General features: G+C 41.7%; 4 protein-coding genes across 5 annotated transcripts in view; 2 read left to right on the forward strand and 2 right to left on the reverse strand.

Moving 5' to 3' along the window:
• hapln1b (hyaluronan and proteoglycan link protein 1b) overlaps positions 1–2,484 on the reverse strand; it is an 18,284-nt gene extending 15,800 nt beyond the window's left edge. Inside the window, exon 1 of the mRNA XM_062554210.1 lies at positions 2,356–2,484. The gene's annotated coding sequence lies outside the window, so the exon portion shown is untranslated. The remainder of the gene's footprint in view (positions 1–2,355) is intronic.
• Positions 2,485–14,179: 11,695 nt separating this feature from the next.
• Positions 14,180–35,456, reverse strand: edil3b (EGF-like repeats and discoidin I-like domains 3b). The gene is made up of 10 exons (XM_062554886.1): positions 35,441–35,456; positions 29,701–29,778; positions 27,987–28,115; positions 24,467–24,580; positions 22,932–23,113; positions 21,946–22,101; positions 21,262–21,406; positions 20,977–21,161; positions 19,731–19,886; positions 14,180–14,852 (listed from the first exon to the last, which is right to left on the reverse strand). The coding sequence occupies exons 1-10, from the start codon at positions 35,454–35,456 to the stop codon at positions 14,700–14,702; spliced, it is 1,314 nt and encodes a 437-aa protein (XP_062410870.1). The 3' UTR covers positions 14,180–14,699.
• A 2,878-nt stretch (positions 35,457–38,334) lies between these two features.
• On the forward strand, positions 38,335–50,985 carry rasa1b (RAS p21 protein activator (GTPase activating protein) 1b). 2 transcript variants are annotated; one of them, XM_062554383.1, is made up of 25 exons: positions 38,335–39,497; positions 39,893–40,045; positions 40,375–40,510; positions 40,683–40,753; positions 40,977–41,094; positions 41,244–41,275; positions 41,719–41,771; positions 41,881–42,031; positions 42,401–42,479; positions 42,674–42,797; positions 42,896–43,055; positions 43,267–43,351; positions 43,480–43,560; positions 43,676–43,833; positions 44,263–44,339; positions 44,691–44,866; positions 45,529–45,688; positions 46,692–46,834; positions 47,070–47,185; positions 47,287–47,373; positions 47,772–47,839; positions 48,826–48,914; positions 49,001–49,078; positions 49,571–49,705; positions 50,228–50,985. In XM_062554383.1, exons 1-25 carry the CDS (start codon positions 39,031–39,033, stop codon positions 50,309–50,311), a joined length of 3,081 nt encoding a protein of 1,026 aa, XP_062410367.1. In that variant the 5' UTR covers positions 38,335–39,030; the 3' UTR covers positions 50,312–50,985. The 2 variants fall into 2 exon arrangements, 1 of the variants encoding a protein (XP_062410367.1); XR_009941326.1 differs by lacking the exons at positions 49,001–49,078; positions 49,571–49,705; positions 50,228–50,985 and having other exon boundaries at positions 47,333–47,373; positions 48,826–48,894.
• A 6,564-nt stretch (positions 50,986–57,549) lies between these two features.
• Positions 57,550–60,307, forward strand: nkx6.1 (NK6 homeobox 1). The gene is made up of 3 exons (XM_062554735.1): positions 57,550–58,207; positions 58,488–58,660; positions 59,383–60,307. Exons 1-3 carry the CDS (start codon positions 57,643–57,645, stop codon positions 59,626–59,628), a joined length of 984 nt encoding a protein of 327 aa, XP_062410719.1. The 5' UTR covers positions 57,550–57,642; the 3' UTR covers positions 59,629–60,307.
• The last annotated feature ends 4,489 nt before the right edge of the window (positions 60,308–64,796 follow it).

The following is a 64,796-nucleotide window of genomic DNA, read 5'->3' on the forward strand; positions in this document are numbered from 1 at the left end:
TCAAACAAAGAAGCACTCAGTATAGGCCCACATGCTGGAGCCGCCACTCCGTGAGCGGGTGGTTACGCGGAGAGCAACTCAACCAATCCCAGCTGCAGGCCTCAGGCACCTGGAAACACTGCTGCCAATGGCCACAAGTCAGCCTGTTTGAGTCAATTATGAATAGGAGTTTACTCATATTTCTGGAACTGTAATTGGGTTCGGACATGTTGGTGTACTGCTAGGATTGTCAAAATTTGTCCATATTTCCATAAGTCCATAAAGCATCTATATACATATCTTACTCTCTACATATGTAAACCTCTGACCAAAGGTAAAGGGCTTCAATCTATTCTTTATATACATATCTAAACCTCTGACCAAAGGTATAGGGGCTTCAATCTATTCTGTCCACTGTCAGTTTGTTCAAAGAGAAGGTTACTGATGGCATTCATACAAAAGACAACATTGTTACATCCCCATTCAACCATGGTAATCCCACTATTGACTCATAATTCACTATCATGAGTTGTGACATGAATACTACTATCAATGATTGTGCTGTTAAGAATAACAACAACAGTTCTGAGAATAACACAGAACTTCCTGACACCCCCCCCCCCCCCCCCACAATAAATCACAATATCATCTTGATAAAAATGAAGGAGAAGCAGTAAAATCCTCAAAGCAAATAATTATTAACTGTTGATGGTATGGAAGGGGAAGTCAGGAGTGAAATTGATTTCACACAGGTGGACGCATGTGGCAAGTCCAGGGTTAACGGCAGATCAAATGTCACTGTTGAGGTAACGTAAATGAGCCCCTGCTTACAGCAGGTGAAAGGTCAGTCATGCTGACCAGTGACCACAGGTCTAAATCATGAAGCAGTGACATGCATAGCATCAATGTTAACCTCAAAGCATGTCAGTCACTGAGTTCAACTTCATACCTAAACCCTTGGTGTACAGAACATGGCTGTATGGGGGCGTTGATGGGCCATCCACTAGAGGGCATGATGTACACATGTATGAATAGCATTGAATACTAGTGTGTATGAATCAATATCAGCTAATCCTTATTTAAACAAGCCAGTTATCTCACAGGTAACTTTGTCTCGGAAAAAACGGGACAAAATACAAAAACTGAAGTGTCCCAGGAATCTAGTATAGTAAAATCAACCTCGGCTCAGCTATGCCACTGACAGCTGTCATGTTACAAGCTCCATGTTGGGGAGCCTTTTTACATCCTGCTTGAGCCCTAGAGGTTCGCAGGCTTTAACTCATTTAGCGCTGCAGAATGCTCCATTCACCGGCCCAAGAAAGAGCTGCATTATTAATTTACACCATGACACACTCTGTGCCCCCAATATTTGTTTTACCAGCTGTTTCCTCCACCAAGCTTTCAAACGGCATTGAAGTGGGCTCTCTGTGTGTGCCCCCTCCCAGTGCACTTACCCCCCCCCCCCCCCCCCCACACACACACACCCAACAGAGCACTCTTTCCCTGCGACGGGCTACAAGAAGCCTTTTCACTGGTGCGAGCTGGGCTCCACTCACTGGTTACACTGGAGCCAGCCAGTCTCATAATTCCTTGCGAGGACACAGGGGGAAATTGTAAGACTTTGTAAGGACAAAATAAAAAAAAAAACACAACTGGTGGAGTTAATTAGACTAATTGCAAGAGCTGGATAAAGTTCTATGGTCCACCACTGGATTGGGTGGATCAGATGAGGCGGGCTCATTCCTGTGCATTGGTGATTTATGGGTTTGACAGGACTGAAAATTAAACTGTGTTTTCTTTCCTACTCAATGAGCTGCATTGCTTTACAATGACTGCCTCATTCAAGTGTTACAGGAATGTACTCGCACTTCATAATCTAAAATTCTTCTCAACTGTTATTGATTAGGATAATGCCATCGCTTTCTTGTGGAAGCTATCTAGGCTATTGCTCAACAAGCGTTCCAGAAAATCTTGTTTTGAAATAAACTTAGGCTACTTGGGACATCTAAGCTATGGTTATAAGAAACAAGAGCATATTTACCAAATATATACTATAGAAACCATTAATAAAAAAGGTAGATAATTATATTGATCACCATGGCATCTCTAATAATATACTGTGTGTTCAGTTACAATAAAGCAACACAAAACCTCTATGGGTTGTTTAATAGACTAGAAGCCTATGATTTAGCCTACTTCAGTGATGCTGAAACATTTTAAGATGAATTGACTTAGCTTTGGCTCAGAGAGATCAGGAAGGAATAGGCACACATTGAGAGACCTTGCAAGGTCAACAAATAACCTTCAATCAACGTTAGAAATATTCGAGATAGTAGTTACATGTCCACTATGAGAAGGCAAAAAGAAACAACTCACCATAGAAAGTTGGGCTCCTAAAGCTGAGTATGTGTTCTGCAGTGTACAAGTGGGCATCCAAACTGAATGCTCTCTCTCAGTCGGAGGAGACCGACGTCACAGGCTGTGCAGCAAGTCCACAAAATTCTCCTAAGGTACCTCTTCTGACTGGCCAAACTCTGACTGCCCCAGGACACACCCGATAAGAGGAGGCGATCTAATTCTCTCTCTCTCTCTCTCTCTCTCTCTCTCTCTCTCTCTCTCTCTCTCTCTCTCTCTCTCTCTCTCTCTCTCTCTCTCTCTCTCTCTCTCTCTCTCTCTCTCTCTCTCTCTCTCTCTCTCTCTTACTTCATTGTCCCGTTTTTCCGAGACAACGGATTTGAACACCGACGTCACTAAGCTTAAAAGCTGACTAACTTGGCTACATCACTGAAGTAGCATCCTTTGGTAGCCTGTTCGTCAATTCCCAAACAGGAAAAAAAAATAGTTTAAACGGACATTTTCTTGATTATCGTCGATGCTCTTCAGGTTCCCGTCTTCTTAACTGTCTTAAAACACTCAACAAGTGGGTTACTAGACTATTCTGTCATCGTCCCATCTCCATCATGGCAATTTCAGTCCTTGCGCCAGAGGGCGATGGTTTGTGAATTATGATAAGCTACAGTCATGATGTTTAACCATTTAGCATATAATTTTCCAGTTTGTAACAGTGAGTGATAGCATAGACTGGGTAAACTCTGTCTGATTTGGCTTTCGCCCTGCAGCTCAGGTTGGAAATCTGCATGTCTATCTCTCCTGCTTCCTGTCCACATCTCCTGGGTCCAATCACAAACTATCCAAAAGGCGCTAAGGCGGCAACAGGTACAGGTAAGGTTTTTGTGAATGCCACAGAAATCCCCCTCTATAGTCTCGCTAATATTTAATGCCTGTATTACTATTTTTGTGCATATTTCCACCTTTTGACCAACATCAAAAATCATTGCACCAGTGCATCTTAAATTTATGTTTAAGGAGTCTTGAAATACAATGTAGCCTAGGCCTATTATCTGAATCATATTCTTTAAACAACATGAGCGTTCATGAGCTTTAAATAACTGACAGAGAAAAATCAAATCCCATTTTTTTCTTTTAAATATTTTTCCAGTTTTATTTACATGTTTTATTTAGATGTACAACATCAAAATAATGAAAAAAGGCAACAGCTCTGAAAATTAATAATACATGAAAAACTAGAAAAACAGGGTTATCATACCCCTGATTTAATACTTTGTAGAGCTTCCTTTTGCTTTCATTACAGCCATCAATCTGTTCAGATATGTCTCTATTAGCTTTGTACACCAAGATTGGGGAATATTTGCCCAATCTTCCTGGTAGAATTGTTCAAGTTCAGTCAAATTCTGTGGGAACGGCGATGGACTGCTCTCTTCAAGTCAATCCACAGATTTTCTGGATTTAAATCAGGGCTCTGACTTGGCCACTCAAGGACATTCACCTTCCTATCCTTAAGCCACTACTTTGTTCTTTTGGCAGTATGTTTAGGAAGTTCGTCTTGGAAGGTGAATGCCCGGCCCATCTTCAGCTGTCTAGCAGAGGGACTAGCAGGTTTTCTTCAAGAATTTGGGTGTATTTGGCAGCATCCATTTTCCCTTCTATCCTGACCAATTGCCCAGTCCCCACTGAAGAGAAACATCCCCCACAACATAATGTTGCCCCAACCATGCTTCACATTAGGTATGGTGTGTTTTTGGTGATGCAGGCTATTGTGTTTGGTTAGTGGAGTTCAGTCCAAAAAGTTCAGTCTCCAAAAAGTTCAATCTTAGTCTCATTTGACCATAAAACCTTTTTCCACATGGTAGCAGAATATTACAGATGTGTTTTTGCAATGAACACCAAGCGATATGTTTGGCGAAAACCAAACACAGTGCACCACCTAAAACACACCTACTGTGAAGCATGATGGGGGCAACATTATGTTGTGGGGGTGTTTCTCTTCAGCGGGGACTGGGCAATTGGTCAGGATAGAAGGGAAAATGAAAAAAAAAAAAATATTGTATGCTTTGAGCATATACACTTGGAATTTTTTCCATTTATTTTATTTGCCTTTACGCTTCTGCTATGATGTTAGGGAGGTGGTGAAGAGACGAGGCTACAACAAAGACCAACAAAGACCATTTCCCCCTCTGCATTCACCTGGGCATGACTCATTGTGTTTTCTTTTTAGACCTACTGCCGATTGCAGAAAGGGATATGACATCATGCTTAGATTGTGCTTGTCCGGTCCTATACTCTATAAGTGGAGTGAAATCACATAGGCTAGCCATTCCCTGATTATTTCCCTAAACTGAACGCGTCGTAGCACAGTCCACCACACCGGGCACTGGCCCGAGCGTAGAGCAGGACTCATCAGGGTTGAACAGTGCCTCTCTTTGAGTGCCCTCTGCCTCTGGCTATTCACCACTGAGGTATACACACTCTGTTGGCCCAAGTAGCAGTGTGATTACAAACATCCTTCCCCTCTGGCCCCATCTGCGGAGATATGAACTCACACATGTGAGAAATGTTTGTTGACTCTGGCGGCCGGCAGCTCTCTACAAGTACATCATGTTTGAGCCTGGAGTTTACTGAAATAAATATGTAATTTGTTTCATAAATACCCTAATGCATATTTACTTTTGGAGCATTTTGGAGTACATGAATAATGTATTGTTTTTCTGGTTTGTCTCTCTCTCTCTCTCTCTCTTTCTCTCTCTCTGTGTGTGTGTGTGTGTGTGTGTGTGTGTGACACTGTGTGTCTTCTTGTATCGCACAGAGAACGTACAATGTCAGTAACAGCAGTACTGTAGAGTATCAAATGTTCCTAACTGTTCAGTCAGTGCTGTAATGTATCTCTTAGACTCTGCTGTATATATCCATAAACAAACACCGATTTGAGACTCTAGAAAGAATCTCTAGAAGCCCCTGCTGCCTCATACTCCTGTGGCGAGCGTCCCTGGGACCTTCTCAGAACCTGTCGGCCAAAAAAAGATTGGCGCAGAGTAAAAACGCTACATGTTCTCCCAGGGTTGGACTGGACTTGAACCCCATGAGTGCACCTTCTGGATGGAGGGGCGTATGAGTACCACTACTGTTTACTATCAGCAGGCTGCACAAAGACCCCATTTTGGGGGGTCTTGAAGCCATCGCAAGGGAGAGAAAAAGAAACACACACACACACATACCTCCCCCTGAAGGATTTCATCTGCGGTTCACCTAGTGCAGGCAGAGAGTCAAGGCTCAGGTTTTATTTGATAAAGCAGTCACTGTGTTTTCTTCACAAGGTTGGATTGATTTCGTAGAAATCTACTGATGGGAATTGCATCAGAGGCTGCTGGCTGTTAACTTTAACTTTACTCTCATGAGTCAAATTTTAGAGTCACTCAAAGCAGAGAAGCTCTTTCTAAGTTCAGATGTTTTCTAGGTGGAAATATATCATATCAATGGCACATCACAAGAGAACATGTCATTCTTATATAAGCACAGTGTTCTTCTCATTTGCATCTTGTTCGTCCGTAAATATACATTCATATGTGTTTATGTGTAAATGTCAAGACATGGCGACTTGTTTAGCTCACAGCAGGAGACTTTTTGACAAGTTGGGTGTGTGAAAGGGAGGTGGTCTACCTCCAGATTTTTTTGCTGAACGAACCTATAATTGGTCGAAATAGCTGCGGACAGAAAGAAAGTAGACTTTGTGACCAGAAAAGAGGGGCTGAGCAGCATTTAAACTGAACGGTCAACAAACTATGTTGGGAGACTGAAACACGACTATGTTTATTTGAAGATCAGTTGCCGCACTCTCACCACTGGCTCTTGTAAGTTGTGTAACTCAACCAGTGTTTGAACCACAAGCCCATCATCTACAGCACTAAGACATCTTTCAGATCTTTCCTTTAAATGGGAATCTTGCTAAGGAATCACCGTGTCATGTTCCATTTTTGGTGCCACCTGCTCCAACTTTGTCGTCAGACTTTTAGCACTGTATTACAATCGCTGTTAAGGACTGATGGGCGGAGGGCGGTGGCAGTGTTTAAGGAACTGGGCTAGCGTGCAGTAGCGTGAAAGTTGTCGGTTCAATTCCCAGCTTCCATCGTTGTGCCCTTGAGCAAAGCACTTAACCTCAAAGTTGCTCAGTGGACAATGTAGTTGACATAAGTCACGTTGTCTGCTAAATGTAATGTAATGTAATGACTGATGCACAGCCAATGTGGAATGTATCACTCACTTTTGATCCTTGAAATTGATCCTTGAAATGCAGGTGAACTAGCACTGAAACGTGGTGACTCATTTTGAGAAACATGGAACTATGATCTCCTCTGGGTCAACATGGAGGCCGACACTTTCAACCAATCTGACATCCTGTGACAATGACAACTGGGTGGCTCTCAAACTCTCTCCTCGATCCTCCAGGTTTGTTCCCACTGATCTATAACTAACACTGGATAGACTATCCCATTGTTGCTGGCTTGCCGCCCCATCATTCTTTATGTAGATCAGTGAGGACAAGGACCGAGGAAGGAAGGAAGGATGTACTGTATAAAAGACTAAATGAGAGGCACCCATGGTGTCACCTCTGTAGCCTTTCCATTAAATGTACTGGCATAGGGGAACAGACAAGGAACAAACTGACAAATAGCACAGCACATAGGTAAATATAATGTCATGTCATACTAGTTAAATCAGATTCATTTTCTTGTTCACTTTCAAAATTTTAGTGTGTCTAGTTCAATAAGTGAAGTAAGTCTCGACATACAGTAATACTGACAGTTTCCACTTCGGGATCATGCAAGAGAAAGAGGCTTGATTGTTGCCATGGGTGTTTGCCCAGCAGGATGGGAATCAGAGTGGTGGTGAAGCCATATATGTGCCATATTTCCTACAGTGAGCTTGTCAAATGTCAATTGAGCTTACAGTTAGTGCTGCATCTCTCAGATTCTGCAGTATATTTCAGTAAACGGACACAGATGTGAGATTCTAGAAGAATCTCTAGAAGCCCCTGCTGCCTCATGTCCTTGGGGGCTTCTCAGAACCTGCCGGCCAAAAAAAGGAACAAACTGACAAATGGCACAGCACATTCCTTAGGCAATGTTAGGTCACGACATACTAGTTAAATCAGATTCATTTGATTGTACTTTCAACATTTTAGTGTGTCTGTATATTTCAGTAAGTGCAGGAAGTCTTTCAAGACATAATACTGACAGTTTGTATGACTTTGAGTGAGTTTCTCGTTTGGGATCATGCAAGGGAAAGGGGCAGCTTGTTTGTTGCCATGGGTGTTAGCCCAGCAGGATGGGAATGTTAATTGACTTTCAGAGTCAGCAGTTTTTCCGTGGACACGCCTGGTGAGACACTGACACACAAGGTGCACTGATGACGGCCCGACGACGGAACAGCCACACTGGGTTTTTTTTTTTCACTCCGCCGCTGTACACACACGCCTCAAAAATCAACAAGTGCGCTTCTGGCCGGACTGAAGGGGCCATTTGTGTGGACTTCCATGCTGGCCCGAGGTTGGATAAAAACGTACAAGGGAACAACATTCCACAAGCATGAGGGTTTTTTTTTGTGAAAGCTGCGCTAACAGAAGTGAGGCCAAAGTTAGTCCGTGGCAGGACCACAGAGGGGCAGTAGTGAGTCACTCTCTCTGGGTGGTTTCAGTGTTCCATGATCCTATAACGCAGCCTTGTTGCCACACTATGCTTCTGATGTGCAGTAGGCTACGTGACAGAACGGTTCTCTGTAACTGTGTTGTAATACATGTACGTGTACATTTACATGTAAATACATGTAAATTTCGCTCGCCACCATGGCCCACTTCACACAAGCTATATAACACATGGGGAGATTCAGATGAGGATGTCAGATGAGGACTCTTACTTCACCTTTCCTCTTCCGGGTATATATCTCTCCCTGGTGTTCCAGAGGGTGCTTAGGGGACAGATTGGGGTATTTCCAGTGAGCTCATAACATATAGGCCTATCAGTGAGAACCAGCCGCTTCTCACAGCCTTATCTCGAGAGCAAAAGACATCAGGATATTGCTGCCTGATAGGGTGCCTGGCATCTCTGGCTATCTGGGGCAACAGGGGCCAGTGTGACCCAAATGTTTTGCGATATGGGAAGAGGGGGACCCTGGGGGCAGCGTTTGTTGTCTGTGAACCGTCAATGTGATTTCTGCCCCAAGGTTCCTGTTTGGGCGAGTTGTGGCCCCCGGTCACATCCTTCCTTTGGGCCAGCAGCGTCATTCTGACAGACAGCTCAGCCACGGCGAGGTTATCTGTCCCTGCTGTCGAGTCAAAGGCTTTACAAAGAAGCAGCAGCAGCCTTCTCAAATTCCACCAGGGGTAAGCAATGATAACCTGCCTCACAGCACCACGAGGACAAAGCCTCAGAGATTTAGCAATGATATAGGGTCAGCACCCTCAGAATCAGATATCTTTGGCATTCCAATGGTTTGGGATTTCTTTCCATATGACATTAGTTGGTTTGCCTGGTGCACATCTATCATTGGGTCTTAATTTATTGTATTTTCTGTCTCTCTTTTAAGTCTCTCTGGATTGGAGTGCAAAGGCCGAGTCATTTCTATCACTTTATGGATTTTTTTCTGTTCTATTATTCTATACAGCAATCATCACTATCTCCTCTGAGACAGAAATACAAACAGATTTACATAGACGTCTCAGACAGGAGAGGGTGCTAATGTTCTCCTTTCTCTACCCTGCAGTGCCAGACACTCAAAAGGCTACTCATTTGTTTTAATGTGCCAGGCAGAGAGAGGGAGGAGAGAGAGAGAGAGAGAGAGAGAGAGAGAGAGAGAGAGAGAGAGAGAGAGAGAGAGACCAGACACACACAGACAGACAGACAGACAGACAGACAGACACACGCACCAAAAAATCAATTCCTGGCACAATGCTGCTTATTAATGCATCTGCTAGCTTGGCTTTGATATGCAGAAATAAAGGGCCCAGCTTACCCATTTTAAGTATCTGATCGTTGCTCTTGTGAATAAACAAGTCAAAGGCCAGTCACCTGCCTTTCATAACTGAGCATGGGGGCTTCGGGTTCGGGTTGCTATACTGTCTCCATGGAACAACTGCTGGTGAAATACTGTGTCTGTGTTTTTGTGAGGTGTGCTTCACCTCACTGTGTGTTCACTGACACTGTGTGCTGTGTGTGTTCATTAATTCAAGGATGGGATAAATGCAGAGACCAAATTCCTTGTATTCACAAGTATACATGGCCAATAAGCCTGATTTGATTTGAAAAGTCAACCATCAACCTGGGAGAAGCAAAGCAGAGTCTTATTTCTCACTGAGGTTATCTTCAAGAACCCCACTGAATACTATTCCTTGGAATGACTTTTTTTAACTGAAGATAGTACCAAGGGCAAACTGCTGTAGTAACCTACTGCTAATTGCCTACATATGAGCATGGTCAAGGCCTAGGTATAAAACATTTAAAGGACAAAATTCTAGGTTCTGTTCTCTCAGGCATTTTTTCAGTTGTAAGTTAAGACGTAATAATTGGCTAAGGACTATTAATAGAAAAATGATTCATTAAGAGAGAGAGAAAAAAAATCCAAATTACATACAGTAATTACTAGAGTAAAATATGACATAATGCCACTAGTTAAATTAATTCATCATGCTAAAAATGGGCAAATAATTTTGGAGATGATGAAAAAACTTGGTGTTGAATAGAGAACGTAAGAATAAGTACAACAATTATGCAGCACTCAACATTCACCACCCTGCAGAGGCTTTGTTGCAGAGGGGGAACAAAAGGCTGCTTTTGGCAGCTTTGCTGTGCTCTGATAAGATTTTAATGATAGTGTTTCACTTCACTTCATTTCACTTCACTCTCACACATATTCCAGGATGATTTTTCTATATGTTGTATTGGCTTGTTTTCTCAGCAGAGTTCAGTTGTTATCTGTAGGGGACTTGGTCTTGACTGCCATCTAGTTTTTTTTGTGTTTGTGAGAAATGTGTGGGAGCAGCTCATGTATTTTTCATGCATCGTCTGTGAGCTGGCCAAGGAACAGTACCCTTCAGGTTCTCAACACTATCTGACTGCAAGAGGAGCCTAACAAGGCATTCTCTTTTTCAGGTGCCAGGATGCATAACCATCATACCATGCAAACTTGCCATATGACTTTTTTGCAACAGGCTCGACCAGATTCAGACTCACGCCTTCACTTAGTACACTTGAATAGTTTCCTTCTCACTTGCAAACCACTTTGTGTGAACCCATCTACAAGATGAACAAATGAATGAATATAGAATGTGACTGTTGCAAGCTGCTGTTTTCCTTCATCCCGAGAAAGCATTTAGCACCAGACACTCTGGCATTGTTTACCAATTCACAGCTCTGTCACCTGTGCGCAGAAGCCTGCAAATGCTCTTTTGCACCTTCTCATGTGTTGACAGCCGACCACATGTATTCCAGCCTGGTTTACAGCTGATGGTATGTGTGTGGGAGGAAGACCATTTGCAAGTCAATGTATTTGTGTCCCCCCCGCACAAATCACCGAACACATTCTTCTCACATATCCAGGAAAATGGTGAAGAGATTAATTTAACAGCCAGCAACGGCTAATTGACTATGCAGATGAGATGGAAATGTAGATTTTTTCACCTCACAGCTGCATTATGTTAAATTGGAGAAATGTCTATATGTTAAGAAATTCACCTGACAGGGCTCTCATTCAAAGAAAACGCACAGTCGTTTTTTTCTCTCCCTTTCATCGTCTTTCTTTGGTCTTATTCTTCAAAAGCTATATTGTGTGAGGTGACAACACATCAAGAACAAGCACTAGCACTGTTCAAAGACTTTCCCAACTGTGAAATCAAACAGATTTCAAGTCCATTTATTTCATTAACTTTTTAATGTAAGTTTTAGTTAAGACTATAAGCTAAACTTTAAAGGTAGGGTATGGAATGAGCTTTTTTGGCCATTTTTGCAAAATCACTTGAAATCCTATTCCTAACCCACTTATAGCCACTAAGTTGGAAGCACTGAGATGGAAATTAAACACGTCAATCATCTGCGGAACGGGCAGGGCTCGAAAAACTCCAGCCAATAGAATTCCTCACCCCATACCATCATTTCACAGCTCGATCGTCAATCTAACGTCTTACTCCTCTTCCTACTCCCCCTCCCCACCGCGCGCGACCCTTTCGAAAGCTGGTGACCGCGAGTCAGTGCTGAAACGAAACCAACTGCCTGCTGCTGCACGTCCATGTTCCCCTCTTGTTGTGTCACTTCATTTCTATACAAACTAACTAAGGCAGCGGATACCTACGGAAACTCAATCACCCACGCAATAAATAAGCTATGTAGCAAAAATTACATTTTACCATGACACGAAGAGTGCTGTAAACATGAAATCGAAACTTAACAGCTTGGAGCTACGGTGGAATAGGCGAACCAACGGGGCAGCACTAAACTCGGATATTTCAGGAGATAATCGCCCTGGTAAGAACAAACCAGATTCTGTTCAAATATACACACCTATGGCTACTGAACCATATGTACTACAACCCTTTGGAGGTGAATAGCCTAATGTAATTGGGGAAGTTGATGTGAGTGATTGTATGGAGACTAGAGCTCATAGTGCTGTAGACGCCAGGATGGCATTTCATTTAGCCTGGCTCGCTCTCGCGCTGCGCATTTGAATTGTCGCTCGTGCATGGAGGGCGGGACTTGAGGTTGTATATGTTCAAACTCTGCCGTCCGTTTTGCTAATTCCGTACCCAACCTTTAAGAAAACATTTTTTAACATATCTTAAAAAACATGGTAAACAGTTGCAGAAAACAACTGATACTTCTTCCAAAATACTTCACTGGTTTCATTTACAAAATAAGTCCTGATTTCTGCAGTCATGTGGAGGACATCAATGTTTTTCAAGTTTTGTGCATGACTTTGCTGGCCTTGTATTTCAAGGGAGGCCTAAACAATTTGATTTCTCTGAAAACTCCCAGGGTCCCTCATGGGCGAAAATCAGTGACAACTTTCACATCCAATAAAAGTCAGGATCCAAGGAGAAAGGTGTGGCTTGCAGTTGATTGGCAGGTGGTGTCATCGAATGGAGCACAATTTGATTTGTCATTGATTCGGCCTTGAGAGACCCTCCTACTGAGTGGCTCTGTGCCACCTCATTAATTTAATCAGTTCCATCATTTAGGGTGTGCTGTTTCATAAACCTCATTTGAGACCTTGCAATCTGATATCTTCCAATTAACCCTAATCAGATCTAGTATGAATTAGACCATTTGCTAAATTACTTTTGTAATTTAATTCTGGCGACTGTTGACAGTATCCTATTGCCTCAGTATTAGGCTCAGTTGAGGGTTCTCACAAAGACGGTATTGCATATCAAATTCATATAGGCCTATTTCAAAATGATGAGCAATGTACATTGTCAGACAGCTGTCAAGTTGATGAACAAATGTGATGAATAAAAATGATGGACACGACAGCTCAGGGTCATCTGGTCGACCTATAGATGAGTTGCCTTTTAAACTCATCTACTGCTGTTTTAAACTTATTTCTTTTGGAACATTTTATACTTTACATAAGAGACAACAGAGGAAAACATTTTCACAGTAATTTATTTGCTAAGGAAATTTCATTTACTACCAGTGGTAATATATGTTTGAGTGTAAGCTACTTGTCAGAGTGTTCAACCCAGCTTCAATTTATTTTGATTGACAAAATGTATCTCATAGATGCTGCAGATTCTGGTATCAAAAGACAGGAAAACTTGAAAACCAAACAGCTTCCTCTGGGAGCTATCTGCCGAGTCTGGTTCTTCATCCAGTTCCCAACTATTCCATTTTAAATGTAGCTATATGATATAAATATATTCTAATGAGATTTAGAAAAAAATGTATACCTCAATGTGGTGAACAATTATTAGATAATATTCTGGTCACCCAAAAGACAGACCTTTAGACCATGTAGTACATTGTCACCACAGATCAGGTTCCTTAAAACTACCAATTTAGGTTGTATGGCGTTTCAGCTCCAGTTGTTAAGGTATTGAGCTCCACAGGACACCCCATTTATCACTGAACCCAGGTTCCAACAGACAAAACAAAACAAAAACACAGCAAATGCACTTGACAATGGCGCTACAAGGCAGCAGCAACATACCAATATCTCTGAACAAATTTGACAATGCCTGTACTGCCAAGCATAGAATTTATAACATGATTGAATTTATAATAAAAAATGTCAGTATCAGTACCAATATCAATATCAGAAGATTCAGTGGACTATACTGTTGATATTGATGAAACACATGGAATCTAGAAATAGGATTCATCTTTTGAAAAAGAGCAAAGACATACACCACAAAAGAAAATATTGATCTACTGGTCAATATGTAAAACACACACACACACACACACACACACACACACACACACACAAAGAGATGAAGTCGTTAACTATTGATTGACCTGAGTTATAGAAATTGAGTGAAAATGACACAAAAAAGCCAGAAGGACATTCACAGATCAAGACCCCAATGGCATCATCACACCCTACGTTTAGATCGTTTTATCCAGCTGAGACGGGAGAAATACATTCCTCCTCTGTTTGGTATTATGATTTGCATGCAGTTAGGAACATGTACTGTAACATTTTCAGTCTTCTTCCTTCAGTCAACGAGCTCTATGCAGCATTACAAATATACAGTGTATTCATGGGTTTCATCCGGTCCCTTTCCACAGGTGTATAAAATCAAGCACCTAGGTTATGAATGCAGACCGCATGGTGCTTGATTAATACACCTGTGGAAAGGGACCTGATGAAACCCATGAATAGTTCAAGATTGCATATTAAAACTAAATATGGATAATTAACCAATTAATCTATAAGCTCCAGAAAACAGTATACAAAATACTGATAACAACTAATGATATACTGCATGTTTTCAAACTTAAGCGTAGCATTTCCATTTATTAGTGTGTGACACAGTAAGATAGTGTCACACCATCACTGCCTGACAACGCTTTCCTTTAACGATGAATTAGTTGACAACAAGAGACAAAAAGACCTCACAAAGAAATGACATCCTTGTGAATACAACTGTGATTGTATCAGTAAAAGTGAATCACTCAACAGACAAGTCTCACACCATCAAAGACTTTCAAAAGCATCCATAGAAAACCTGGAGCGTGCGCTCTAATTAAATTACATAAGAAAAGAACAAACAAGAGATCACATCTGAAACGTTATGTCTCAATAGACAACCACAGAAGAACCATGTTTACAAGGGTTATTTTACAGTCTCTGGGTGAAGAAGGAAAGCAGCCAGCTCACTACTCTTCTTCCTCTGTGCAACCAAGCAGTTCCGTCCGTAGTGCAATCCGACCGTACCATGACCACGGAATAATCCTGATGAACCTGGCATAGATGGGCGGGTCTATCGCATTCTTTCTGTGTGTTTCATTGTCAAAGTTACCTTGGAAAATCTGTTGAGAGCACACAGATAAGATACAACTCAATCTCACAGACAAAGACAACAACAATAGCTCAATTGTGATGTAGAATTTGAGTGCAGGTACACTGCCGTTCAAAAGTTTGGGATCATTTTAGAAATGTCCATTCCATTCCATTATAGACAGAATACCAGCTGAGATCAGTTGCATTGTTTTTTGTTTGTTTGTTTGTTTGTTTTTTATCAGGGCAGCAGTTTTCAGATTACATTATGTGCTTACATAATTGCAAAAGGGTTCTCCAATATTTTCTCTGTTAGCCTTTTAAAATAATGTCAGATTAAAGGGATAATCCGGAGTGAAATGCACTTTAGATCAATTTTTCGGACTATTGGGAGTACATACGTTGAGTTGACACCAAAATCATGTCATTCGGATGTATTTTGAGAAAGTTCGCGCTCACCGTTTTTAGCCAAAACTCGTTAGCCTGGAAGTGACCGGGGCGTGTCCTTTCGCCGCTACAAAACGCTATTTTTATACCTCTTCTACTGTTCCAAACAACACTACACTTACGTGGTAGTGAGTAGAGGTTCCCTAAAGCCAAACCGAAGTATCCGCACGTCTTTATGTGGTCGGATAGAGAGTCCAGAATGAATTTAATCGAGTCCGTACCTTTCCGGAAATGTTAGTAAAGTGTTGTGAAAACGTTGCTAGCTGCAACAGCGACATTTCCGGAAAGGTACTGACTCGATTAAATGCATTCTGGACTCTCTATCCGACCACATAAAGACGTGGGGATACTTCGGTTTGGCTTTAGGGACCCTCTACTCACTACCACGTAAGTGTAGTGTTGTTTGGAACAGTAGAAGAGGTATAAAAATAGCGTTTTGTAGCGGCGAAATGACATGCCCGAGTCACCTCCAGGCTAACGAGTTTTGGCTAAAAACGGTGAGCTCGAACTTTCTCAAAATACATCCGAATGACATGATTTTGGTGTCAACTCAACGTATGTACTCCCAATAGTCCGAAAAATTGATCTAAAGTGCATTTCACTCCGGATTATCCCTTTAATAAACAGAATGTGCCTTTGGAACATTGGATGAATGGATGCTGATAATGCTGATCTATGTAGATATTGCATTAAAGATCAGCCAATTCTTTCAGCAGTCATTTACAACATTAATGACGAAAACAAGGACATTTCGGTAACACTTTACTTGACGGGTTCATTCATAACACATTCATAACGGCTGTCATGAACTGCACATAAAGCATTCATGACTGATTCATGAAACATGAATGTGGAAGACAAAACGATGAAAACTTGTCAAAATAAAAGTCCAACAATCTAGTAATCCTTATGCAGGGTATTATGAATCCTCTCCAGCGTTTGTAAACATCTCATGAATATTTTATGAAGTCTACTTCAAATGTCACTTTACTATACGAGTTGTGAAGTATTCATACTGGGAAGTGAACTACTGACCATCTGTGTACATCTGAATGGTTGGACATTCCTATTTTATATATATTTATACAGTCATTGGTGTAGACAATTATGCATTCTTCAGAGGTTACTATCATAAAATAAACAAACAGACAAACAAAAAACTAAATTCTCCTGGATTCTGGACTTCCCCGTTGACTAAGATGTGACATGATCAGGTTGGCTAAAACAAAAAAGACAGCAATGCTGCTTTGCAATTGTTTAACTTTTATTTTGACAAGTTTTTGATGTTTTGTCTTCCACATTCATGAATGGATTGGTATGAATGTTGAGTCATGTTTCATGAAACAGTCATGAATGCTTCATGTGCAGTTCATGACAGCTGTTATGAATGTGTTATGAACGAACCCGTCAAGTAAAGTGTTACCAACATTTCTAAATGACTCCAAACTTTTGAATGGTGGTGTAGGTAGTGTTTACATTATTTCTATATTATTACAGTAAAAGACAATGCCTTTCTATATTACAAACATATTTATTTACAGTGCGCAAATCAGTGGAAATTTAAGCAAATCTCTACATCTTCAATACACGAAAAGAAACAGGAAAATCCCAGACTCTCATTCAACACACTCTCTAATCAACTTTCTCTCAACACACACAAACACAATGATAATGTATCCATCTAAACTGCCAAGTAATGTCCAGTGAGATTCCCTTGTCATCCACATGATGGTGTTTCCAGTGTGAAAGTCATTCAAAGTGAGGTGAGCTTATTGCTCTGTGCCTTATCAGAGCTGCCAGCTCTCGTTATAAAGGATGGTGAACGCTTATTGATGGGCCCTCTCTCATTTGAGTGAGTGTGCATGCCTGTGTGTGTGTGTGTGTGTGTGTGTGTGTGTGTGTGTCCGTGCGTGTGTGTGTGTGTGTGTGTGTGTGTGTGTGTGCGTGCGTGCATGCGGGCGTGCGTATACGTGATTTGTAAAGCTGTGTATGTTTGTGTGCTCATTCAAAACAGTGTGGGCGTTTGACTTTGAGACCATCTGGGTGCGAATGTGTATGCATTCAACTGTTTGAGAATGTGTGTGGGTGTGTGTGGTGGTGGTGGTGGAGAGGTGGCTGTTGGCTTGGATGGCAATAGCGGCGGTGGTTTCGAGAGAGAGAATTTTAGGGGGGGTCATCAGGAGTGGACAAGGACACCGGGATGGCACGTTTCCCTGGGAGTCCAGGCGAAGGCGCTGACCTTCATCAGCATGCCACAGACGGAGCAGCCCTTCAGCTCTCCCACAGCTGGGAGAGGGAGCACTCGCGCACACTCGCGCACCGCGCGGCACACTTAATAAAGAGCCCTGGGCCTAGTTAAGAGGTCACCCTGCATGGAAATGAGCCTCCACAATGCAATTATATTCCTTGCCCTATCTCCACTTCTTCCCTCTCTTCTGCTTCTCCAAAAAAGCCCTCGTCCAAGGTTGGAAGGACAAGAGAAGTTTAATACATGTTTACGACTTATGATAGAAGAATGATTAAAAATGTGATTTTACTGTAGAGTAGATTTTAATTTAGATGGGGTGCTAAAAAGAGGATTGCTTGTCACGTTCGGCTTTGTTGCAAATTACTTGTTGCACATTACAATATGTCAACTCAAACAATCCAGTATGAAAAATGTCTACATTAAAAAAAATATCAATTATTTGCTATTTTCATCATTTAACAATGTGATAGGAATCGGATGCAAACAAATTGGAAGCACTATTGGAAGAATGTTCCATTCAAACTGTTTTACTAAACAGTGGGAAGTAAATGTCCTTGAGGTTTCTCTGAAATATCAATGTATTTTTTGTGTTCTAGTACTTTCACTTTGCTAAAGGTTACACTCACAAAGCCAGCTTTTGTTTGCATTCAAGGCAAGCCAAAAGCCCTTTGAAATTTTCACAGCTGACACTGACAAAGACAAACAAATAGCAAAATACAAAAGACCAATACTAACACAAACACACCGTCCAATAAAACAGGCCCATCACCTGCAGATGCAGATTTGCTAAATACGAATTGGAAAGCGAAGCACTATAGTACACATAAACTGTACATCAATAACAAAACAGGACACAAAATCACTGCGGATCCATAGAGAGCACTATTAGCACTAAATAGCAAGGGAGAAGAGACTCCTTTAAAGTGGATTCATTAAAGGCACGCTGCTTATCTTTTGATTTGACAGGTCACCACCATTAACTCCCAAACATCACCTTGAAACATCTTTGGAATTCAATAGGTCGGAAACATGACAGTTCAATCAATATATAAATGTCTCTGTCTCCATGACAACGGCGCTGCTCTTTGCTAGTTAGAGTATGCTCAGTCTTGAAGCCCCTGGACATGGGCAGTATTAATGATGTATGATGTTTCAATCATGCAAATAGAATACAGTGGAGTATAATCTCATAGAATATATATGCTTGGTAACCTTCATGAATACTACAGTCCCATTCGCAATTAAAATGAGCAGTTACACAATATCACTGAAAAATACAACGCAGATGGTGGTGCCTATTGAGATATTAATGATAAACCTCTCTGTGCCTTCTAATCTAGAACGTGATAGAAAAAAAAATAATAATAGATGCTCCAATTAAACCTGAAGCACACCTTTTTTTTAACACAGCAAATAGACATGATAAATGATGTGTTCAGGGGGAATCTTAATGAATATTTCAGTGGAGAAACCAAAACATTCAGTGAATGTGCCCCTGCACATTCACTTCCACCAAAACGCACCCAGCTAATAACAGTACAAAACAGCTTTTCTGCCCTCTGCTAAATAGCTGAAGACCACACTTTCAAGGTGCGGCCAGAAGCGCGAGGAGAAATCTCCGTTTTTTTTTTTCTCCGCAGGCACAAGTCACGCTTGACTGCTGTTACTGGTGAAGCGTTTCTCTGATAAGCTTTTGTCACATCAGCTTCTACTTGTGTGTGTGTGTGTGTGTGTGCGCAGGCCTGCTGCCAGAGAAGGGGGGGAAGAACAGAAGTGATAACTTCCTGGCAAAAGGTGGAGAGAGAAAAGGGCCTGTCAAAAAAAGCGCTGACGGGCATAAATATTCTTCAAAGCGCAGCTGATCTCACCTCCGCACTGGTGATGATGCGGGGGAAGTGCGCTGTATTTATAGTGCACTAAATAAAAAAATCGGAATTTAATTCTTCACTTCATTGCACCTCTTCTCGTTTTTGTCCGATCTGCGGGGCACGGAGATTTGCTGTGCGATGGAAAGATTCATTTTTTCCCTGTCAGATGACTAAGAGCAACACTTACCGAAACAGTCCTATGCCTTTTCATTTAGCGAGGCTAAAAAAGTGATACGCACGCACCCGACCCAAAACGAGCGACGTAAGCCTGATGAATGGGACAGGAGGAGGAAGGGAAAAATGGACTCATTTGAGAACGTGTTGTGAGAGCTACTGGAAGACATTACCTTGTCCTTTTGTTGCGACTCGTCCTGGTATACTATCCATCTCTCTCCGTCACTGCTGAAGGCCAACTTGTAGGAGCCAACAAACTGCACGCGGCCAAAATACTTGGAGCCCTGGGTGATGATGCCGGTCACTTTGGTGGGGAGCAGCATGTCCACCTGATGGAAATGACAAAGCTTCAGACAAGCTCCATCTACTCCATCTGTATGCATTCAATTACAGGCTGAAGTGGAGGAAGGAGATCATTTGTAGCCTACTGCTGATTTTCTTGGACGTGTTCTGCATTTATATCAACAGCGCATAAAATGCAGGACACATCTAAGAAATCTTCAATTAAAGTCATATTTCAAATAAAAAAAAAAGAGATACGTTTCCAATGACTGTCATTAGGCAGAGTATGTGAAGACCAGTAGCACAAACAACAAAGACATGTTGTTGAATGTGCCAGAGAGGAGAGGGGGGGGGGGGGTGATCTAAGGACACAGAGGGAAATTAGGGATGAGAAAAAGCAATGTGAGGCCCCTAAGTAGATTTGCGCTTCAGTGGTTTATTTTTGTACACATGTAGATGTGTGAATAATTGTGGCTCGGGGATTGCTATTCAATTGGCTTTTCAAAGAACTTTCATGACTGTATCCAAGTGAAACGCTTCATGTTTATGCACATTAGAGCGAGGGAGTAGCGGTTACAATGACGATGATTAATGTTTAGCTGGTCTGCGATTCTAAGCAACAGGTGATGTTTTATAACAACATGCCCCATGTTTTCAAAGGGAACGCCTCATTAGTGAAAGCCTATTAAAAAGCTACTTTTGCTAGGTTTGCTTGTTGACTGAAAATGCCTCACCCTCTATGCCATTTAATGGGTTTGGAAAATGGTACGTATCACTCTTCGTTCCAGTTAATGGGCAAATGGATGGTTGAAAAGGATGCGTGCTGAGCATGTCTCCATTGTGGTAATCCTTCTGTGGTTCCACATGTGATAAAACCATCTCTATATTGGTTACTGTGTGGACTGGCTTGGCAAGGTTAAATGGACAGCTGAGGGAGATTTACTGCATGTCCTATTTCTTTCCCTTAGAAGGACTTCTTCTTATAGTCATACCAGGGCCTTCATTTTCTCAAGGCATTCAATTCAATTCAATGAACTGAAATCGACTGTTAGAAAGACATGCTATGCCAATATCAATTATTTTTAAACGTTTCTACAACTATGTAAGAATCATTCATGAAAGGGACATCTTGCTTACTTGTAGCCATTGTGACTGGTCAGTTGCTGCAGATGCCCAGGCGTTAACCTTGCCCGGTTTGTCCAGGCGGGCCTTCCCTGGGGCCCAGGAGAACGCGTCCATGTTCAGCGTCTGTAAGCTACTGGACGAGCTGATCTGGAAATCTTGGATGTGTCCTGTCTTCATCCCCATTGGCTCAGAACATCCTTTGTCATTACAATGAGAAGACAATGGAATTGTTAAGCGCTCCATCTATTGTCTTGCTGTCAAAGGGGGTCCTAGATGGAGGAGGCGTTTGTGACTGACCTGTGAGTTCGCAGCCCAGCAGCTCCATGCGAAGCGTGCAATGTCCCCTGCAGACTTGTGGGTAAATGCGGATAAATTGGGCTTCAATTGGTGGTGTGAAGGAGTTGGCAGAAGGAGTGTTATTATCGACGTTTGCTAAGAATTCCTTTGGTTGGAGTTTGGGGGAGGAAGAGAAGAATATGTTATGGACACATGGCTTTGTAAACCAAACTATGATGGCAACAATAGTGTAGACAACAACATGACGTTGCACACATGTTTCATGACAGCAACACTATGCTATAGTTATGCTATGCTAATTCAATAAAATGTTCTACTCATCAAAACAGCAGCATGAAAATAAACTTCGACATCACCAATTCTCACCTACTGAGACACACAAAACAGGTGATATTTCACACTATAGTCGCACGACAAAATGCTTGAATAATCTTATACATAGAAATCTCTAAACATTTTTTAACTGAGCTGTGCAAACCTGCACTTGTCAGAGTCATGTGTACTATAATGGAGGCGAATGGACAAGAGGAGTGCTTCACATTTAACATCCATGGACCCATTTCATTTTCCGTAATCAAAACGTTCCTGTACAAAATGTTCTGAGCTAGCAGGATCTCACAGAGAGAAGGAAATGCTCTTTAGAAGAATAACAAACGTCCTCCTGAAAGGGACACAGGAGCTCACCATGTCCTGACGCGTTCCCCTGTCAATGTACATGCTCCACCTCTCTCCGTCCTGACTGTAAGCCACTCTGTAGGACTTGACATACTCCGGCTTGCCCATCCTCTTGGCCCCTTGTGTGATCACACCTGTGAGCCTCATCCTCCGCAGCAGATTGACCTAAACACAGCGGAGAGGAGGACTGATGAGTGACCGATGCTCTTTGCAATCCGATATTAAAAAATACAGGGTGACCCTTAATAAGCTACAGCACGGTGTACGTTTTCCTGTTAATGGCAGTTAATGTAGTACATACTGTGCAGTGCGTTACATAGAAAACACATGTGAATCCCCGAGACTAAACCCGATAACCGGCCATTAAGTCCACTTTGACATACCGCTGTACATCCCCTGTCACCAAGCCAGCTATCCCCTCAAAGCAAGCTCAGAGCAACACACCCAGGTAAACAAGACTGACACTGGCGGTTTTGTGTCTATAGCTCACGGCTTTAGATAAACGCGGGGCCAATTTGCTCATTACGTGTGCTGAGGACATCAGTGCCCTGCCTGTGTTTGCTAATCAGATTTTGCCCGAAGCCACCTTTTTACGCCAGGCCTGAACAAGGCCAAGCTTTGATGCTGTTTGTGCTCAAAATAGAAAACCACTGACTCATGGAGGTGGTTTGCCACATTGCAACTTTTCGGACAAAAAAAAGAAACGGATCTATTATTGTTTTTGGCACATGGAATTCTAATGTAATTACAAACCCATGAAGCTGTCTTAGGAATGTGACAAACTGATAGGAAAGATTTACAGTCTGACTCTCATGAAGACTTATGAATGGTTAGAGAGTAGCTGGAATACACTTTCAAGCCCTGTATTGTTAGTTAGTTAGATGTCTAATGACCACAAAGCATCTACACACTAAGCTCATTCAAACCTATGCCACCTTCTACAAAAGCAGGTAAGATTTTTTACAAAACAACCTTACTGATCCAAGTGAGCTTACCTGAATCCACGGCCAGCGGTCGTTCTCAGCAGCACTCCAGGCGTTGACTAGGCCCTTCCTGTTGAGGCGGGCAAAGTAAGGGTACCACTTCTGCGTGCCAAGCACGGCTCGTTGGGTAGACGAGGCTGTTATCTGCTGGTTTGAGATGATACCGCCCTCCATCCCCAAAGGTCCAGAGCATTCTAGGTGAGACCAACATACGTCCATGCACACACGCGCACAAACACCACACATCAGCACATTAGGATGAGGGGTGGGGATAAATAAGGAAAGAAAAACAGAAAAATGAATATATATAAATTAATATGGATAAGGAAAAGAGGAAAAGAGACATACAAAGAGACTGAAATGGGGGGGGGGGGAGGTTCAGCATTGATACAATAATTTATCTCTGTGTACCACAGCATGGCTTGGCCTTGATCGGTGAGAGATCGTCGATTCTGCTGTCAATCGTCCCAGTCACTGATAACGTATCGGCCTCTGATTTGCAGTCTTTTGCCAACTTGCCCTCGTTCGACGTTTCAGGATAACCTGACTGGTTGAGACCTGCATCCTTGCTGTCGTCTATGAAGGACGTATCCCTGCTGCGGATGTACAGCGACAGATCCGCTTCCCTGCTTTCGTTCCTCGAAAACGCGTCCCGGCTAGCGATTGAGACGCCATCGTCGCTCGTGCGCGTATCCTTCCGTTTGCTCACCTCCTGGATATCGTTTGTCCAGATGTAGCTCAGATCGGGGTCTGTCTGCACGCCTTTTTGGTTTGGGTCGCTCAAGGAGTCGTGGACGTCTTCGTTGTCCAGGCACAGAGACGTCTGGGATTTGGAGGGGAAGAGGACCTTCAGGCTCGCTCTCAAGGAGCTTCGGCTCCCCTGCTTGGACAGCATCGCAAAACACCACTCCCTAGCCAGGTCGCCAACTTTAAATACCCTGCTCGGAAAAAACACTTAACCGAAAGAGCATGCCTCCAATCTGGGGCTAATTCAATTGCAAGCCTGTGGATGTGTTGAGCCTCAGCTTGCACCATCCTATTTTTCCCCCCTTGCAAATTATCACCAAGAAACCTTACCTCAGTAAAGACACAGTCTGTTAGGTCCGTAAGAACACATTTCACAACATCTTCAAAGTGGAATTGGCTTTAAAGCACACTCTATGGGGAATGTGATATATGGTGAAGACACATTCCACTGGTTTAAAGGGGGAATTAAATATCTCGCGTAATTTAGAGGGCACGGCTTGGCAATCAGATGTTCCGTACTGAACCGCATTGATGTTTTGCATGGTTTCGTCAGAAAAGCTCGCCGACTAGCTGACTGCAGCTTTTCCTGAGTCACGCAGCCAGTGAACACTGTGACATCTCTCTGACAGCCTCCTTTTTTTACTCAAAGCTTTTCTCTGCAGCATAAGTCATGTCTTTGCAAAGGGAAGAATATGAAACAGCCTTTCAAGTGATTCCCGAAGAAAATAAATGGCATGAAAAGTAAGAGATCTCTGTTTGAAAGAGGTATTACATTAGTATATTTTAGATACAGTACTTACTGTATTGACAGTTCTTGCCCATGAATTTTCCAGCACATGCACAGGTGTAGTTGGCCTCCAAATCTGTGCAGATGCCTCCATTTCTGCAAGGGTTTTCTGCACACTCATTTATATCTGCAAAAAAAGATCACCACATTCAAACAAACACAAGATATAGTGTATCTGAACTGCCCTATACACAGTGTACTGAAGAACTGACTTCTGGCCTCACAAAAACACAGATGATTTTGCCGACATTTGGCTGTTTACACTCAAACTCTCTCTCCCAGTTATGATCACATCTCTGTAGTCTAGCAGAGCCACCAGGTTGCCAATTACAGCGAGAGTCAAAATGAAAGCTGCGGTCGCAAACAGACAGGGAAGCAGCAGTCGGCAAGCTCCACACAGACACATCATGACATTTTATTTACCTCAAACCAGCCAATTAACAGCCACACTCGGCATGATTCAAGGAGAATGTGGCTTCTTCTTTTCTTTATGGTCCTCTGTAACATAGCAACTGGCAATCCCCTGCCGCTTAGCTTTTTGTTGAGTCTATATGTTTCCGTCGTCGCCCCCCAAAACTGTGTCAGTTTGGCCTCATTTGTCTCTGTCGGAGAGAGGGAGAGAAACAGACCTGTGGCTCGGAGGGGGGTCCTCGGAAGACAGCTGTCATGCGTGATTCATGAGGATGCTTAGGGCGTGGAGAGCGGACTCTGTCCCGCAGGCCCGGCCCGGACAACTAACGCTTGACTTCAGCAGCAGGAGCGCTTTAAAGCATATCCATTCACAGCCGCCAGGGCCGGTCCGAGGACTCTGCATGGGTGTGTGGGGGAAGCCACAAGCTGTAGTTCTCGGCTTAGTTTTGTTTTTTTTTGTGCTGTGAAAAACACCAGAGACTTGTTATGGAGGACGACTCGTGCGAGCACTCATGCAGAAATCACCGGGATCAGCGGTGGCAAAGTTTTCTTCTCTCCACCGAGCCCACACTGTGAGCTGCTGTTGCCTAGAATCCTCCACAACAGACTCCCCCACCCAACCCAGGGGAGACCCCATACTGTGACATGCCACTGGAGGGCAACTGAAGCTGCCATGGCAGGACGATAACACAGATTCATGTGCTGGACTCAGCTTTTCTTCAGCAAGGCAAGCATCAACTGCCTCAAGCATGGGGCATGTGTGGATATTGTTTCAGAACCCCTTGTATATCATAATTAAATAAACGACATGATGTTCAATTAGAAATGAACTGCTCAGATGACTTAATATCAGATAGTGGCGCAAACTGTTTTGAATCCTACATAGAAAATAGTAATTTAAAAGACTAAAACAAAATGTCAATATGAGTAAAGTAATGGATGTGGACAAGAGATACCTTAATGTATTCCGTAAAAATCCCACTGGCATTGACAATGTGCCAATAAGCTACCGTTACATCAGATACTTGAGGTAGCATTCTTATTGGCATCTTTGCGGTGAGACCAAAGTCAGAGTAATGGATTGACTAATGGACTTCCTAATGTATTAATCAAAGGCTTTGCCAGACAGAATTATTAGTCCTTGTGTTTGGTGGTTTTAATCATCACTAGCCCACTAAAGTTCAATATCTCACACCCTTAAGGCTAAGTCAAATTAAAATCATTATTTCAAAAAACATTCATCAACCTGTGAGCGGTGTGAACGTACCTACATACAGGTCTACCAGCTGTATCCAAGCAACAGGATTTACTGACTCTGGAGAAATATCAATATCACTGTGGAATGCAACTCCTTTTTCTCTAGTAAATATTTGCCAGCTGCATAAGTAGCTACAGATCCAGCAAACCAAATAGAGCTGGGAAATAATACCCACTGTAGTAGTCCCTTATTTATTGATAATAGCACTGAAAACCAAATGTTTGTCAGCCACTGAGCATATTTCTGCAATGCTCGTGTAGTCAATAGCTGACATTTTCACAAGGTTTTTACATCGGAAAACAATATCTTCCTTGCACAGTGCTCAATGATATCACATTATTTAGAAGGATATGTTAAGAAATGTGATATTTACAGAGATGAGAAGCACATTTAAACAACAAAACACAAACAGAAAAATAGTGTCTTTGTTTATAGCTTCTTCATTCTTCTGGTAAAACAAAAAGGAAAATCTCGCCACAGAAACCTACTGTTTTGAACAGGCGACTGGATACTGCTCTCATTACCAAAAAGGTCAGGTGCAGAACAGCTATGCCTGACTGTCTGAAACTGATTACCTTCTGGAGGTCGGTCTCTGCTACAGCCTTACAAGGCTGATCTGAGCCGTGCAAACATAATTGCGTTACTCCCATGGAGGAAGAACCACACATTTCCATGAAAAACCCCCTCCGTTGCGCTCTCCAGGAAACATCTACCTGGCTGCGGGCGTATGATTCACGTATGTATTACCTTCCCTGATGGATGGCGGGCGAGATAATCATAGCCACATGTCAGGAAAGATATAGACACAACATATCTCTCTCTTTGCTTCCGTCGTATGCGCCAGCCTGTAATGCAATAGAGGCCTTGCCACCAGGAGCTCTCCGAGCGAAGCCATTACGATGGCTCCACGACCTCCATCCACAGCCATGGGTATGTAGTTGCAGAGATGAATGACTTCAGTGTTTGCCCTGCACAGCGGGACCCTCTGTATGGAACGCGGCTCATCATAATGGCTAATCCACTAGACAGAGGTTCCCTAAGCCATCAGGCTGTAGGGAGAGGATCTTCATCAGGCCGGTATCACTTGCCGTGAATCGGGATGAAACAACTCAATTAAAGCGTCACTCCCGGCTTCGATGCACTGTGTTTCTGCGAGCTGCTGTTCAATCTGTTACACAGTTGGCCTCGGAGGACTTTGCTTTCGCGATTGTGGCATCTTTGCATGAAATATAGACCATGGCAAGCAGCAGGCAAGAGGGAACGAAGAAAATTAAGGTCACCGATGCAAGTGTTAACCGTGGGCCTCATCGGAGCTCTGGATAGATGTGGCATACTTTCCTTGATGGGGAGATGCATGCATAATGCATACCATGTGAGATACGTCTCTATTCTGGAGGAAGAGAGCAATAAAGGGCCCATTGGATAGGCAATCCCAGAGGAGTACTCAGTTCTCCGATATGTTAACAACTCTAGAATCCTAGTCGTAGAATCATGCTTATTATTATTTTGCATGTTTGATGGGATAACGCTGAACCTGATTGAAGAACCTTGATTTGCCAGAATCAAGTGATGTGGGAGCTGGTCTTATCTAGGAATCATCCAGGATGGTTGTGCTGCTATCACATGAAGCACTTTTCATCATTTTATCTCTGACTACAGAAGGATGATGGACTGTGAACAACTGATTTTATCCTCATTAGTTTTGTTAGCACTGGGAACATAGGCAGGATCAAAAGAAGAGCAAGAACTAACAGCATTAGTGATTAAACAACAGCCGTTGTATACCAGAAAAACATAAATGCAAAAATAGAACCAGCGAAAAGGAAGTAGACGTATTCTTAGTCCATATATTCACAAGACTTACTGTGCTGGCAATGGAGTCCGTTGAAGCCAGGTGGACATTTGCACAGATATCCACCAAAGGAGTCTCCCCTCTGCTTCTCATTGGTCTCACAAACTCCTCCATTGTGACAAGGGTTTGGATGGCAAGACCCTACATGAGAGAAAGAGATGTTCAATCACGACATCACTGAATTCAAATTCAAGTACACACAAGCGACACACTAAAGGTGTACTGTAACATACTGAGAGAAAAAAGATCTGGTGAAATGAGTGTGTAAGCTACTGCAAGGCTGAGTCCATTTCACAGGAGTGATTAATGGTGAACTGCCAGAGCGCCTTGGACTCTGCTATTATTCTTCAAACAAATGAGGCCTAGGATTTAGGAAATCCTGCCCGTTAGGGGAAGAATTACTGTTACGGGCAGTTAATGAGTATTCCTGCCTTTATTTACCCAAATAAATACTATGTGAGAGATAAGAAAAGGAAAATCCTGTGAAAGAAACACTAGCTAACTCTTTGGGCAAGAGCAGCGCAATTAGGAACAATTACAATGACCACATCAAAGCACAGTATACAAAGAGGTCATTGTGGGTTATGGGTATTAATCATTTCCTCTGTGAAGCTTTACAGTACTTAAGGGGCACCAACAGCCATGACACTAATGAGTCTTCTTAACTTCAGTGCACACATGCGACATACGTAGCACACTGTCTTTGGTCAACATGACTAGAAGCTAGCTGCTATTTTCAGCCAAACCTTCAGCTGTTCCTGCCTTTCATTGTACAGTTCACAGAAAAGTACAGGACAGAAGGTTGCTGCACTTCAGGAATGTTGTTTCCCTGCTGTCTATTCTGTCTCTGCCTTTGGCAGCCCCAGCACTGGCTGCTCTTACAGAAACCACCAGGCATACTGTATGATTCAATACAGAGATTGAGCAGAAGAACAGCATATGAATCAATCCGTCCAGCTCACAATTGCATCAGGTGCATATAGCAGGGTGGTAAAGTCATTTACTCAGAACTGATGTACTGTCAATCCTAAGTCATGTTCATAGGTCATGACGTTGTCAGTTGTGTTGCTAATGCTGTTTTGAGCATTAAAATGCCCAGAGAGAAACCAGTGTCAAAATCACTGTTATGCTCTGTGTGAAAACATTTGCCAACAGAACTGAAAAGAGGAAAACGTGCTGGGAATGAAATGGATGGCAAACATACCTCCTCCAGTAGGTTCCTCCCAATCTGAAGCTGCGAGAAAGAGCATGAGACCTAGCTGTTAAAGACCGTTAAACATAAACATCTGACACCTCTTTAAAAAAGTTTGAGAATTATCTGTTTTAACTCTGTTGACCTGTTTTTATTGTGTGTATCTTATGTCTGGCTTTAATTCTTGTTATGTGTATTTTATTATGTAGCCTACTGTAAAGAATGTTGTCATTTTATCTGTGAAAAGCACTACACAAATAAAATACTTACTTACTTCTGTGTCTGTGGTGTCTATCGATATCATTACAGTTCAGACACATTAACGTATCAACTTCATGTGTGCATAAACATGTATTTGTATTTATGGTACAGCCAACAATAAAAAAAACATAACCAGAGAGTTCAAGGAAATAACAAAGCCAGACGTGGACTGGCTTTAACAACCTGTGTTGTTGTGTAATCTTGGCAATAGCTCACACAGTAAACACCTCTGCTTGTCAAGCTGTCTGTATGGCGGTGAACTCATATACTCACATGTCAAACCGACCTCGTCAGACAGCGAGCTGAAACAGTCTTCCCCATTTTCAGACAGAGCGGGCTCGCACACGTTGCCTGATGAAGAGGACAGGAGGGGAGAATGAGTCTGCTTATCACAAAGGGTACACTCGCCACACAAAAGCCCCTGAAGCAGACAAGCGAAAGACGCCGTACTGCTCATTAAATCACCTGCAGCCGAGATTAAGTCAATTGTCATGAAGCACGGCCCAGACATCACAAGATATCTTACTAAATTCATCTTAGAAATCCATCATATATGCGTGATATGTGCGATTTTCTTTTTATCTTTCTAATGTAAAAAAACCAGAGACTCTGCTCTAAATCACTTTCAGGCTTATCTGCATGTTCTTGTGCGCTCACATTTTCTTCAGCATTTACATCTCTATCTATGCGGGTGACATTTCCAGATTTGTTTCCCTGTAGAACCACTGGCCTCCATGTGCCGCCAAACGCCCGCTGAGGGACTGTGCTCACACTACAAAGCTGATGCGCCTCAGAACTTAAAAGACGTTGCACTGTTTTGAAATCCCCCCCAAAAATCAGTCAGTGTCGAGGTCATGCAAAAAATGTGCTCCCTTTTGGGTTAGCGTCGGATAGAAACCGGCAAAAAAGATGTATTCTTTTTAGCAAGACGAAGGTAAAAAGTCCACTGCGACCCAAGGGAGGGGGAACTCAATGTACATTTGCATATCAGAAAGACTCAGAGGCAAAGCTCCTTGCCACCCCGCGTTGAGCTGAGTTTGTGCTATCATGTGGAGGATAGCTACTCTCTTGTTGAAATACTCCCTGTTGCCAAAGCCGTGCACGTGAATTACTTGGAATGCATCAACATCTCTAATGATGAAGGCGTCTGCATTCAATTATTGAATCAAACTGTTTTGGGCTAAAAACGGCCTTCGTGGCAGCCTGATTCCACTTTAGTCAGATAGATTTTTAAGAAATAAGCAAAAAAAGTGCCTTCCTGTGTGGAAAATCTTTATTTTGAGCCATCTTCAGAGGTGTGATGGTAGGGCTAGCTTGGGGTAAAATGGCTGAAGAGACTCCTTTGTGCCACTCATTACAAATAGTTTAACAGAAGATGAAAATGTAATAATGATTTAACAGAATTACCAAACAGGGACAGTGGCCAATCTTTTCACTTTTAATCTCCTTCCAGAGGTGCTTCATCCCTTTACTTAATTACATATTATTACTGTGTCAAAAAAGTTGGTTCGAAACATTGTTCGAAACGTAAATAAATGCACAAGATGATCATTTACAAATCACAAACATATATTTAGTTGCAAAAAGGACATAGACAACAAATGTTGAAACTGACCAATTTGATTATTTCATGGAAAATATTCGCCAATTTTAAATTGATGCAAGTAACACATCTCAATACAGATGGAATGGGACCAACAGAAGGCTGGAAAAGTTGTGTAATGCAAAAGAGAAAAACAAGGAGGGACATTTCACTTATTAGGTTAACTGTCACCATGATTGGGTGAAGAGCATCCCTGAGTCTCTGACAGGTAAAAATGCTGAGGTATTCATCATGTCTGTGACTTCAAATCTGTGTGGGCAAATAATGCATCAATACAAGAAAAATGAAATTGCAAAGAATTTGGAGATTTCAGCATCTAGTGCATCACATTATTAGCATATTTAGAAAAAAATATTTGGCGGGCAGGGCTGAAAAACAATATTGGATGGTTTGGGGTCTCCGATGGTACTGCATTAGAAACAGACCTGTTTCTGTAATCATTGTATGGGATGAGACTCTGATGGATCTTATGACCAATGTTGACCACAGACTAAACCTCTACCAAGCAAAGATGACATCATACAGAAATGCTTTCGTCTTATCTGGGTCTGAGCTCATTTAAGACGGACGGAGGCAAAATGAAAAACTGCACTCAAAATGTAGCCTATACCATTCTTTTTGTAAATCATGATGAACTCTACATCCTCCAGGCTAAAGAGAAGAGGAAGCATCCAACTTACTTTTAGTGCACAGTTCAAAAGTGAGCATCCATGATGGTTTGGGGTGCATTAGTGCCTATGGCCTGGGCAGCTTGCACATTTACAAAGGCACAATTAATGCTGAATGATGTACTGTACAGGTTTGGAGATACATATGCTGCTATCCAGTCATTTTCAGGGAAGACCTTGAATATGTCAGGATTCCTGCCAATCTACATCGATTCTGCCACAGCTTATTATAACAGTATGGGTCCATACCAGAGTCCAGGTGCTAAAATGGCCTGTGTGCAGTCCAGATCAGTCACATTGGGATGCATCAAGGAATGAAAAAGAGAAGAAACCTGACGGTCGAAAAACTCCAGCGACTGGTCTTTTCAGTTCCCAAACATTTCACTGCTGTTCACTGCTGTTTGTTTTTGTTTTTATGGAGGAAAAGCAGGCCCCGATCCCAACTCCTTTGAGAGGTGTTGCTGACATAATATTCAAGATGTACATATAGCGTAGGCTGGGTAAACCCTGCCCGATCTGCCGGCGATTTGGATTTTGTCCTGCAGCTCAGGCTGGAAACCTTATCTATCTCTCCTGCTTCCTGTCCTCTTCAGCAGGGTCCAATCACAAACTGGCTTATCCACCAGGCGCACATTGGTCTGCTTGGTTGAGGTACAATCCAAGCGAACAGAGTCATTTGAACTATTCCCATTGATCACACCTCTTGTGCAGCACAAATAAAGTGCAGACTCACTCCCCAGACTAATGTTCAATGTTAAAAGATTGAGATTTGTATGGTGATAGCTAGACTACATACTGTATATTACATTTTCTAAAAAAACAATAAGATTTCTGTTTCATCAATGCAAACACTCACGTTACACACATGTGAACACACAGTGCACGACATTAGAGTGCACTGGCAGAAGTTAGACCTGTGCAGGTTGGAACAGAATGTTTGTTGTCATCCAGTTTTCAGCTAAAAGCAATGCATGACAGTAACCTGCCAACAACACCTCAGCACTAAAAAGATAACATGTGGTTCAGATGTAGTGAATAGTGAATTCCCATAAGCTTTTTCAACATTGCCATTGCATTTACTCAAATTTCTCAGGCTGAAGCTATTGTTGGTCATTTTTAGCCTGCAGCTTAAGCTTACACACTTATTCCATGGTCCAGGCATCAACTTGGATTTTAAACAGCCTTACCTTAGGCGACGTTAGCTAAATCGTTTTAAATGTTGAAAGCTCTTGTGTTAACCTAATCAATAGCCAGATCGAAAGTTCAAAGGACGAAGGACCTCAAATTGGACAAATGTCGCGAAAGTGTGTTGAGGACATCAGTAGACGCACAGGCAAGGCTCCCTCTTCATTGCTTCACTCCAAAAATAAACTGAGGCAAACTCAGTTAAGAATATTGCAACACTCAAATCATACAATATTGGCTATACCGTGCGGTAGTGGAACAGCGCATACGGCGCACATTCAGCTGTTCAGCTGCGCAATTTGTTGGATGCGTTTCCTTTCCCGGTGGTGCTGAGGCTGAGTTTGACCTCAACTCCGCGCTCCACCATTAGGACAATGACGTTTTGATGAAGTATTCGAACAAAGAATGTTGTCTTCCAGTCTCAAACATGCAAACAATGCTGAGACCAAAAAAGGCTACGACCTTTACTTAGGTTACGATAGCCTTTAATTTCTGTCCAGCAACATCTCGTAAATAGTTAAAGAACGATGGATAGAGGAACAACAAGGCGCCAAACAGGCTAATGCTGAAAATATGCATAGCTTCCCTTTTTTCCAAAGAGATGCAGATGCGTCGTCTTCATTTTAAAAGGCTAATAAAGTGTCAGAACTTAGAAGCTATAGCCTATACCACATGTGTATTTGGTTTAAGAACAACATCGCAATGGACTTCTGAAAGTCTTAGCCTACATGTGGATTACATTGAGAAGTAGACTAGGTAAAAGCATTAAGCAAGAATATGCCCGGCTTAGCTATATCTCAATATACATCTCAAAAAAGTCTTGTTAGCGACTATGTTCAGAATAGTAGCATTCACTCACCATTTGTCGGATGTGGGACAATCTCGCTAATGCGAAGAAACACCAAAAATAAAGGTAACACTTCGCACACACTTCGCCATATCATTGTGATAATAGACTAATAAATCCCCCCTAACGATAAGATTTCGTCACTGGATGATGTTCCTGGAAGTTTTCCGTCGGTTGCAGGTGCAGTAGCCCAGGATGTTAATAGAGGAGATGCATGCGAGATACTGAACCGCTTCGTCTTGCTGCAGTGTGGTTGGTGCACAGGACAGAGGACACGCGTCTTTGGATTGTTCTCAATCAGACGCGCGGAACAAAGCACGCTATTGCAAATAAAAAGTGGATCCGACCAAGCCATCGACGGCATGATTAGGCTAAACACAGTAGTTTTTTTTTTTATTCAGTCACTTTCTTAATATAATCATTAGGCCATATTGTGACAAACTTTCCAAACAGTTGACACGTATAATATAGCCTGATCATGTCGTTTTCTGGCAATAGGCTATGCTGCATATACTTTTTTTTCAGACCAATAGACCTACACGATGAAGATCTTAAAGCTTCGTGCTTATACTTGCAGGTCAGTGTGTTATTAGGCGTGGTGTATTGTTGTAGTAGGTAGCCCATATGCAAGTGAGTTCATGTGTTGCAAAATATCTCAAATATCTTACACATTGCCTATAGGTCAAGAGTGGCAGTTGACCTTTGTGTCTGCTCATTAACTCCTGATTGATGTGAAATTACAATGTTGACTTTATTGACTCTTTGTTTCACAGGGTCTAATGTATTACCCTGATCGGCACACAAATATTGAACAGTCTCTCAAGGAGATACTAGGGCAGGTCCAATTTACTGGTGCAGTAATTGAGCCAAGGCCAGATATGCATGTGCCTCTGACTGATTGGTAACCGAGGCTGACGGTGCCGGAGGCAGAAAGGATAAGACTTCCTGTTTACTAATGAGAACAGAACATAAGACCCGCTAATTACGAATGCTGGGCTCTTCATTCAGTCAGTTAGGCCTAAGAAAGCACTGCGGAAATCGGACACCCTTTCCCTCTCCGTCTCTCTGCCTGTCTTTCTGTGTATGTTTGTCTGTCTGACTGACTTTGTGTGTCTCTTTTGACGTGTATCAGTTTGAGAATATGCAGTGAAAACAAAAATGACACTGTATATATTCAGCTGTGACAACCTGAAAGTGTGGGTCAATAACATGTGCCAAAAAAGATGTTCATGATGTGTGCATGCAATTTTCCCCAATTCATCTTCACTGTTTTAAATTCCTGAACACTAATATCACTTGCTAAGTCAGCATTCATTCAAAAAGACACCTCTTAAGCAAAAAAACCCCAAACATACTGGAACCTATATGCAGCCTCCATCTTATTTTGCTCTAAATCCCCAGTCTTACCATTTCTGAAAACACTTTGGATACACAGAAGGAACATGTTAGCCTGACTTGTCAGGTGAGGAGGTAGAAGATAATAGAGAGGTATCCTCGCTCGCAGTCCGCCTGGAAAATAGGTTAATAGGAATCAGAGGACAGAATTCCCTCTGCTGATTCCCTTGAAGTGATTAGGTTCAAGTGCTGTTCTCACACTGCATATTTCATCAGGAGAAACACCTGATATAAGAGGGAGAAGAGATTGGTATTTGGTCATATTAGGCCTCTTATTTGGTTGTTTATAGCATTTGGTCTGTTACATAGTCCTACCTGCAGCTGTGTTCATCTCTAACCCCCATGCTCTTTCCTGGTACCATGTCAACAGTGGAAATGTCAGTATTGTTTGGTTAAGAAATGTGAAAGGTATTATTTAAATAAGGAAATGCTATTTACACTAGTTCTAGCCACTCCCCCACACAGTACAGCACTCAATCAGTGCACACCTACAAAAAGTAGCACATTTGGGTGCCGTGTTGAGCAAGGTGTTTGGATCAGGGTTGTAGCCAAGTGAGAGGCCGAGGGTGGCATGGGACTGCCACAGAATACAATTAGCTACCCCAAGAGAAAATAATTCTACTAGTAGGCGTGTAAAGCTGAGAACCTCAACTCTCACATAAGCTGCATTAAACGCCTACCAGAAGAATTATTTTCGTAACTTTAGACACCTTTTGCTTTGGTTTGATGGACACACATTATTTGCAGACGGGTTTGAATATTGTAAAAAAGTTTCAGTTTCAGGAAAAAATGTTCCCCTAATAATTTATTTCAAAAACGGAATCTTTCACTCTAGATTGATCATAGAGTGAACATTATAAGCCATTTTTTTTATCTTGATGATTGATTACAGCTTACAACTCATGAAAACTCAAAAATCAGTATCTAAAGATATTATAATAAGAATGTTACAAATGACGGTTTCCTGAGCCTTTAATCTCTTAGTAGGCCTAGTTCAGCAAACGCAACCACAATCATGGGAAAGACTGCCGACATGACAGTTGTCCTGAAGACACTCATTGGCACTCTCCATAAGGGGGGTAAGCCACAGAAGATCATCGCTGAAAGGGGCAGAGTGTTCAGAGTGTTGTATCAAAGCAAATTCATGGAAAGTTGACTGGAAGCGAAAAGTGGTGTAGGAAAAGGTGTGCAAAGATGACCGCAGCCTTGAAAGAATTGTCATGCAATACCAATTCAGGGGAGCTTCACAAGTAGACTAATGCTGGAATCTGCATAAGAGCCACGACGCACGGCTACAAGTGTCACATTATGTCAAGCCATCCTGAATCAGAGACCAGGTGAGAGCATCTTACCTGGGCTCAGAAGAGACAGAACTGGACCGTTGCTCAGTGGTCCTGACTCCTCTTTTCACATAAAAAAATTGGATATCAGGGTCCAGTCAAGGTCCCAAGAGTCTGGAGGAAGAGTGGAGAGGCACAGAATTCACATTGCTTGAAGTCTGATGTCTTCAGTCAGTGATGATTTGGGGTGCCATGTCATCTGCTGGTGTTGGTCCACTGTGTTTGATCAAGTCCAGGGTCAATGCAGCCTTTCAGGAGATTTTAGAGCACTTCATGCTTCCATGTGCTGGCAAGCTGTATGGAGATGCTGATTTCCTCAGATGCAGTGTCTGTTTGAAAGGGAAACAACTGTAAACTGCCGTCGTTGAACACCTGAACACATGAATACCTTCTTTGGACTTTGAGTAAATAAGGAATAATTCCAACTGCATGCACTGTAAATATAACGATGCGTTCAGACTGTCACTCATGAAGAGCATGAACTACTCTGATCATTTCAGTTAAAGACACAGAGTCGCAGAGTGTAATGTCAGTTAGACTGTTCTGGGAAAGTTAGGCACTTTCAAATTTCACATGACAATGAATCATTCAACGAAATGGGTTCTATCAAACTCTTGACATAAACATAGCCTTAGCCAAATGTCAAATTAGCTTATAATAAGTCTGTGTCATTTTGAACTGTAAAAAAAACTGCAGTGATGCTCAATGCTTATTGAGTCATTAATCATTATTGAATACTAGCTGCAGAGTGATATTTATTCCAATTATCAGCCCACTTTTGAAGAACACACATTCATATGGGCGCTAATCTGAAATCTGTGGCCAAAGCGTTGTCATAGCATGGCCGGGTTTAAGGAGGGCAAAGGTTTAGGAGAGGGAAGGGTTTCTGCATGATGGAAAAAGGCATTCTGTTTTCAGTGTAAAGACTCAATGGTTCACACACAGGCATACATACACACAGACACACTCACACATGCAGTGTGCCTGCCATCACACATGCTGAAGTTTGCCATCACAACTAGAGTCGCTTAAAAACATTGCCATTAATTAACAGACCAATCTCCCAAGCTCTGATAATTGCCTTCCACTGTTATATTGCCACCTGCTGGTCAGAGCATTGTATCACAGCCCAGAGTCAGCGTAGTAAAGATGGGTGAGACCTGGCCATAGGTGGGGACTGTGGACATGCCAACTACTATAACCTTTCCCAGATCCTTTTTCTAGTCAGAGGCCTTCATGTGATTCTGATTATTTCTGGTCCAAATAGACCAATGTGACATGTTTGAATCACTGGATCATGTAGCACTCTTTCCGGTCAACAGTGTAAAAGGTGCAGCATAGGCATACATACCCCCCCCCCCCACCCCCCCACCACACACACACACACACACACACACACACACACACACACACACACACACACACACACACACACACACACACACACACACACACAAACTCTTCACCATCCGCTTTCAAAAAGTTCTTTGTAAAAGAGGCATGACAATTTACTCGTGTAGAATCCTTTCCCAATGGCACCATCTACTGGAGAAAGGGAAATTTCCACGAATCAAAGTTAACGCTGAACTCCCATGACCTCACTTAAACTCAAGTCTGTGGAAGACTGTTGTGAGACAACACTGAGGAATATGTTGCATTTGTACCATCATTATCAGAATAAAATGTCCATGTACTAATATAATGACCTAAAACTACAATGAAATATTAATTATTAGGCTACCTTATCTTATTATTAACCAATAGGGGGCGATGAGATTACTTTCCCTCCCTATTGTATTCAAACGGGCACGCGCGCTGTAGGGATAATACAAGAGCAGGGGCAAGCACAGCAGAACTGGGAGAGAGAGAGGGAGGGTGCAGCCGTGACCGAGTGACACCAACTATGTTATAAGCTAGCAAAGTTACTGCGAGGTGGACAACTATTAATCGTCGAAAAGCTAATCAGCGTGTTTGTTTTAAAGTTTTGAGACATGTTCAAGAATATACGACTGGTAAGACGCCCTGAAATGCAACGGATGGTTGGAAGAAACTTTGTCAAAACATAGAGGGCTTTGACCAGCTTCTGTTAACGGAGCGCACAGATTGTACTTGGCTAGGTAGTAACTTTTCTGGCTAAGTTACCTAGCGGATAGCTATAAATGGCAAAGTAAACTCAAGATAGCTAGCCAGCTAGCAAGCGGTTAGCTGTGGGACAAGTGTACTGCACCTCCAACTTACGTTTGGAGAAAAAACAACGCAACATTGACAAATATGTTGCCGCGAGAAATTTTGCTTTAAAACTATAGTTTTAGTAATGCAAACTTAGCAGCCGGACTGACATTCATCATGAAGACTTAATACTTGCGTCCCGTGTTCTTGCGAGAGCAATCAAAGTTATCACCTAGCACGCTATCTTCTAGCTAGCGGGCTCACTATAAGTAGCAGAGAGTGGGTTATTGCTGAAGTCGAGAGCCTGTCCTGGAGTTGTTGAAAAGTTTAGCGACACACTACTACTAGTACTCCACTTAAAATAGTAACTTAGTGAGACGTTTTGACAGAAGAAAAATGATGGCAACAGATGACTGCGGTGAGGAGACGGACCCTTCTTCTCTGGTGTCACAGATAGATGGCGGAGGAATATTGGACACAGCCCGTTTTGCGTTCTGTACAAAGCCGAGGATTCGGATGCCGGAGACGGGCCCGACCTTAACTATGGACACTAACCGCTCCTTGGGGTCACCAGAAGTGTCCCATCAGATGACTATAGACTGGTCAGGGGTGGAATCGAAAACGGGAACAGCTTCACACATTCTTAAAGATGGGAACAGGGTGACAGATTCCCCATCGGAGGGCAGTGGTGGTCGGATATTACCCAACGCCGCAAGTCCGGATGGCAGCGCTGCCCTTCCCTCTGTGCCACCGCCCCGCACTTGTGGGATATTGGGAACAGTGGATGAAGGAGATGGGTTGGACGGCCAAGAATATGAAGAAGAGGAAGTGGTCTTCTCCCTCACCGCCCCTCCACTTAATCAGTGAGTTAATTAAGTTTTAATTCTGTTTTAATTCTCCATGCTCATCAATCCTAATCAATGACAACAGTTTCTCCATGGTTAGTCGGTATAGTTTTTGTCGGGGGGGAATATGTTTCACTCAAGCGCTGATAAACCAGATGATCAAGAAACGATTGGAGGTGGCGTGCAGGTCTAAAGGACAGAAAGCCTGAAAGTAACAATCGATTTGTAGTTTCCACGAGGATTAGGGAGGGATTTGGGGTTTAGCCTATTACATCTGAAAACTCAATCTCAAGGCCAACAGCTTAAATCCTCCATTTGTGTCTAGAGGTTATAATAGTATTGATAATGCTAATAATAATAATCAGAAAGAAGCCTACTTTTTCCTCTGATTATCACGGTCCCTGTTATGACAGGTGGTATCATGGGAAACTGGATCGGACCATGGCGGAGGAGAGATTGCAGCAGGCCCGGAATCCTGGCAGCTATCTCATCAGGGAGAGCGACCGCCGGCCTGGCTCCTTTGTGCTGTCCTTCCTCAGTATGACCAATGTGGTGAACCACTTCAGGTGCAGCTGCGCATGGACCTCATACACACACACACACACACACACACACACACACACACACACACACACACACACACACACACACACACACACACACACACGAAGGCAATATTTGTTATGCTCGACTGGTTTCAAGTATCTTAACACACAAGGAATACGTAGAATAACAGCATCTTGTTGTTACTTAGTGGCCTAGGTAGAGGAACACTGGAAAAAACATAGTCTAACATCATCTGCATCCTATGTATGGTCTGTGGTTTTGTATTAAGGATTCTACTTGGTTTTTGAAATCAATCCCAACTGGCCTGTAATTTTCTTGTCCTTTGCAGGATCATTGCCATGTGTGGAGACTACTACATAGGAGGCCGACGGTTCTCCTCCCTGTCTGACTTGATTGGCTATTACAGCTATGTCTCCTGTTTGCTTAAAGGAGAGAACCTCTTATATCCAGTGGCGCCTCCTGAGGTAAATGTTTGACTTTTCAGTGATTGTGAAGTCTATCGCCGTAATTACAGTATTTTCTGAGCAATGTTGAAGTGTGTGCTTACTTACACAATGAGTAAGTTCATCACAATCTGTATCAAAGTTCAACAAAGCTCAAATAGAGGCTAATATATTGGTATGAATTGTTTTGTAGCCAGTGGAGCATCGCAGAAGAGTGCGAGCAATATTGCCATACACCAAAGTGCCTGAAACTCCAGAAATCAGGTACGTTACTCTGCACAGAGCATGTCATTTCTGCTTTATGCGTATGCCACGGTGACTAAAAGGCACTCAATGCTTGTTTCAGATGATGGTTTGTTCTTATGATAATGATAATAATAATGATAATAGTAATAATAATGATAATAATAATAATGACACTTTTGATTCTTATATACTGGTTTTCCTAGAGTAACATTTGCTTATTCCCTCTGTTTGGCTTCTGTAGTTTCCTGAAAGGGGACATGTTTATTGTTCACAATGAACTGGAAGACGGTTGGATGTGGGTGACAAATGTTCGCACAGATGAGCAGGGGCTGATTGTGGAGGATCTGGTGGAGGAAGTGGTGTGTAATCTCAGTCTTGTCTGTTTACCAAATTAACCACACACTGCTTTATGGCCAAGTATTATGACATTAGATCACAGCGCACTTCCTTTTACTGGTCAGGTCAGTGGTGATGTGACCTTTAACACGGTACAATGTTTCTTTTTAAGGCCAAAGAAGAAGATCCACATGAAGGAAAAGTGTAGGTGTTCTTTTCTTGTTGTCTGTTACATAGCAGAAGTCAGCTAAAGTTATGCATTGTGTCTGTGTGAAGCTTTTAGTGGTAGGTATGATGCGTTTACTGACATGCTTTTAAAATTATAGCTTCAAACAATTATGAAAAGAACATAATCGAAATATAATGATTATTTCGCTACATTCAGTTTCATAATAATGCTCTCCTTTTGTCTTGAGTTGTTATGTGCATTATCTTTTCCTGTTGGATTATATTTAAAATTCAATTTCAAATTTATGTAATAATGTACATTTTGAATATGAATGATGGTTCCAAAATCACTGAGTAATCACGTTTAATAATTGTGATCTCAATATTGAAGAAGATAAACGTGAACGATGATTTTTACCATGATCGAGCAGCCCTAGAGGGTTGTTAACTCTGTTTTGACCTTGGCTGTGACTCTTTAGATGGTATCATGGGAAGATCAACAAACAAGAAGCCTACAACCTACTTATGAATGGTAAACCACTTGAACAAATTCTGTATACGAACCTACTGTAAAAATACAATGTTCACTTGATTTGTTTGACCCTGCATAAATGTTTTTTTTTGTGTGTGTTGTTGGTTAGTTGGGCAGGTGTGCAGTTTTCTAGTGCGGCCTTCAGACAGCACCCCAGGGGACTACTCTCTCTTTTTCCGAACCAATGAGAACATTCAGCGCTTCAAAATCTGCCCCACTCCCAGCAACCAGTTCATGATGGGTGGCAGATATTACTGCAGGTCAGAGCACTGGTCATTCTTCAAGCTTTCTTAGTTATGAGCTCTTATGCCCTGAGCAAAGTTGACGACTGTATTTTACATCAAAAATAAGTAATCAAAATAGGTTAAAAGGATTGTTAGTCGTGGATTCTTTTAATGGCTAACCCGGTGTATTTTCCAATGATGGGAAGTTTTTTATTTTTATTTGCCTTTAGTGCACTGTAATACAACTGGAAAGATTATCTCTGAAACATTGTGACTGGTTCATTGTTAATTGACCTTTTTTGGTCGTTTTTTCAGTTGCATAGTTTGGCATTGTATTGCTGCTTAGCATGATTTTGCACAGGTGTACAATTTATTCTGATGGGATGACTTGTCTCTTGTCAACAGTATTGATGCAATCATGGACCACTACAAAAGAGAGCAGATTGTAGAGGGCTACTACCTGAGAGAACCTGTATCTATCCAGGTGAGTCACAGACCATAAACCGATGACGTGTAGACAGGCCCTACATTTACGTTTGTTATTTTCCTGTCATATATTCTGTCATTTTGTCCCAGGATTTGGAGTTGTCTTAGACTCGTTACTGTTATGATACCTGTTTGATTGGTTTCAAGTTTCAATAGAGACAGTACTTCCTGTTTTTTGATATTGTGCTCCAGCACCACCAGCATTTACTGTCCGACATCATGGATGGCAAAGAGATCTACAACACCATCCGTCGCAAGACAAAGGATGCTTTCTATAAGAACATTGTGAAAAAAGGGTATCTCCTCTTCAACAAAGGTATTTGGCACATTTAAATTATAATGGACATCTTTGCAGAGGCCTGTGGTTAGGCAGAGGTGAACGTTCTAAGCCCTCACCCCCCTCTGTTCCACCAGGCAAAGGTAAGCAGCGGTGGAAGAACCTTTACTTCATCCTAGAGGGGAACGACTCCCAGCTCATCTACTTTGAGAGTGAGAAGAGAGCCACCAAGCCAAAAGGGCTGATCGACCTCAGCGTGTGCTCTGTGTATAATGTCCACGACAGCATGTTTGGCAGGTGAGGTCCACATCCTGTATTCATCACAGAAAGGGATGGTTGTGTATTTGATTTGACTTTTTATTAGAAACTTTAGAAACTTTTGTCTTGAAATGATTTTGCTCTAACAGTATTGTGGTATGTTTGGTATATGCTATATTGTGTATATAAAATGTTGGCGTGCCAGTGTTTGTACTTAAAAAGTTACAACTTGTATTTTTTTTTCTCCAAGGCCAAACTGTTTCCAGTTGGTTGACCAGCACTTCGAAGAGCAGTACATCTTCTACTTTGCAGGGGAAACTCCTGAACAAGCACAGGTGAGCTCTGATTTTTTATATTTTATTGGTGTAATGTATCATGCAAATAATCCAAGCAGTTCCCCTGAGGATTTACATTGAGTAGCAAGCGTGTTATGTAAAACTTTTTTTTTTTTTTACTGTAACAGGACTGGATGAAGTGCCTGCAGACTTTCTGCAACAACCTCAAAAAACCGACGCAACCCTCCTCTAATAAGCGACTCCGCCAGGTAACCTGTCTTTCTCGTCACCACTCCGATTGGCTGTGAGATTTGTGCCCTGATTTGACCATTGGCTGTCCGTACTCTCTCACATGTTGCTCTTTCACCTCCGCCACTGTTGCAGGTCAGCAGCTTGCTGTTGAATGTGGAGGAGGCCCATAAATTACCCAGCAAGCATTTCAACAACGCCTACTGCAACATTTACCTGAACAGCGTCCAGGTGGCTAAGACCCACCCTCGAGAGGGCCTGAATCCTGTGTGGACTGAAGAGTTCCTCTTTGAGTATGCTCTTTAATCTTCACCATCCACATTCCTGTCTCCCACTAAGCTCCTGCCTATCATACATCAGTTAGAAGATGATTTCATACAAAATGACTCAAATCATGACATTGACACACTACAGTAATCCACACAGTGACACAATCATTTATGATCGCAGTTAAGCAAGAATAAATAGCCTTTGGTTTGTTAAACGTTAGCCCCTGTAGTTTAAAAGTGGAAAATTCCACAAGTGTTCCCTTAGTAGTTAATTTGTATTCTGTATTATGCGATATAATTGAGGGCAGTGATTGCTAGCACCTCGAACCTCGAGCCAAACAAATCAACCATGGGTATGAATGTAAAATGCAATGCAGTTTTTTTTAATCAGACTCCTTTGCTTGCATGCCTGTGTAACTCATAATGACCCTCCTTCATTTCACTTTTCCTCAGTGACCTCTCAAGTGATATCAACAGATTTGAGATCAGTTTGAGCAACAAGACCAAAAAGAGCAAGGAGAGTGATATCTGTGAGTATCTCAACCACGTCTTCCTGTTTTCTGGTCTGCGGTTGTTTTCAAAGAACCACAAACAACAGTTCTTCATTTCATGCCTGGGATTTATATGACCTTTAATTTGACCTGGCAGTGGAGGTTATATCAAATTGTATGTTGTAAACTACCAACTGAAGAACTTGGATGGCTTGTGTGGCTCTATGGACCGCTGTTGCGGTAGCGTTGTACTTTTGACTTCCCCTCGCTGGATCCTGCTCCCCTGTATTTAGCTATGTCTATGTAATTGCTCAGCCTGTGTCAGGACTGTTTTCAGTTAGATCATGTACAACCCCCCTTCCCCTCACCCCCATTGCCCCCCCCATGCAGTGTTCATGGTCTGCCAGCTGTGCCATCTGCAGCGGGGCAAGATGATTGATGAGTGGTTCCAACTGAGCTCCCACGTGGCTCTGAAGCCCGGCACGGAGACCAGCTCGCTCAGGGTCCGGGCCCGCTACTCCATGGAGAAGATTATGCCCGAGGAGGAGTACAATGATTTCAAAGAGGTAATAGACTCTCAGACTCTCACTCTTCATGATTTGTGCTCAGTTCTTCATCTTTGACCTGGTTTCAGCCTGATGGAGGCTGATGTATTAGCACTAATGTAGACACACAGAGATGCAATATGCAATTCATTATTACATTATTAGCTCATTGCTCACATAGAAAATGTTTCTACAGTGGCCATCAAGACTTTCAAAATGTATATCATTCATTCATTCATTCATTCATTCATTCATTCATTCATTCATTCATTCATTCATTCATTCATTCATTCATTCATTCATTCATTCATTCATTCATTCATTCATTCATTCATTCATTCATTCAAGACGTTACATTTATATAGTGCTTTTCTAGACACTCAAAAGTGCTTCACAGTGATGTGTAGCACTCACCTTGGTGATGCACGGCAGCCATTATACACCAGAACGCTCACTACACACCAGTTGTTTACTGCATATTGTTTATAGTTTATGGTTTAATCAGTGATGTGTAATGTAGGGTTGAATCCCTATGCTCATGGTTGGATGACAGTAACACTGCCCCTCACAGAACGTTAATTTAATTGTTGGACAGAAACATCTTGCTTATTTTTAAAGACCCTTTCAGGCTTTAGGAACACCTATGCTTTACAGTACTAACATGCATTTAAATGTTCCTACAGCTGATTCTGTTGAAGGAATTCCACGTGATCAATGCACTGTCCCACGTGTGTGGACAGGACCGGACTCTCCTGGCCAGCATCCTGCTGCGCATCTTCAGGCATGAGAAGATGGAGGCTCCTCTACTCAGGGCACTCAATGACCGGGAGATCAGCATGGAGGGTATGCATCTCTTTCGCCTTCCGTTAGGCCTAGCCTGGCTCCGCCTTCCTATGTACTTCCGCTCCGTTTTCACTTCACTACGTAGGCTGGGTCTGCGGTATATTCACAGGTTTTCTCAAGACAAAAATGTGCAGGTCCAATCAGCGAACAGAGGGAGTAGCTTAGAATGGTGGCGTCAAGTCACGACCAAACGTTAGCGATTGGTTATGGCGGATCTGAGTGGCTCTGGGCAGATCCAATAGTTTTAAACATTTCATTTTTTCATTTCGTATTTATTATACAGGAAAGTATTAAAAGTAACAGAGTTACAGTTTAAAACGGGCCTGACTCAGTGTGAAGCTGATTTCCAGCAGGTTCCTGTTCTCAACAGAGCATCCTCATTCATGGACGTTCACGCTTGGCAATGGAAAGTGTCCAGACTCTCTGTAAATTATGAATGTACGAGAGTATGGTAAGACCAGGCTACAATAGGCCAGGGGTTCCCAACCTTTTCTGGCAAGTGATCCTGTTTTGATGTCACAAAACGTTGACGACCCCAATCATTCACAACATGTTGTGAGAGCCCATCTCATCTCTGCTGTAACATCCAATTAAGAGCGATATTTTCTCCAAATGTCCTAGAAAGCTAATTTGTTAGTTTGAACAACTTGTTGTTTGGAACGTTCATCAAGCATGATTACCCATGAAGATCTCTATACATCTCTGTGGGATGTCCATTGTTTATTTTTACATAGCTAGATTGTAATGAAGGATTTGATGAATTACTTAACTTGGATATCATGGGGGTTTTCATGATGTGGTATTTTTATATTTTGTATGTATATATATATATATATACTGTATATTATTTAATGTATTGGTTAATTCTAAGATACCCTATATCTCAGCCGACCCCATTTGAATTTCAGGCGACCCCTCATGGGGTCTCAACCCCAAGGTTGGGAAACGATACGGAGTAATTGTTATATACTGTATATGAGACTCTTCTTGCTATCTCTTTCAGATGAGGCTTCCACACTCTTCCGTGCCACAACACTGGCTAGCACACTAATGGAGCAATATATGAAGGCCACCGCCACCGCCTTTGTGCACCATGCTCTCAAAAACACCATCCTGAAGATTATGGAGTGTAAACAGTCCTGTGAGGTGGGTCATTCTTTATGACTTGAGTTTTCAATTCAGCATTTTATTGGGTAAATAGCATTTGGTCCAACATATTGATTGAAATGTCATAGTAGATTGGTGGTAGATTCATTTCTCTCTGAAATTGAACTCTTGATTGCGTGTGTGCCACGATGAGCTATTCCCACTCTTGCTCCTTGAGCCTTGCCTGCTCTTAAGGCCACTCCTAATGAATCGCTTCATTTTGTCTCCGATTCAGTTAAATCCCTCAAAGATGGAGAAGAACGAGGATGTGAATGTGAATTTGAATCATCTCTTGAATCTTGTGTCGGAACTGGTGGAGAAAATTTTTATGGCTGCTGAGATTCTTCCTCCGTAAGTAGACCAGGTTTCATTCATAATCCTATTGGTGGTAATAGTGTTTGTGAGGCCTGTGTAGTTGAACATTTCCTTCAATGTCAACTTTTATCCCACAGGACCCTGAGGTTCATTTATGGGTGTTTACAAAAATTTGTTCAACAGAAATGGCCACTGAATGTCACAATGAGAACAAGGGTTGTGAGGTGAGTGTCTGTTTGATGCGGGGGGACACATTGTTCTAGCTAAGCATTCAATAATGAATAGCCTGTTGAATATTATATTATTTATGTCTATTATATATTATGCAAAAGTCAACATGTGCCTCCTTTACCAATATATGTAGCGATATCTTTTGCATTTCTTATCCAAACAACGTCAAACTTGACACTGCACACACTCGTGCCTAGCAAGACACCTGCCAAGATTGAAATGGGCCGAATGATTTGACAGATATGTGCCTAACACACACACAGACAGATGTTCCTGTAATTTATAGATAGATAGATAGATAGATGATAATACTGTGAGTGCTTAGTATTTTCTGTCTGCTTGGTTGTTCACAGCAAGTTGTTCTTAATGGAAGCAAATGTTTCTTTTTCAGTGGATTTGTCTTCCTGAGGCTGATCTGCCCTGCTATTGTCAACCCGAGAATATTTAACATAATCACTGGTAAGACTGCAATTTCACAATTTGAGTGAGTGAGTGTGGTAGGATAACCAAGTGGTGAAGGAGAAATCAGGTCGAGACAGCAGGTTTAAGAGGGCCCACAGTGTTTTTATTTACAACGTGAAAAAATAATCAAAATATAGTCCATGATTCCGATCGGTCGCACCCGACGTGAGATGAAAAAGATTGACTAACAAACATTTAACAAAGACGAAAGTTAAGGTCTCTTAATGGCAACATGCCACTATCAAAAAGCAGACCTATACACGCAAGGCTCACAGCAGCCTCTTACCGCGCGTCTCGAAACACTTCGAAGACGGCCCCAACACAGGGGAAAGCTAGCATTTAAATGGCCAATCAATTAACTACTTCCGCCAACACCGGCGAAGTCTAAACACCCATAAAAGGGCACACCGCCCCTATCTGGCTGACATAAACATCATTCATAACATCAACATTTACCATACACCCCAAACGCCCATGATCACACATTAAGCAACTTCCTCGCGCGCCAAGGAACGTACCCAACAACATGAACACGGAACAAATAATACAGGACATGGACATTAAACACATCAATAATTAAATAAAACTCAAAAAGTAATAGTGCGATGTACTGCTGAGGCGGCACATTGTCACAGTGAGGGAGAGCAAGAGAAAGTGATGAGGCTCTGAGAGAAGATGTAGACGGACAATAATGGTTATGGATGCTTATGCCAAGTCCCAAACTAAACTTTTTAACTGGGAATCTCTGTTCATAGAGAGAATGTGTTCAAGTATTCACCTTAATCTCCCCTGGAAAGTCCTGTGGTCTAAATTGAATGAGATCAGTCTCTTTACATGTGTTCTGTCCATTCCAGTATGTTTCTTTATTTCTCTGAGGGATTATGACTACTATTAACTTGTAATGTTGCAATAGTGCAAGATGCACTATTAGCTAGACAACAGTATTAAGAGCTTTATTGACACCGTTGACCTGTTGTTTGAAGATCCTCCCTCACCTACTGCCTCACGGACCCTCACGTTGGTCGCCAAAGCTGTGCAGAACCTGGCCAATCTGGTCGAGTTTGGAACCAAGGTATGATGAAAACACACATCCCTCTGCCTTTCCCTGTGGAATATAGATTGAGATAAAGCTTGTCGTGTTGTGAATTGTTGATACAGGAGCCATATATGGAGGGCGTGAACCCGTTCATCAAGAGCAACAAGGACAGAATGATTAGGTTTCTGGATGATCTTGGGGTAGGCCATTCATATTGAGTCAAACTGAAAAGTCTAGTGCTCCTCACTCACTCACTTGCATACACAAACACACACACACACACACACACACACGCGCACACACTCACTCACTCACATTATGGACACACTCACTCATTCACTCGCGTACACACACACACACACTCACACTCACATATGGACACACTTACTCACTCACTCGCGTACAAACATGCCTATTCTATCATTAAATCACAAGTGCACGTACTCACTCACTCACATACGCACACACTTTCTCATACGCATATGCCCATACACAGACGTACACACACACTGTCACACAGAAACACACACTTTCAAAAACACAGATATACTTTCTCTCTCATACACACTTGCTGTTTATTGCTGTTTATTATTTTTAAAGATGTATTTTTTAAAGAAAGGAACTCCTAACGCTCAAATAACTCTGGCACCTTCGCTCTAAACCTGGTGATGTATTTGTGTTGTTCTGGGCAGAATGTGCCTGAGCTACCTGACACCACAGAGCACTTTATAACGGACCTGCCACGGGACCTGGCTGCGCTTCACCAGCTGTGCGTCAGCCACTCGGATGAGCTGCGCACGCTCAGCAACGAACGTGGAGTTCAGCAGGTACCACCACCACCTCTTAAGTCGCTCTTAGGTGCTCTCAAGGCCAGTTCAAACACAAGATCCGCGACGAGACGAGCTGCAACATTCTAAAAACCAGCAACGTTCTAAAACTCTGCAACTAAGAATTGACATGTTGAATGTTTAGCGACGGCTTGCAACTGCTTGCAACTGCTTGCAACTTTTGATTCACACCGCCGCAACTGCTCTCCGCAACCGTCTCAGACCGTCACGAATCTTCGGTTTGAACTGGCCTTTATGTGTCTGGATTGAGCATCAAATGCAATTGTTTAAGACGTAAAATATGCAGGAGTGGATTTGTACGCATAGAATGATGTAGGAGTATCCTGGTAGAGCTTCACACAGAATATGAAAGTGATATTGTAGATTAAGTCAGCGCTTTTCACCATTGATGAATTGTTGATCACTTGGCAAACATTTTCAGGAAATATAGATGTTAATCTGATGCACGAGAGCAGCCCTGCCCTGGCACTCACAAACTCCTCTGTACTTTCATTCCTACAGCACATCTTGAAAAAGCTTCTGGCAATCACTGAGCTTCTTCAGCAAAGGCAGGTTCACTATGCACCTTGCAACAGCACCAGATAGGAGGCGCCATTGTCTCTTCCACATCACTGTCACAAAACCAAACTCACCTTTTATCCAAAAGAACGGTCTTACAGAGACTATATGCAAAAACCGACAGCAGTTCCCTCTGTGACTGTTGAAAGCCATGGGTACACACATCTCAAAGATATCTATTTGCCAATGTGTATCCTGGTGCATGACATTTGAAATGTCGTCAAAGACATGCCACGGGCCTTAATGCTTTATGTATGGTGTCTGACTGAATCCTGATTATGACAATGCATGCACAAGTGCCGAGACCAATTCTTAATTAACTATATGTTATTTTGTGTTTTATATCTATTTTATATAGGAAGGGTATATTGCGAAATAAGGTATTTTGTATCAAAACAATGTTCATGTTGTAATCAAGTTACCAAACTAAATGAAGTGTAAAAGACCTAAGATTTTTAAAATTATTATTTCAATACACTTTTGAGTCCTCTATGAATTTGAATTCGCTCATACGACGGCGTATAATGACAGGAAGCTTAAGCACAGATACAGAGCTTCTCGATATGCACAATATCACATCTGACAAGGAACGTCTTCTATCAGGAATGCATGCACTCATTTTTCCTTTTGTAAAATATTATATGATCTTTTTGTAATGTATTTGGAAATAAATCTGAGTGCAATCTTTTTTTCAAAACTTACATTCGTTTAATTTCTATTTATTCATATCAAATTGTGTTTATTCACGTCATATCAACTGATGTGATGTGTCCGCCTTACAAGTACAACATGTAAAATGAAACCTCATTAGATGTCCACGAAAACACTGTGCTCTCCCTCCTTTGTTCAATCGGTGCGTTTTCCTAAAGTTGCATTAATTCAGCATAATAAAGACAGTCGCACTCTGAAATACTCCAATTGTTTTTTAATATCAATATATTCTTTATATACATAATATATAGGGTGTGTGTATATACACAAGGAAGTTTATTTGTCACATGCATATGATTACTGAAGTAAAAAAAATGCAATAGGGAAGCCATAAACTGATGAAGGCCTAATGGCTGAAATGTTTGTTTATACTGCAAGTAGATAAATATTTGACTCATTTTCTGTAATGATCCCAAAGTACTTTCACTACCTCTGGAATAGAGACTTACACAGTTGATAGACCTGCTACCTTCCTCAGGAAACACCTGATCATTTTGTTGACACCTTTAGCCTTACTGTATAATTTTCAAAATGAGCTTTTGTGCAGGATAAGGCTAGGATAATGTCACTGTACTTTCTCCTGTTTGTGTTGAGAACTGCTGAGGTGCTATGTACCTCACATAGTGTTGGAAAGTTGACTAGCTCATGCTCAAAATACCTCCAGTGGTTCACTATTGAAGGACACACTAGAAAATAAGTGTGGGTGTCTCAACACACGGTAAGTGTACATTTGAAATGGCAAGATGGTAAAGATTTGTGCGCCTCTTTGGTCCTTTGGGCAATCAATTCTTCGCTGATCCTCCTTCGATTTTGAAAGTTTAGACCTCTAGACTGAAGTAGTTTTTACCTCTTAGCTGTTGTTTGTGGATTCTTCTGGTGGAAAGTATGTTAGGGTGTTTGTGTGATTTGTCCGCTAAGAGGGTGTTTGTGTGGTGATTTGTTTGCTGAGGTGTTTGTGTGATGGTTTGTCTGCTAAAGATTTGATCCAGTATGCCGAGTTTGGGGCTCTCAAGCTGATACGTCAGAGATAAATTTGAAGGTGTGTGATGTTGCCTTGTGGTGAGTCTTCAAGGTAGTCAGTGACAGGGTTTAACACTATTATGAATGAGTCAAGGGATCCTGAGATTCCATCAGGAAGCCTTTTTTTTCAAAGATTCAAGGCAGGCTTGCTTGGTTGAGTTCACTGATCCATACTGCCTTACCAGGGAAACGGGGTAATTCAAGAACAACTATTGCCGGGGGCGCTGTGGCGCAGCAGGCTACAGCGCCCGTACCATTTACGGGTCTGAGTGCCCACGGGGACCCAGGTTCGGATCCGACCTGCGGTCATATCCCGATCCCACCCCATCTCTCTCTCCCACTTGTTTCCTGTCTACGTCTTCACTGTCCTATACTAATAAAGGCAAAAAGGCCAAAAATATATATACTTAAGAACAACTATTGCCACAGGCACCTCTCAGTATCCATAGTTTGTTTGCCCAAGGCTCTGCCTGAGGCCTGGTTTGTGCCTTTAGTAGATTGCTCCACAAAATGAGCAGTGCAGTGCTTACACAGGAACTGTTTTATAGGCCCCTCCTTTATAGTGATGCTCACAGCAAATTCAAAAATGGAGCCTAATAGTGTTCTTTATTCTGGTTTACAACTGTTGTGTAAATTGGGCACGATTGATTTATTAAATGAACCATCATTTATAATAATAATATGATAATTATGAATTCAGATTTTCTGAACATTTGTACCTACCTACATTAATAGAGTGGTAATATGGCTCAGTGCAACGTAAGAGCACACACACACACACACACACACACACACTTTAAGAAGTACCTGGATCATATATAAGATCCAGGTACTTCTTAAATTGTACGTATAGTCGTATACACCCATTCTAGCATAAGGAAACATATCTAGTTAGTCAACTGGGCTTTGAGCCTGCAAGGATGATGTTATGAAATAATGTAGGCATGTACTACAGCAGATGGAGAGCAACTGCAGCTTCCAACATCAACAACGGCTGTCACCTGTGTGATTTTGAGGTCATGTGACATGGTGATGTTCCACAGTGGCGGCAAAAGTCTGGCAATTTCTAACAAGCATGCATTATATTAAGTCAGCCGACGAAGTCGCTACATGGCGCCGCTTAAAGTCAAATGCACCTATTGATATATGTCTGCTGGTAAGGTGAGTCACCCAGGTGACAGAAATCACACCATTTTCAGAGCATCCTGAGGTCAAAGTGTCTGTTGTCAAAGCAGCTGCTTGGATGTTTAAGTACAGACCTAGCGTGGCTAGAGTCAAGAATCCTAATATTTTGCAAATCTACCTTAGAGCATGTTTAGTGTGTTCCTTCTGAAATCCTTTTTTTGCGGAGATGAGTGATCTCATGCTTTCAATAAAAACACAGATAACAGTTAACCATGAGGGGCACATAGGCAAATGTATAGGGCCTGAAATGTCGGGAAGGCACTAGACCCTACGCTTAAACCCATTCCCTTACCACAGTCGGGATTGATCCCATTTTCATTTCTCCTTCGGTGTCATTTACGGTACTACTTGACAGTCTGTTCGGTCACCCACTGTTCACTGAAGGAATTATTTTCTTCCCATCAATATATGAAATTATAGAAACATAGATACTCATGAGTCTAAAATGGTCACCATATTGAGTCGGTGAAGATCTCATTTAGGAGACTTCTGGGAAAACTTCTTAATTTTTCATTTTTTTCCCCTTCTTCAAAATATCAGTAATTGAACATGATACTTACTGGCTATCACCTGACTAAGCTCAAACTTTTGATTTAACATTAGTCTGGGCAGTCTGTGCTGTACTGCACAGGAGGCATGATCATTGTTCATATGGCATAGTTCAAATGATAGAGAATATCTTATTTGGATAGTCCTTCAACCAATCAGACCAATAATCCGAGATATAAATGTGCAGGTTTCCAGCCTGAAAAACAGAATGAAATGAACTAAACTACAATATCCCAATACTTGCCACAAGAACATTTAGTGCATGATGTCAGAAAACTATGAATTTTCTTTCATTTTTATAAGGCACTCTTTTAGGTGTGATCCAAACACTCTGTGCTCCCAAATCATTTTTCAGTGATGAATGAATTTAGGAAATATGGCCATATACATCAAACAGAAATAAATTGCCGCTTCTATGGGTCTCAAATCATCTCAAGGCCCTTGGACACATCCCAATAAGATGTCAGCTGTCATGGCTAGGGGAGAGGTGTGGCGTCTGGTCAAATCAAATGAAAAAGGCCCATAATCTTAAACTGAGAGTGGCATTACTCACACCGCGCCCCTCCCAGCTCTGCAGACACACAAACATGTGTTGGTCCCAGCAGTGGCAGTTGATTTATCAGTTACCAGGGAGACAAGATCAGCCAGTCCTAGTGTATTTGTCACATGAGTTATTGGCGCCAGTGCCTACCAGCTGTCATTACAAGGAGCTCACATTTCAGGTCCCCTCGGCTAAATAACCAACACTATCACACACAGAAATAATCGAACAGCCCCTGTAGGCCTGAAAGTCTTATCCTCTCTATAGGCTGAAGTGTCCCCTAGTTCTTATATATAAATTCCCTCTGTTTCTAATTGATAGTACATTATGTCACATTCAAAGCAACAAAACCAGTCCCATTATTGTGGTCTTTGTTTACTGTTAAAATCCCATTGTTGTGCAAACACTGAAAATGGCGCGGCTCATCATAGCGTGATGTCCATAGTGTGAGAATGCACCTCATCCACTCTCACTTTTTACACATAGCAGGCTGATTACTCCTTGACACATCATTCCTTCACGGCATAGCTATGCAAGGAGGCCTTTGGTAGTTTCCTGGATTGATGTAACTGTTCAACTAAACAGTGATTTCTGTAAGTAGCTCCAGCCATTCATCTCCTTAAAATGCGAGACCCTATCACTCAAGCGATTTGACTCGAGCAGGTTTACCGCCACTAGATGGAGTTAGAGTAAATGTTTTAGGGTGATGAGAAACGTGACACTTGAAATGATGTATAAAGGCTCTTGGCTGGATTGCTATTTCCACTTTGATGTGTCATGCTGTCTGATGGTGTGCTATGGTGATCAGATGGACTCTGCTGGGCACATGCTAACAGTGTTTTCTTTAATGGATTGCGGAAGGCAGTACCATTGCCACTTTACTAGCACTGATGTCATCATCTATTCTCAGTTGCAGAATAGTCCAAAATATGTGCAGATGTGTCGGACATTGGGGTTGGCTAGAGTTCATGATATTTCTTAACCTTAGCCACTCATTGTTTGTTTGCGCTTATGAAAGCTGTCCTTCTTTGCCTCCAAGTGGTGTAGTGCGTGTTATATTTGCAGTTATGTAACTGCAGTTACAGTTACAACAAATAATATAATATTGCATGACATTCTTGTCTGCTATAGCTTTGAAAACATTTTCATGTGAAGCTGTATGAAGTGTTCAGCATTTGCTTGATTAAGAGGCAATACTTATTTTCCTTTTTACAGAATACACAAATCTTTGACACTTTGACTTAGACATTCATTAGGATAATAATTATCAGCTGTGCAAAATATATTGACCAAAGCACATCAAATGTTATAATCTAGTCCAATGAAACTGTCTTGATAATGTCTTGAAACCCGTTGTGTTCCCGCGGTTCACCACACGATGTCATCACACCCTACTCTTGCACGGCCTTGACTGTGGTTGGACATGCAGGAGGCAGTGATTTGTTTATTTTGCAGTAGCTGGAGTCCTCAAACTGCACCAGGCGATGGATGAAAGGCTGATCTTTTTAGACTTTGCATTTTGATTTTAAAAACAAATACATAAATAAATGACATATATCGCCTTAAGATATTAATTAAAAAATAGCCCATTGTAAATTTAAAGCTATTAAGTTTGGCGCTCTTGCAGTTTGAAGCGTGATTACTGCATTGTCCATGACACTTGGACTATGCACGGACACCTAAATTAGCATAGCCTATTGAATTTGAATATGTCATGGTCAATAAAAAACGAATTAATGTATTCAATTAATTTGATGTGGATATTAAGATATTTGCATGGTATTTAAGTTTTTCACTATATAGTTAAGTTATAGACCACATGAAGCTGAAATACATTGTAGTTTCTGGTATGACTAGATTTGGATATTAAGATATTTGCATGACATTTACGTTTTTCACTATATGTCACCATAGTTAAGTTATAGCCTAACCTTGTCGCATTTGTCTGAAGTCCCTACATGAAGCTGAAATACATACACTCTCTGGTATGAATATAATGGATTTATAAATGGATTTTGGATAAAAACAAACAAACCTCAAAATGTATCTTCTTCTGTAATGAAATGGGATTTAATGTGTTCGTTTTTAATTGTATTTAATGAAACTAATAATGATCACATCCAAGAAAACAAAATACCTGGGGGTGAAAGTACAAGAGCATTATGTAGCCTACTTCAAAAAGTTCCGTTAATGCAACAACTAGCTTCTGTATGTCAATGCTCTATAATCCATGTAGCGGGATGCAAAGTGCACGAGCGATTCCTCCATAAGAACTCAGTCTTCAAATCACATGGCTTACCGCATATGCGATTATTGTTTTAGTAAAAAAAAAAAAACGCTTAACCAAAATGATGGAACCATAGCTATTAATTTATAAAGCCCATAATAAATCAAAGCAATTCCGGTCTCCGCATTGGTGCCATACCTCAGAACTCTGACATAGGCCTAGGAAGATGTGGTCCATTCTACCTTTTGCAATGGTCAGTATTTTAAAAGAATATAGCCTATCCACAAAATTCTCTTTAAGTCGGTATAGTCTATTCTGCCATCATTTGTATGGAAACCGAGCTGGGCCGGTGTCACATGACTATCACACAGATGTCCTTTTATTTTTTAAATCTCAAATTGACTAGATTGATTTTGTCCCCTTTTTGTTTTTAATAGCCGCTCGAACGGCAACTCTTTTAATGTGCAAATGAAAGCCGTGATGGAGAGCCAATGAGGACACACTCCTAAATTCAGTTGGCAATCTCAGTTGACACGCAGCCTACGTCACGGGGGAGTTTACCCAATCGCATCCGAATGACTCCCACTACTTTCTGCGCCACATTCTCAAACTTTTGACTTTTGCAGCAAACGACAGCCGGCTGATGAAAATGTTTTATTATCCTCAAGATCTTCATGTGCACCACCTAGAAAGGCTGTCTTTTTATTTAAAGATATAAAAGCGTTGAACAATAACGTCCTCTGCGCTAAAGCGGTGCTCTCAAGTGACTAGAGAGGTTGTGGATCCACTTCATTAGAATGCCATATCTTCAAGATCTGCAAGATTGAAGTGCAAGGATCGGGATTCTTTACCTATTGGGATGCTTATGAAGATTGTCTCTTAATATACTTGGAACTCGATATCAAGATTTACTAACAGATTCTTGTAGCAAAAACTGGATTTGTTTTATTTTTCCTTTTTGCTATAGCACGGTTTCTTTTCACATTTAGGAGCGCTGCTTCTGTTTTCAAAGCCTCAGTATAGCACAATCCACTTGCTGCGTTAGGTCAGAGTTTTAGAACTTGTTTGGGAAGTTGTGATTTTTAAAGGATTTCGATTCTATCTCCGAGCGAAATCCTCTCGGTAATGTTAGCGGTGGGGCAGATGGACGGGTCTCGTCAGAGCGCTTTCCTCCTCAGTACCCCGCCACTAGCTGCTCTACATAGTATGACCGAAATGAAGACGCCTCTCTATCCAGCTTACCCGCTGTCTTCCGGCGGGCCTGCGTCGTCCACTTCTCCGACAGCTACCTCTCCAAATCCTGGTGGTATTCCTGTATCCTCTCCAGGAATTAAAACATCATCTGGACTTTCATCCATCGCATCGCATCACCACCATCATCATCATAATTGTTCGGCTGCCACCCCGCACGGAATAAACGATATACTGAGCCGCCCCTCGCTCCTCGCCGCTAATGCTGCGGCCGCCGTGGCTGCATCCTCGTCTGCTGGAATTCTGTCCGGACTGCCCCGCTTCAGCAGCCTGAGTCCTCCACCTCCGCACGGCCTGTATTTCAGCCCAGGCGCCGCGGCAGTGGCTGTAGCTCGTTACCCGAAGCCTTTGACAGATCTCCCTGGGAGGACACCGATCTTTTGGCCCGGAGTCATGCAAAGCCCTCACTGGAGAGACGCCAGGTTCGCCTGCTCACCTCGTAAGTAACTGAAGTTACTTGTCTGTTCTTTGACTAACATACTCCTATTCATAAGAGCATATAACAGCACAAATAGCAATAGAGGCGTATACTAAATAACGTGAATATATATAGGCTATTTTTAAACTTAAGCATGGGTGCATCTAACTAGTGTTACCACAGTCTTACGCGCCACATAGCTTGTTTACTTGTGGTAGTTTGACTCTCCAAGTCCTGTTATGGCATGTTAGTTTGTATCTAAACATGTTTAATTGATCAACCTTTTAATTTACTTTCGCAGATCCGAATTCCGTTCTGTTGGATAAAGATGGCAAGAGGAAGCATACACGTCCCACGTTTTCAGGACAGCAGATATTCGCCCTGGAAAAGACTTTTGAGCAAACAAAATACCTAGCAGGACCAGAGAGAGCACGCCTGGCCTACTCTTTGGGAATGACAGAGAGCCAAGTCAAGGTAAGATCCCTGTTCTTAACAACAGCAAGAGTACAAGGCCAGGAGGGCGATTTTATTGCAAAACCAACGGCTTGCTTCTATAAATAACACATCCAGAATTGTTATGACACATTTGCTCTTGTAAATAACACACACATCTGGAATGAGTGTAGCACATTTGTTCTTTTAAATAACACACACATACAGGATCATTATAACATATTTGTCCAGGGAAATAGTTAACCCTAGCCTAATACTGTTATGGTCTCTCTCCACTCCTTGACAAAGATGTTTCAGATAGTGTAAATATATAATATGCTATTAATTTGTTAAAGTAGAAGCAATAGCTAAATAATGCTTAAAACAGGAAAACTTAAATGTCTTAGATGTTTCCATGTGTTTTGTTATGAGGAGGCTTGATAAGATGACCAATTTATATGTAGTAGCCTATAGACTTTCGGCCATTTGTATTTTTTCGGTGTTAACATGTGCTACATTTTATTTTCTTATTTTTGTGGTTAAGGAGAATATTTTGTCAAACACAGCACAGGCCGCTGATCCTTTAAAATGTTGACATCAATTATCGAGCAATTAGTTTACACCCGAATATTGTGTCAGCCTGTAATCTGGATGCATAGCCTATAGGCAGACATTTCCAGTGCTTTGCTTGGTAATATTTACAAGTCACATTCATTTAATTGGAATATTTGTGCTCATTGCAACGTTTCATTTCCTTTCGACAGGTATGGTTCCAGAATCGCAGGACAAAGTGGAGGAAAAAGCATGCTGCAGAGATGGCTTCTGCCAAGAAGAAGCAAGACTCGGAGACAGAGAGGCTGAAAGGTGCCTCAGAGAACGAAGATGACGATGACGACTACAACAAACCTTTAGATCCCAACTCAGACGACGAGAAAATAACGCAGCTACTGAAAAAACACAAACCAAACTCTGCCCTCCTTATCCACACCTCGGAGAACGAGAGTTCTTAGAGGGTGAAGATGCCGCAGTTTAGTCTCTCTTTTTTTTTAAAAGAAAAAAAAATGAGGATTTGAGTGATGCACTGATTTGAGTAGGGTCCCATTTTACACCACGTATAAAAATCCATTTGCACATGGGAAGGAGACCGGCTCAAAGGAATATGCATTGTTTTTATGCTGAGGAGTGTGGGTTGCACTCTGAATACGATGTTGTACAGACGTTTCAACGCGAAGAAGACACTTGTTCTTGTAAATACCAACGTGAGTTGTACTGAATAGAAATTATATTACTGTGAATATTTATGTGTAAAATACCATTTTTGTACAGGACACATCTGAGTCTATTCATCTCTGCCATTTAAAATACGTTTTGAAATTCGGAATTTGTATTAATGTTCTTTTTTTCCTTCTAAGAGGGTTTTTAAAGACATTGTCCACCTTTTAAAATAATACCCTCAACAAAAATAACAGATTGGGAAAACCGGCGATTGTTCACTTTATTAATTTTCAACTGACTAGTTTGCAGAAGGCCACGAGTTCCACGTGTAAATAGATGAGAAACGACGTGTAACAATTCAAATATATTTGTAATATAAATGCATTCGTCGCCCACTGTTATGAGGTTTTCTTTTCATTCATGATCCAACACTTAATTTATATAATATTTTCAGTTTGTAACAGTGTTAAGATCCTGCAGAATTGCGCATTGCAGGCTCGTATGTATTGCACTTTTATTTAATAAAAAGTAATTTGAGCATTGCTTTGATTTCATTATAATTTCACGCTTCGGTTGAAATAATGTATTGCAGTTATCCATTGAGTAAGTAGAATTGTTAAATCAACAGAATTAAATCAAGCTATTAGGCTAATATCAGGGTAAAATATTAGGGTGCCAGGAGCCTTTTTGTCTGTTTTTGGAATGCAATTTTACACACCATTGTAGGCCACTGCAAGACGTTGGCTATAATTTATTCCAGATATTATTTTTGATTAACTATGGAGTCGTCTGACCCACTGTCTATTTTGGAATTGATCAGTGAGGCCTTTTTATATTGACCCAGATACAGTTATTGGTGCAGTATAATCGGTACACTTACATGCAGGAATGAAACAAGTGAAGACGATTTAGGTCTATTTTATTTCGGTTTGAAGAACTTCCGAGAAATTCTGGCTACATCGTGACTTTAAAGAAATGCACTCCGCAATGTCAACATGTAGTGATCCGAATGATTACATCAGCCTGTTCTTTGAAAATTGAAAATCACTCACCCGCTCCTCACTCAACTGGTAAATATTTAATTTATCTAATGCAACAGTAAAAGATGCACCGCTCTCCAAGTGCGGCCGGAGAGCATCAGCTGCGATTGAAAACGCATATGCCCTACTGGTCGTCTTATTTTCCTTCATTATAACCTGAAGGTCGAGGGATGGGAGGCTTCCATTGTGGGTTAAAGGAGAATGACAAGTGACCACTTTTTATATTAACCTAAGGCAATCATAAATAACGAATACTTTTCAAGGTGCATTTTAAGATAGTCATTTGTCATCGGTCATTTAGTAATTGATTACACATATATTGCAGCAACGACAGATCAGTCTTGGCTGTGAGCTACCCAAGGTAGTGTGACAGTGTAATCAGGCCTATTTTATTTATTTATATTGACATGGACTAACTGATGTTATAGTGCCATAGATGCTGATTCAGTGCTGGGGCTGATGCTTCAGGCGATTATTATTGTCAGGCTATAATAACAATAATAATAATAATAATAATAATAATATTTAATAATAATAATAGTACTAGTGGTAGTAGTAATAATAATAATAATAATAATGATAATAATAATAAATTGCCATTTCTAGACGTGTCTGCAGGTTGGCTCATAATTTATATATTTTTTGACATTTTCAATGTTCCCCAATAAATAACGTTGTGTTTCTTTTAATTGAAGTTAAAATATTCTTCTGTCTCGCAAGAAGACGATAAAGGCAATACTAAAGTAGATGACTTTTGAAAAACATTAGGTTTGGCCTGCTGTGTGAATATATCCGCATCGCTCAGTTTTATTATAGGACTCTAATTCTCAGCGGTACCCTATATCATAGGGATCACAGCCTTCAGCCGAGGAAGAGCAATATATTTCACAGAATGTTACACTTATCATATATGTAGGTATACATACATTTAGCTATATTTGGAGGTCTGTCAAATATGCAAAGGTCATATTTGCTGAGCGACTGAGGTGGCATAAAGTACCGTCAAACGGTGTCAACCCTATTGGGAGCCCTTGTTGGCGTGAACCTCTCGGAAGTGGTGGGTCGACGCCATATCCTTGACATACAGAGGTGAGTTATAGTTTTTGATCTGGGACAGTTATTTAATGCAGAGCACAGGGTGCTGATTGGCTGACCTTTGGCATTTGTCTTGCGTCTTTGCAGGCCTGCGATAACTGAGCCCGATGGCCAATCGACGGACAGGAGAGCTCTAATGAAGGGTAGGCATTTACCCATCAACGCACTACATTAGGACGCTTCATTTTAAGAAATGTTAGCCAACCATCTGTTGTCGTATTTGCGCGCTTGGACTGATACGTATCTGGGGTCTCTCCGTTCGCCTCTCTTGTCAGTTAGTTCAGCCTGTTAGTTTAAGCTAACGTAGCTTTTGCTGTCAGTGCCGTCAGGGCGCCTGTCTTCTCATCGCATGTTTCAGATTATACGCATGCCAATAAGTTGACAAACTGAATACAATTTGTATTTTCCTGTTGATGCAGAATGGAAAACAGAGGTCATATAGAATGGCCATTAGTATTCCAACTGTCATATTTTGTGTGCGGACGTCTCTCGTTTTTCAGTTGGTTTCAAATGCATTCCGACAGGTTTTCTTTCCTTTTTTTTGAGATAGAGCACATGTTCAGTTCGTTGAAACCTTGCATGAGCATAGGTAAATATTGTTTCGGCGTAATAACAAGCGCACTTTACACACTAGCATGTATTTACAAATTGCGAATGAAGTATTGCTTTAATAAAAGTCTACAGCAACACAGACCGTATGGGTTAGGTGAAAAACATTCCTTTCAAATCCTCATGTAAATTATGTGTCAATTTTTTTGTTGGAGACAAGTTCTTTAGTTCTTTAGTATTTATTTTCTGTCCTGATGACCACAAATAATCCAAAGGAATTGGGAGACTACACATGCTCTTGTTAGACCCTAACAATGATCACTGCCGTGAATAAAATGGTTAACACGACCAACCACTCCATTATTATTAAATGGAGTGCAGCTGTAGCCTCAAGTCAGTGTAACTATTTCAGATGGAGGCAATATGAGAAAGTGTCATGTTAGTGCTTCAAAAAACGTGATTGTTTCACAATGTAACTGGCATTAGACTGCCACAGGGGTCATTGTGGTCCACTACTTGTCATTCTAGCAGCTGCTGGTTTTCAATTTCTCTTTAATGCCTTTGCCATAATGTCACCTAGCATCGCAGCGCCTTGTCCTGACCGCCCCACCAAATGGGGTTTGAGTGTGAGAATTAAATGGAGGCTCCTCATGAAGCCATTGTAGTATTTATACAACACATTACTCTATTGACTGCTCTTTGGAAGATTTGTAGATATTCCTTTTCATGCCATCACTGAGACAATTACAAATACATTATTTATTTCCGTCTCTGCTCATTTGCATAATCAATTCTGCCTGCTAATTGTGTGTTACACTTGCTGTGTGTGTGGACTCCTGAACTGTAATAACCAGCGGTTCAGTTACACAACGCAGTGACTCTCAAATGACCTATCTTTGTTTTCCTGTATAGTGCTTAGGTGAGGATTGGTAGAAATCTTTATAATATAAACGTAATGTAGTAATAAGTAATCCTTTTATTTAAGAAGTTGTTTTGTATCTATCCTATTAACAAAGGACAAATGTTTTCTACAATAGAGCACTTTGTAGTGGAAATGTGTACATTTCACCCTGGAAAACATTCAAAAGAAGCTTAGTTTATTTGGGCCACACAAAGATCTGTGTTTAATCAAAACCAGCACCACTTGCCCTAAGTGGTGTCTAAAAACCACCTAATTAATGCATTTATTTCAGATGATCTTCAGTTGATATGTTAAACTGTGTTTACGGTTTCATTACAGCTTAATTCCAAACAAATAGTAACAGTAACCTCTAAAATAGTTTGATTGTTTTATTTGGAAAGCAATTTATATCCACCAAATCTGAAAGACTCAAATTTTGTCATTTATACACCAAAAAAATCCTCTGTCCAACCCAAGCCAACTGTAACTCTCTCCCAACCTGTCTGTGCTATGGGAAGCAGTGAATGCTTTGCCAGTGTTTTTTGAAGGGTGGCGTTGGCCTGGCATGATCGAAGAGGAAATATGATCTGTCGGTGGGCGTCCAGGTGTCGTGAACATGGGTTCCAGGCCTGAGGGATCTGCCGGAGCATCTGCTGAGTGACTGTGCGGCGGGTGTGGCGACACCGCCGCCGCCGCCCAACGCCGGCACAGCAGCACAGCTGGCCAGATGCTGCCGGGTCACCCGTGCGCTCCCGTGAAACGCTCGCTCGAGGAAAAGGTTAATTAGTCGAGAAATAACGGCACGGCAGCTATGCGTCTTCGCACACCGAGCACCTCTCCGAGCAGAAAGGGCTCACATCCTGGTAGATTATACTGTAGAGAATTCATTGTAGTGATGAATAGCGAGCTATGCGATTACCAACCATGTGACTGATTGTTTACCTAGTTTGGAATTGAGATGAACGTTTGTGTGACATTATTTAGTAAATGGGGTGGCAGCAAATTAGCAGTTACTGTTACTATCTGGACAATGCTTGGCAACAGACCTCATTCATGTGAAGAGGGAAAAAAAATGTTGAAATCCTGCCTCTAGTGTCACTAAACAAAGCGCTGCCTCTCCAAACAACAGGTTTCATGGTTGACAATGGAATTTTTTTTCCCCCTGCCAGAACGATCCGACGTTTAGCAGAGGCAAGTAATGTGCTTTATCTGTGTGAAGGCTCCACTGATGCGCTCTCAGCCGAGCTTGTTCGACACGAGATTACACACACAAGGCCATGTGTCACCCGAGACGCCATGCCGTTGGAATGAATGCGGCCGTACATATGCCCGGGCCCTTATCTCACTCTGGCCCGTTCGCAGGCTCCCTGATAAGGAG

This window comes from Sardina pilchardus, chromosome 14 (genome assembly GCF_963854185.1).
Source record: "Sardina pilchardus chromosome 14, fSarPil1.1, whole genome shotgun sequence".
In the NCBI taxonomy this organism is placed as follows: Eukaryota; Metazoa; Chordata; class Actinopteri; order Clupeiformes; family Clupeidae; genus Sardina; species Sardina pilchardus.

Bases quoted from the DNA above. Each gene is read 5' to 3' on its own strand.
- nkx6.1 (XM_062554735.1), top strand. From the start codon at position 57,643: ATGTTAGCGGTGGGGCAGATGGACGGGTCTCGTCAGAGCGCTTTCCTC. The intron at 58,208-58,487 runs GTAAGTAACTGA...TTACTTTCGCAG, and splicing joins CAGGTTCGCCTGCTCACCTC to ATCCGAATTCCGTTCTGTTG. The intron at 58,661-59,382 runs GTAAGATCCCTG...TCCTTTCGACAG, and splicing joins TGACAGAGAGCCAAGTCAAG to GTATGGTTCCAGAATCGCAG.
- edil3b (XM_062554886.1), bottom strand. The intron at 28,116-29,700 runs GTGAGTATATGA...TCTCTCATGTAG, and splicing joins TGACGAGGTCGGTTTGACAT to GGTCTTGCCATCCAAACCCT. The intron at 23,114-24,466 runs GTAAGTACTGTA...GGTCTCACCTAG, and splicing joins GGGCAAGAACTGTCAATACA to AATGCTCTGGACCTTTGGGG.
- rasa1b (XM_062554383.1), top strand. From the start codon at position 39,031: ATGATGGCAACAGATGACTGCGGTGAGGAGACGGACCCTTCTTCTCTG. The intron at 40,046-40,374 runs GTGCAGCTGCGC...TGTCCTTTGCAG, and splicing joins AATGTGGTGAACCACTTCAG to GATCATTGCCATGTGTGGAG. The intron at 43,056-43,266 runs GTGAGGTCCACA...TTTTTCTCCAAG, and splicing joins CACGACAGCATGTTTGGCAG to GCCAAACTGTTTCCAGTTGG.